A 70,528-nucleotide genomic window follows, 5' to 3' on the forward strand; every position below is an offset into this window, starting at 1 on the left:
TCTGCTTCTCTTGATTCTGGACTTTCCTAATATTTCCTGTCTGTCTGATTTTCTTACTCTTCTTAAGGGATGCATTCTATTATTTGCATATTCTTAAGCTCCACTCTTCTGGCTGTCTTCTATAACTGCCATATTTTCTAATGCTCTATTTTTTTCCTTCTCTCATACTAAGTATCTTTAATGGCAGAATGACATCATGTCCATTGAACCCTAGAAGAAGGCCCTCCTGGGTACCTGAAGGCCCCTGGGCTTTCCAGTTGAGCTCAGACCATGGGATGGGACTTCCCATCAACCCATACCAGCCTGACAGAATCAGAGCCAGGAGCTGATCTTTGTGGCTTGTTACTCTTGGGTCTCATAAGACACCTGTTACCTTCACTACTTGTGTATTTCTATTTCTTCAGAAGAATAACAACACTGCTCTATTTAAGTCTTAAGGTTCTAGGAGATAAGCACATCATGTTTACCCAAGTTGGGAGAGGGCAATCCTGTATGGCAATGACATGAAGAGAGCTGATCAAAGGGCTGGGAAGGTGGCTCAGTGGTAGAGCACTTGCCTTGCATGCAAGAGGCCCTGGATTTGATGCCTCAGCAACACATAAGCAAAAAGAAAAAAGCCGGAAGTGGCACTGTGGCTCAAGTGGGAGAGCGCTAGCCTTGAGCTGAAGAGCTGAGGGACAGAGCCCAGGCCCAGAGGTCAGGCCCCACAACCGGACCCCCGCAAAAAAATAGCATTAGGATTTAAATAATAGTGAATCTGAAATCTCTAGTTAAATAGTATGTTAGTGTTTCTCTGAAGGCTTCATCAAGTTGTGACAAAATAATGAAAGTGATCAATCAGCAAAGGAATCCTGAGTTTTTGGACTTCCATAGAGGGAAGGGGTGAGTAGGGACGAGTAGGAACAGAAGTTGTCTTATGCAATCAAATAATTGTAGTAGCAGATACTAAGCAATGAAAGCAAAGGGGTCCTCTGTAATCCCACCCCATTTCTGAACTAACCTAGCATTCAACAAGGCCTTAAATCATGGAATTATGAAGACTTATCATCTTCCTGAATGGCCCAAAAAGTCCATCAAGGCTATTTCCATTGGGAAGTGCATTCAGCAGAAAACCACCAAGAAATGTTAGCTTGGAATTTGGTCTCTGAACAGTGTATTGATTGAACAATTCTCCCTCTCTCACCTGCACCATGTCTTGGTGGTGAGCACAAGTCACCCAGGGGCTTTTCTCCATCAAATGTTTGTAAACAAGGATGGCTGCCAGCTGAAGAAACTGATGAAATCCCTTAGAGGACTCCTCATAGACACAAGGAAGGTCACAGCAGTTAAGAACAAGGTGGGGGGATGTCCCTCTGCTCAGACCCTGATGCAGTGGCTAAAGTAGTCTCTGGAGGTGGAAGACTGGCCACACCCCTTCCTTCCCTCCCTCAACAACTTGGACCCACCCATTTCTCCTGCCTGAGTTCTTTGGGAAGGGGACCAAGTAGAAGGAAAGATGGTGGGGTAAGCCCCATCCTGCAGGCAGAGAAAAGCCAAGACTCCTTTAGTTTCTTGGAAAAATTGAAGGTACAATTAATTACCTTCTGTGCTACCTGGTGGTTGGCTGAGCATCTTCTCAGCTGTTCCCTCATTCGTCATCTGGAAAACACTGGGGTCACAGGACACTGAGGAGGAACACAGATGGCACTGACCATGCAGAAGGACCAGGAAACACATCCCCACATGCTCAGATGGAACCAGCAAGTTCCCAGAAAATAAGGGGGGCTCAGGGATCGCAATCATAACACGGAATCTTGACAAAGATTCAATGAAAGAGTGAAAAGGAAAAAAGCACCATCTTGTCTCGATAGTCACTATTTCAATATGTACACACAAGGCCTACCAGTAAGGGTAGTACTGTCAGGAAGAGGACTCCTACGGATTCTGCCTTGTGTATCCCACTAAAGGCTCTCGTCATTTGTGAGCGCTGGCTGGAGTGGGTCCCAGTGGGCTCCAAGCAGACATCTCTGTGCCCAGCAACAGCCCCCCAGGGCCCATGGCTAGAAACACCTTCTTTCCTTACCTGGCCCATTTCTGGGTGGAGAGCACAAGGCATCCTGGGGCTCCTTTTCTGGGTTGATTTCCAAGCCAGCAGTGTCTCTCTCTGCAGAGAAAAACAAAAGCCTTTGCTATTTAACCAGGATCTTAAGGGTGACAAAAGTGACAGTGAAGACGGGGAATACTCGAGCGTCGCGCAGGTAAGGCCACTGCCTCCAGACCCTGCTGGGCCACCTTTGGGTCAGCTGGCCTAGAGGTGAACACATTGGTCACCCTCTCCAGCTCACTTCCTCAGAGCCCTGCCTGTCCGCACTCTGCCTCTTCCCTCCCCTCCTGCATGTGGTCTCTGCCTCTGCCCCTGCTTCTGGCTGCCAGCACCTCCAGTGTTTCTTGAATGTGTTTCTGCCTCCTTGGCTCTGGTCTCTGTCTCTTCTTCCTTGCTCTTTGTCTTTGCTGTGAATCCAATGTCAGTTGTCTTCCTCTATTTCTCTTCCTGGGCATCAGTGTTGGATGAGGGGGCAAGGGGGCCATGGAGCAGCAGCAGGTGGAAATCCCACACCTCTTGAATCTGGCACAATCTTCTGCTCTACTGCCAAGTGAATCTATTCTCAACAACTTGAGCTCTGACTTGTTCTTGCCAGCTTGATGATGGACATGAATTCAGATACACACTCATTTGCTTTTTTTTTTTTTTTTTTTGGTCAGTCATGGGGTTTGTACTCTGGGCCTGGGTGCTTACCCTCAGCTCTTCAGCTTAAGCTAGCACCCTACCACTTGAGCCACTGTGCCACTTCTAGCTTTTTTCTGCTTATGTGGTGCTTAGGAATCGAATCCGGGGCCTCATGCATGCCAGGCAAGCACTATACCACTGAGCCACCTTCCCAGCCCATGTTCCTACGCTTTTTCTTTCACTACTTCATTTATTTTCACATTTGCCTAATCTTAGAAAGTTTGAGCCAAGTGTTACTTCCTGATTTTCGTATGTCTCTGAATTTAAGAATATAGTAACCAAAAGCAAACAGAGGGAAACAAAAATACAGTTAAGTCCCTAATCCAAACCACCCCCAAATTAAGTCAGTAGCCAAATGAATCAGGCTGTAGAGTCATACTTTGTCACAAGTCCCTCCTCTTACAAAGAGGTGCCTTTTAACAAGGTAGTTTGTGAATACAATGTATCTTGATGAACTAGTCTCTAGTTCATTTGAAAATAGGTAAATCATTTTCTTGCAATGTAATCTGCAATAGCTCATATCATGTACTTGATGAGATGTCCCTGTTTGGATCAGTGCTTGGTTGGTGTGACTGGTATGCCATGCCTGGCTAACACACCATCTGCATTTAGAACCAAATGCAGCAGCCTTTCTGCTGTTGGTCATGGGATCCTGTCAGAGCCCCTGTCTCCTCCTATAGAACAGGGGCTTTCTCTCTGTACTCTCACTATGACTCAAACCCTTACCCTCCACTTCACGGATGACCACACTTCACTAGAGATAGCCCTGGTGTATAATGAGGGACTTTCAGTGTATCCTTCCAACATATTCGAGAAGTAGCTATAGAAAAATTGGGGTGGGGGACGCATGGGGGCGAGGTAGTTGTGTGTTCCTTTGTCCTAACCAGTATTGCATCATTTTACACCATTCTACATCATTATCTGAGAAACTTTCCATCCTTTAGCAACACTCTTCTAAATGTCATAGAGATGTATTCTTTTTTTCTCTTTTTTTGCTGGTTCAGGGGCTTCAGCTCAGGGTCTGGGCACTGTTCCTGAGCTCCTTCTCAAGCTAGTGCTCCACCACATTAGCCACAGAGCAACTTCTGGCTTTTCTGACTATTTTGGGGGGTTATGGGAGTTTCATGAACTTTATTGTCTAGGCTAAATTTGAACTGTGATCCTCAGATCTCAGCATCCTGAGTAGGTAGGATGACAGGCATGAGCCACCAGCTCTAGAAGCTGAGTGGCTTCAGGTATTCCGAAAATGGAAATACCAGATTAAATATGCAAAGGACTAATGTGAGCAGTCCTGGGAAAATTCTCTTACATGTGATCAATTTTTAGTTGATCTGACTATTAATCTGCCTAGGCTGTAGACTTAGATGAAAGATCTATAGGCCACCAAAAGAATAAATATACTTCCCTTCCCTGCAGTCCCTAATCAAATTTCTGCAATTTCTCATCTAAAGATGAATTCTTTCCCTTAATATATTTTTATTCTTAGATGTTCTGTTCAATATTATTTGCCTAAGAAAACTAGTGGCTCATCTGGGCGATTATTTTCTGTGTATTATGTGACCCCCAGATCCAGTAGGCAGGATTCTAAATGACTCGAGAAGATTTTCTCCTCTAAAGAACTATAGGTATAATAAGATGTTGTTTTTATGATTCTTATAATTAGCTTACATTATATAGTGAATTGGACCTTAAAAATTGGAGGATTATTAGAGTAAGTCTCCAAGAACAAAGATTTTTGTTTGTGGATGGCCTCAAATAAATCAGAGAATCATCTGGCCAGTTAATATACACCTAAAAGAATGGATAACAGAAATGTAAAATGGGTATGGTTGTGGGGAGGAGGGTTCTAGTAGAAGGAGGGAGAATGGAGAGGGTAAAGAGTATGAATATGATCGCTTTATACTACACACACACACACTCACACACACACTCACACACACACACATACACACACACACACACACACATCATGAAAATAGAAGAAGGCTAATTCCACTGGGAAGTGCATTCAGCAGAAAACTGCCAAGAAAAACCAGCTTGGAATGTGGCCTCTGAACAGTGTATTGATTGAACAATTCTCCCTCTCTCACCTGCCCCATGTCTTGGTGGTGAGCACAAGTCACCCAGGGGCTTTTCTCCATCAAATGTTTGTAAACAAGGATGGCTGCCAGCTGAAGAAACTGATGAAATCCCTTAGAGGACTCCTCATAGACACAAGGAAGGTCACAGCAGTTAAGAACAAGGTGGGGGGATGTCCCTCTGCTCAGACCCTGATGCAGTGGCTAAAGTAGTCTCTGGAGGTGGAAGACTGGCCACACCCCTTCCTTCCCTCCCTCAACAACTTGGACCCACCCATTTCTCCTGCCTGAGTTCTTTGGGAAGGGGACCAAGTAGAAGGAAAGATGGTGGGGTAAGCCCCTTCCTGCAGGCAGAGAAAAGCCAAGACTCCTTTAGTTTCTTGGAAAAATTGAAGGTACAATTAATTACCTTCTGTGCTACCTGGTGGTTGGCTGAGCATCTTCTCAGCTGTTCCCTCATTCGTCATCTGGAAAACACTGGGGTCACAGGACACTGAGGAGGAACACAGATGGCACTGACCATGCAGAAGGACCAGGAAACACATCCCCACATGCTCAGATGGAACCAGCAAGTTCCCAGAAAATAAGGGGGGGCTCAGGGATCGCAATCATAACACGGAATCTTGACAAAGATTCAATGAAAGAGTGAAAAGGAAAAAAGCACCATCTTGTCTCGATAGTCACTATTTCAATATGTACACACAAGGCCTACCAGTAAGGGTAGTACTGTCAGGAAGAGGACTCCTACGGATTCTGCCTTGTGTTTCCCACTAAAGGCTCTCGTCATTTGTGAGCGCTGGCTGGAGTGGGTCCCAGTGGGCTCCAAGCAGACATCTCTGTGCCCAGCAACAGCCCCCCAGGGCCCATGGCTAGAAACACCTTCTTTCCTTACCTGGCCCATTTCTGGGTGGAGAGCACAAGGCATCCTGGGGCTCCTTTTCTGGGTTGATTTCCAAGCCAGCAGTGTCTCTCTCTGCAGAGAAAAACAAAAGCCTTTGCTATTTAACCAGGATCTTAAGGGTGACAAAAGTGACAGTGAAGACGGGGAATACTCGAGCGTCGCGCAGGTAAGGCCACTGCCTCCAGACCCTGCTGGGCCACCTTTGGGTCAGCTGGCCTAGAGGTGAACACATTGGTCACCCTCTCCAGCTCACTTCCTCAGAGCCCTGCCTGTCCGCACTCTGCCTCTTCCCTCCCCTCCTGCATGTGGTCTCTGCCTCTGCCCCTGCTTCTGGCTGCCAGCACCTCCAGTGTTTCTTGAATGTGTTTCTGCCTCCTTGGCTCTGGTCTCTGTCTCTTCTTCCTTGCTCTTTGTCTTTGCTGTGAATCCAATGTCAGTTGTCTTCCTCTATTTCTCTTCCTGGGCATCAGTGTTGGATGAGGGGGCAAGGGGGCCATGGAGCAGCAGCAGGTGGAAATCCCACACCTCTTGAATCTGGCACAATCTTCTGCTCCACTGCCAAGTGAATCTATTCTCAACAACTTGAGCTCTGACTTGTTCTTGCCAGCTTGATGATGGACATGAATTCAGATACACACTCATTTGCTTTTTTTTTTTTTTTTTTTGGTCAGTCATGGGGTTTGTACTCTGGGCCTGGGTGCTTACCCTCAGCTCTTCAGCTTAAGCTAGCACCCTACCACTTGAGCCACTGTGCCACTTCTAGCTTTTTTCTGCTTATGTGGTGCTTAGGAATCGAATCCGGGGCCTCATGCATGCCAGGCAAGCACTATACCACTGAGCCACCTTCCCAGCCCATGTTCCTACGCTTTTTCTTTCACTACTTCATTTATTTTCACATTTGCCTAATCTTAGAAAGTTTGAGCCAAGTGTTACTTCCTGATTTTCGTATGTCTCTGAATTTAAGAATATAGTAACCAAAAGCAAACAGAGGGAAACAAAAATACAGTTAAGTCCCTAATCCAAACCACCCCCAAATTAAGTCAGTAGCCAAATGAATCAGGCTGTAGAGTCATACTTTGTCACAAGTCCCTCCTCTTACAAAGAGGTGCCTTTTAACAAGGTAGTTTGTGAATACCATGTATCTTGATGAACTAGTCTCTAGTTCATTTGAAAATAGGTAAATCATTTTCTTGCAATGTAATCTGCAATAGCTCATATCATGTACTTGATGAGATGTCCCTGTTTGGATCAGTGCTTGGTTGGTGTGACTGGTATGCCATGCCTGGCTAACACACCATCTGCATTTAGAACTAAATGCAGCAGCCTTTCTGCTGTTGGTCATGGGATCCTGTCAGAGCCCCTGTCTCCTCCTATAGAACAGGGGCTTTCTCTCTGTACTCTCACTATGACTCAAACCCTTACCCTCCACTTCACGGATGACCACACTTCACTAGAAATAGCCCTGGTGTATAATGAGGGACTTTCAGTGTATCCTTCCAACATATTCGAGAAGTAGCTATAGAAAAATTGGGGTGGGGGACGCATGGGGGCGAGGTAGTTGTGTGTTCCTTTGTCCTAACCAGTATTGCATCATTTTACACCATTCTACATCATTATCTGAGAAACTTTCCATCCTTTAGCAACACTCTTCTAAATGTCATAGAGATGTATTCTTTTTTTCTCTTTTTTTGCTGGTTCAGGGGCTTCAGCTCAGGGTCTGGGCACTGTTCCTGAGCTCCTTCTCAAGCTAGTGCTCCACCACATTAGCCACAGAGCAACTTCTGGCTTTTCTGACTATTTTGGGGGGTTATGGGAGTTTCATGAACTTTATTGTCTAGGCTAAATTTGAACTGTGATCCTCAGATCTCAGCATCCTGAGTAGGTAGGATGACAGGCATGAGCCACCAGCTCTAGAAGCTGAGTGGCTTCAGGTATTCCGAAAATGGAAATACCAGATTAAATATGCAAAGGACTAATGTGAGCAGTCCTGGGAAAATTCTCTTACATGTGATCAATTTTTAGTTGATCTGACTATTAATCTGCCTAGGCTGTAGACTTAGATGAAAGATCTATAGGCCACCAAAAGAATAAATATACTTCCCTTCCCTGCAGTCCCTAATCAAATTTCTGCAATTTCTCATCTAAAGATGAATTCTTTCCCTTAATATATTTTTATTCTTAGATGTTCTGTTCAATATTATTTGCCTAAGAAAACTAGTGGCTCATCTGGGCGATTATTTTCTGTGTATTATGTGACCCCCAGATCCAGTAGGCAGGATTCTAAATGACTCGAGAAGATTTTCTCCTCTAAAGAACTATAGGTATAATAAGATGTTGTTTTTATGATTCTTATAATTAGCTTACATTATATAGTGAATTGGACCTTAAAAATTGGAGGATTATTAGAGTAAGTCTCCAAGAACAAAGATTTTTGTTTGTGGATGGCCTCAAATAAATCAGAGAATCATCTGGCCAGTTAATATACACCTAAAAGAATGGATAACAGAAATGTAAAATGGGTATGGTTGTGGGGAGGAGGGTTCTAGTAGAAGGAGGGAGAATGGAGAGGGTAAAGAGTATGAATATGATCGCTTTATACTACACACACACACACTCACACACACACTCACACACACACACATACACACACACACACACACACACACATCATGAAAATAGAAGAAGGCTAATTCCACTGGGAAGTGCATTCAGCAGAAAACTGCCAAGAAAAACCAGCTTGGAATGTGGCCTCTGAACAGTGTATTGATTGAACAATTCTCCCTCTCTCACCTGCCCCATGTCTTGGTGGTGAGCACAAGTCACCCAGGGGCTTTTCTCCATCAAATGTTTGTAAACAAGGATGGCTGCCAGCTGAAGAAACTGATGAAATCCCTTAGAGGACTCCTCATAGACACAAGGAAGGTCACAGCAGTTAAGAACAAGGTGGGGGGATGTCCCTCTGCTCAGACCCTGATGCAGTGGCTAAAGTAGTCTCTGGAGGTGGAAGACTGGCCACACCCCTTCCTTCCCTCCCTCAACAACTTGGACCCACCCATTTCTCCTGCCTGAGTTCTTTGGGAAGGGGACCAAGTAGAAGGAAAGATGGTGGGGTAAGCCCCTTCCTGCAGGCAGAGAAAAGCCAAGACTCCTTTAGTTTCTTGGAAAAATTGAAGGTACAATTAATTACCTTCTGTGCTACCTGGTGGTTGGCTGAGCATCTTCTCAGCTGTTCCCTCATTCGTCATCTGGAAAACACTGGGGTCACAGGACACTGAGGAGGAACACAGATGGCACTGACCATGCAGAAGGACCAGGAAACACATCCCCACATGCTCAGATGGAACCAGCAAGTTCCCAGAAAATAAGGGGGGGCTCAGGGATCGCAATCATAACACGGAATCTTGACAAAGATTCAATGAAAGAGTGAAAAGGAAAAAAGCACCATCTTGTCTCGATAGTCACTATTTCAATATGTACACACAAGGCCTACCAGTAAGGGTAGTACTGTCAGGAAGAGGACTCCTACGGATTCTGCCTTGTGTTTCCCACTAAAGGCTCTCGTCATTTGTGAGCGCTGGCTGGAGTGGGTCCCAGTGGGCTCCAAGCAGACATCTCTGTGCCCAGCAACAGCCCCCCAGGGCCCATGGCTAGAAACACCTTCTTTCCTTACCTGGCCCATTTCTGGGTGGAGAGCACAAGGCATCCTGGGGCTCCTTTTCTGGGTTGATTTCCAAGCCAGCAGTGTCTCTCTCTGCAGAGAAAAACAAAAGCCTTTGCTATTTAACCAGGATCTTAAGGGTGACAAAAGTGACAGTGAAGACGGGGAATACTCGAGCGTCGCGCAGGTAAGGCCACTGCCTCCAGACCCTGCTGGGCCACCTTTGGGTCAGCTGGCCTAGAGGTGAACACATTGGTCACCCTCTCCAGCTCACTTCCTCAGAGCCCTGCCTGTCCGCACTCTGCCTCTTCCCTCCCCTCCTGCATGTGGTCTCTGCCTCTGCCCCTGCTTCTGGCTGCCAGCACCTCCAGTGTTTCTTGAATGTGTTTCTGCCTCCTTGGCTCTGGTCTCTGTCTCTTCTTCCTTGCTCTTTGTCTTTGCTGTGAATCCAATGTCAGTTGTCTTCCTCTATTTCTCTTCCTGGGCATCAGTGTTGGATGAGGGGGCAAGGGGGCCATGGAGCAGCAGCAGGTGGAAATCCCACACCTCTTGAATCTGGCACAATCTTCTGCTCCACTGCCAAGTGAATCTATTCTCAACAACTTGAGCTCTGACTTGTTCTTGCCAGCTTGATGATGGACATGAATTCAGATACACACTCATTTGCTTTTTTTTTTTTTTTTTTTGGTCAGTCATGGGGTTTGTACTCTGGGCCTGGGTGCTTACCCTCAGCTCTTCAGCTTAAGCTAGCACCCTACCACTTGAGCCACTGTGCCACTTCTAGCTTTTTTCTGCTTATGTGGTGCTTAGGAATCGAATCCGGGGCCTCATGCATGCCAGGCAAGCACTATACCACTGAGCCACCTTCCCAGCCCATGTTCCTACGCTTTTTCTTTCACTACTTCATTTATTTTCACATTTGCCTAATCTTAGAAAGTTTGAGCCAAGTGTTACTTCCTGATTTTCGTATGTCTCTGAATTTAAGAATATAGTAACCAAAAGCAAACAGAGGGAAACAAAAATACAGTTAAGTCCCTAATCCAAACCACCCCCAAATTAAGTCAGTAGCCAAATGAATCAGGCTGTAGAGTCATACTTTGTCACAAGTCCCTCCTCTTACAAAGAGGTGCCTTTTAACAAGGTAGTTTGTGAATACCATGTATCTTGATGAACTAGTCTCTAGTTCATTTGAAAATAGGTAAATCATTTTCTTGCAATGTAATCTGCAATAGCTCATATCATGTACTTGATGAGATGTCCCTGTTTGGATCAGTGCTTGGTTGGTGTGACTGGTATGCCATGCCTGGCTAACACACCATCTGCATTTAGAACTAAATGCAGCAGCCTTTCTGCTGTTGGTCATGGGATCCTGTCAGAGCCCCTGTCTCCTCCTATAGAACAGGGGCTTTCTCTCTGTACTCTCACTATGACTCAAACCCTTACCCTCCACTTCACGGATGACCACACTTCACTAGAGATAGCCCTGGTGTATAATGAGGGACTTTCAGTGTATCCTTCCAACATATTCGAGAAGTAGCTATAGAAAAATTGGGGTGGGGGACGCATGGGGGCGAGGTAGTTGTGTGTTCCTTTGTCCTAACCAGTATTGCATCATTTTACACCATTCTACATCATTATCTGAGAAACTTTCCATCCTTTAGCAACACTCTTCTAAATGTCATAGAGATGTATTCTTTTTTTCTCTTTTTTTGCTGGTTCAGGGGCTTCAGCTCAGGGTCTGGGCACTGTTCCTGAGCTCCTTCTCAAGCTAGTGCTCCACCACATTAGCCACAGAGCAACTTCTGGCTTTTCTGACTATTTTGGGGGGTTATGGGAGTTTCATGAACTTTATTGTCTAGGCTAAATTTGAACTGTGATCCTCAGATCTCAGCATCCTGAGTAGGTAGGATGACAGGCATGAGCCACCAGCTCTAGAAGCTGAGTGGCTTCAGGTATTCCGAAAATGGAAATACCAGATTAAATATGCAAAGGACTAATGTGAGCAGTCCTGGGAAAATTCTCTTACATGTGATCAATTTTTAGTTGATCTGACTATTAATCTGCCTAGGCTGTAGACTTAGATGAAAGATCTATAGGCCACCAAAAGAATAAATATACTTCCCTTCCCTGCAGTCCCTAATCAAATTTCTGCAATTTCTCATCTAAAGATGAATTCTTTCCCTTAATATATTTTTATTCTTAGATGTTCTGTTCAATATTATTTGCCTAAGAAAACTAGTGGCTCATCTGGGCGATTATTTTCTGTGTATTATGTGACCCCCAGATCCAGTAGGCAGGATTCTAAATGACTCGAGAAGATTTTCTCCTCTAAAGAACTATAGGTATAATAAGATGTTGTTTTTATGATTCTTATAATTAGCTTACATTATATAGTGAATTGGACCTTAAAAATTGGAGGATTATTAGAGTAAGTCTCCAAGAACAAAGATTTTTGTTTGTGGATGGCCTCAAATAAATCAGAGAATCATCTGGCCAGTTAATATACACCTAAAAGAATGGATAACAGAAATGTAAAATGGGTATGGTTGTGGGGAGGAGGGTTCTAGTAGAAGGAGGGAGAATGGAGAGGGTAAAGAGTATGAATATGATCGCTTTATACTACACACACACACACACACACACACACACACACACACACACACACACACACACACACACACACACACACACACACACACACACACACACACACACATCATGAAAATAGAAGAAGGCTAATTCCACTGGGAAGTGCATTCAGCAGAAAACTGCCAAGAAAAACCAGCTTGGAATGTGGCCTCTGAACAGTGTATTGATTGAACAATTCTCCCTCTCTCACCTGCCCCATGTCTTGGTGGTGAGCACAAGTCACCCAGGGGCTTTTCTCCATCAAATGTTTGTAAACAAGGATGGCTGCCAGCTGAAGAAACTGATGAAATCCCTTAGAGGACTCCTCATAGACACAAGGAAGGTCACAGCAGTTAAGAACAAGGTGGGGGGATGTCCCTCTGCTCAGACCCTGATGCAGTGGCTAAAGTAGTCTCTGGAGGTGGAAGACTGGCCACACCCCTTCCTTCCCTCCCTCAACAACTTGGACCCACCCATTTCTCCTGCCTGAGTTCTTTGGGAAGGGGACCAAGTAGAAGGAAAGATGGTGGGGTAAGCCCCTTCCTGCAGGCAGAGAAAAGCCAAGACTCCTTTAGTTTCTTGGAAAAATTGAAGGTACAATTAATTACCTTCTGTGCTACCTGGTGGTTGGCTGAGCATCTTCTCAGCTGTTCCCTCATTCATCATCTGGAAAGCACTGGGGTCACAGGACACTGAGGAGGAACACAGATGGCACTGACCATGCAGAAGGACCAGGAAACACATCCCCACATGCTCAGATGGAACCAGCAAGTTCCCAGAAAATAAGGGGGGCTCAGGGATCGCAATCATAACACGGAATCTTGACAAAGATTCAATGAAAGAGTGAAAAGGAAAAAAGCACCATCTTGTCTCGATAGTCACTATTTCAATATGTACACACAAGGCCTACCAGTAAGGGTAGTACTGTCAGGAAGAGGACTCCTACGGATTCTGCCTTGTGTTTCCCACTAAAGGCTCTCGTCATTTGTGAGCGCTGGCTGGAGTGGGTCCCAGTGGGCTCCAAGCATCATCTCTGTGCCCAGCAACAGCCCCCCAGGGCCCATGGCTAGAAACACCTTCTTTCCTTACCTGGCCCATTTCTGGGTGGAGAGCACAAGGCATCCTGGGGCTCCTTTTCTGGGTTGATTTCCAAGCCAGCAGTGTCTCTCTCTGCAGAGAAAAACAAAAGCCTTTGCTATTTAACCAGGATCTTAAGGGTGACAAAAGTGACAGTGAAGACGGGGAACACTCGAGCGTCGCGCAGGTAAGGCCACTGCCTCCAGACCCTGCTGGGCCACCTTTGGGTCAGCTGGCCTAGAGGTGGACACACATTGGTCACCCTCTCCAGCTCACTTCCTCAGAGCCCTGCCTGTCCGCACTCTGCCTCTTCCCTCCCCTCCTGCATGTGGTCTCTGCCTCTGCCCCTGCTTCTGGCTGCCAGCACCTCCAGTGTTTCTTTGAATGTGTTTCTGCCTCCTTGGCTCAGGTCTCTGTCTCTTCTTCCTTGCTCTTTGTCTTTGCTGTGAACCCAATGTCAGTTATCTCTTTCCTCTATTTCTGTTCCTGGGATCAGTGTCAGAGTAAGGGGTCATGAGGCAGAGGGAAGCCCAGGCAGAACCACCCAAGGCAAGAAAGGGTGAGTCCATCCGCTCACAGTCAAAAGGAGGACCTGAGTTTTGCATCTGCTGATACAACTTTTAGCTGAGAGAAGAGGATATGGGCCTCCATGATGGAGGGCAGCCACAGAAGCCCACAGGAAGAGTAGCTATGGACTCCTAGGACAACAGAGACCACTGGACTGAAGGAAGCAAATAACTGGGTCCAATTTCCACTTCTCAAGTGAGAATTGTGAGAAATGAGGTCAAGAACAAGAGAATACAAGACCCTCATCTATTTAGCAAGAGAGAAGATCAGGAAAAGCAAGAGTTTCTAGGGTTAGAAAGCAAACCTTGGTTTCCCGTGGGGGGACTCTTTTTCCTGACAGATATCCTAGTGGAGAAGGTTCTAGAACAATGTCTTCAGAACCATGGAACAATGTGCTTTGTTGACAGGACTGGGGTGAATACACTTGAGATCCATGCTGTCATCTAAGAGCAGGTGACACTGCCCTGAGGTCCTGGGGAGACCTGACTGGAAAAAACCACTCTGGCGATAGATGCTCTTGTGGAAGGCTCTCTGCCGCTCTCACTTCAGGGCTCTGGAGCTGCTACTTCTTCCCTCCTTGCTTTGGTCAGTTTTTACTCTGTAGGTTATTTGCTTTACAGCTTTATTTCCTTTCGCATTCCTTCCACATTGATAGGAGCTTACTATTGTTCTGCATAACATATTCCCTCCAACCTGTTTCTTTATCCTATTTCTTATTGAGGGTTTCCGCTTCCTAGTTTGTTTTTCACTTTCTCTGGGTCACTCTACTTCTCTCTTTTTCCTTTCTTTCTTCTGCCTCCCTCCTTCCTTTTTTCCCTCCCTCCCCCTCCCCCCCTTCCTTTTTGGTTTTTCTTTTCTTTTGGTTGTACTGGGGATTGAACTCAGTCAGGTCATTGCACGTGACTCTATTTAGAGATAAAATTGGAATGCGCCATGTACTGCCTGATTCTAGGTTTTTATTACCCTATACCTTTAAGCTCTTCACCCAAGGTGTGCCCATTTAAGGGACCTCCAGTTGCATGGATACAGTAACACCCAGGGTGAACCAAAGTGTGTGTGGTTAAGAGGAGAGCAAGGAAAGCATCTCTCTCTTGTGCACAGAGAGGCAAAGCATTTCAAGAGTGAGGTGACTGGTGACTGAAGTATAATTAGCTCTCCAAGCACCTGCCAGGAGCTTGGGAACCTCCTTGGCAGACATGAGCCCACAGAACACTGAAGAGCAATGTGGAAATGGTGGTCAGACATGGGGATGCTGGGAGATCTCTAGGCATCCTGCTGTGTTGTGCAAGCACAACGTGAGCTTCTCCTTGGGAACATGAGAAGGGGTGGCCCCAGGGACCTCACCAGAGACCCCCCACTCCACTCCAGGCTTTCTCTGCCTCCTTCTTTTCTGTTTATCATGGTTGTCTTCATTTTTTTCTGTCAGCATAATATATTGTACTCTCTCTCTCTCCTTCTCTCTCTCTCTCTCTCTCTCTCTCTCTCTCTCTCTGACTTGAACTCAGGGCCTGTGCTCTTGCTTTCCACTCACAGCTGACACTCTACCATTTCTCCACTTCTAGCTTTTAACTGGAAAGTTGGGAGATAAAAGCCTCTTGGATTATGTGCCCTGGCTGGCTTGGAACCATAGTTCTCAGGGCTAAGCGTCCTGAGCAGCTAGGATTGCAGACATCCGCCATCAGCTTCCAGTTGCTGCTTCATCTGTACCATAACTACTGTATGTTCCTCGATTCCCTTTCTTCTTCACTGATCTCCAGAGCTCTTCAGCTTAGTTTACCTTCTGACCTATGCTTCTAAAGCTCTTGCATCTCACATGGCAGCCACCAGGCCTCCATCTCTCTTGCTGCTAACATGCTTGTATCAAATAAGAGACTCTCTGAACCAGGCCCTGATCCACTCACCCAGCATCTCTCGTGAGAGCTCTGCTCCATGATCCCAAACACCCTAACACCCTCCAGCCCCACCACAGCTCCACCAGAGTCATCAGAGATGTCAAATGCATGGCTCTCACTTGACAACTTAGACCTGGCCAATGGCCTTCCACACATTGTTGTCACTTCAGCTCTGAAATGGGAAGAACCAACAGCTTGTCTTCCCAAATTAATGCTGTGGAGATCAGATGACATCATCTGCCAACATTTACTCAGCAAGAAGGCCACATGTTAGTGACTTAGAAGTACCCTGAGGGCAGCTTGATTGGATGCTGGAGGCCTGTGGCGTCCCCTTTCTTGATTGGATGCTGGATGCCTGTGGTGTCCCTGCTCCCTTATGGAGGGAGTCATAGAAGGTGCCATGAAGCTCTGAGGAAAAGAAGGAAAGATGGTAAGAATGCCAAACAGCTGCATTTCACAATCACAGCTGGTGCACACTTCACTCCTGGGCTTTAGTGGACCCTTCCTGGCCTCAGATGAGGGGGCTCTCACATGGCCCAGGCCTTCGGATGGCTCCTGGAATCTGAAAGCTGTTCTCCATAGAGAATCTCCACTTAACATTTAAAAAGTGATAGGTAGTGGAAAGGTTGCAAATGTATCTAAACCTCTTTGAAATGATCAGAGAACATTAAAGCCAAATTCAAATAAATAATAAATGTGGGAAATGTTTCATCAACTATATATAATTATGAATAGTGAAGAGCAGAAGGACTTTTCCAGAAGAGAAGGTAACTGTTTTAGAGAAACAGGCCAGAAAGAGAGAGAGAGAGAGAGAGAGAGAGAGAGAGAGAGAGAGAGAGAGAGAGAGAGAGAGAGAAAGGTACAAGAGAGAGAGAGGTGCAAGAGTACTAAGGAAGAGGATAGGAATGTGGCCCAAGTGTTAAGAGCATCTGCCTAGCAAACACAGACCCTGAGTCCAAACACCAGTAATATAAATATGAAGGAAGGAAGGAAGGAAGGAAGGAAGGAAGGAAGGAAGGAAGGAAGGAAGGAGAGAGAGAGAGAGAGAGAGAGAAAGAAAGAAAGAAAGAAAGAAAGAAAGAAAGAAAGAAAGAAAGAAGAGAGAGAAAGAAAGAAAGAAGAGAGAGAGAAAGAAAGAGGCAAGAAAAAAAGAGAAGCAAGTTGACAGAGGATTGCACTGGGTGATAATTTTTTTTCTAATACAAAGCAAATTTTTTTAGCTGTAAGGTGGTAGCTCATGCCTATAATCCTAGCTCCTCAGGAGGAGCTGAAGACCTGCAGGTCAAAGCCAGGCTGGCCAGGAAAGTCCAGGAGACTCTTATCTCCAATTAACCACCAAAAAGCCAGAAGTAGAGCCGTGGCTCAAGTGGTACAGTGCTAGCTTTGAGGAAAAAAAAAAAAGCTCAGGGAAAGCGCTCAGGCCCTGAGCTCAAGCCACAGGACCAACACGAAACAAACAAAAATCTCTTTTAAATTCTTACCCATGTTTCCAAGCATCAGAGGGGACTTTGGTTTTTAGTTTTTGGTTTTTTCCCTAAGAAAGGACACCAATGCCCCAAAGAAGGACGGACATGAAAAACCCTAAGTTTTGTGCATCAAAATCAGGTCCTGACTGGATAATCATTTGTGGGGCTACCTGGCCCATGTGTGAGCTCCATAAGGACGTGGGCCATGGATGTTTCCTTCCACATTGTAGTGCTGTGTGTGGCATATCACAGTCCCTCAGGAAAATAAGTGCAAGTGCAAAATGAATGAACGAATGAAGTGGGCTTAAATCCCCATTATAGTTACCATTTGGGAAGTTTCTGAGAATCTCCTTTAAATCAGGATAAGCCAACATATTGACTTTGCTGAACAGCACCTTGAGAAGTGACAGGTCGAACGTCTTCTCAAGTTCACTGAGGATGTCATATATCACTTGTGCCAGTGGGACCACGTTCTTACAGCTTTCTTGAAAATGCTTCAAAGCATTGAATGGAGAATTAAGTCACTATGGATTTACAGATTGTAAAAGAGTCTCAGTTTGATCCAAAAACCATGTGCTCTCTTGTGAAATGTTTAGAACGTCATATATATGGAAACGGCTTCTTAAATGGTTTCTGCCGTAAGAAAGTTTTAAACCAGGTACTTGTGCCTCACATCTGTAATACTAGCTACTCAGGAGGCTGAGATCTGAGGATCCTGGTTTGAAGCTGGCCTGGGCAGGAAAAATCCAAGAGACCCTTATCTCTATTTAATCCAAAAGTTGTAAGTGGAGCTGTGGCTCAAGTGGTAGGGCACTAGCCTTGAGGAAAAGAGCTCAGGGACAGAACCTAGGCTCTGCACTCATGCCTCAGTATTGGCACACACATGTGTGAGCACACATACACACACCCAGACACACACACACACAGACACACACACACCCAGACACACCCAGACACACACACACACACCCAGACACACCCAGACACACACACACACACACACACACACACACACACACACACACACACAAGACTCATTTTGTGAACCTAACTCTCTGACATTAATATACAGGTTTTCTTTTCTTTTTTTCTTTTTTCTTTTGTCAGTTTTTTGTCAGTTGTGGGGCTTGAACTTAAGGTCTAGGCACTGTCCCTGAGCTTTTTCATTCAAGGTTAGCAGCTTACCACTTTGAACCATAGTGCCACTTCCAGTTTTCTGCTGGTTAACTAAAGATAAGAGTCTCATGGACGTTCCTGCCAAGGCTAGCTTTGAACCACGATCCTCAGATCTCAGCCTCCTGGGTAGCTAGGATGACAGGTGTGAGCCACCAGTACCTTGTTGATATACAGAGTTTTCAAAGACAAATGTCGGGGGCTTTGGAAGCCAGACTAGGAGATTTTAGAAGTGGCCTAATGGACCACTGTTCTGCTGAGCAAACAGCCTCTGCCTTCCTCCAAGGAGTGGCCTGGTCTGGGCTCCAGGAAATCAAGTGGCCACCTCCTCTGCCATGATCCTGGCCAAAAACAGAGAAAATTCAGAAAGACAAAGAGGTTTGCTCTCATTATCTCCTAGGGGACCCAGTGCTAATCTTCGTAACACTCTAGATTCCAAAAATGTCTAAAGGCCGTGCCAGGCGTCAGTGGCTCATGCCTGTAATCCTAGCTACTCAGGAAACTGAAATCTGAGGATTGCAGTTCAAAGCCAGCCCAGGCAGGAAAGTCTTTTAAGACTTTCATCTCCAATAAACTACCAGAAAACGAAGTAGCACTGTGGTTCAAGTGGTAGAGCTCTCACCTTGAGCTTAAAAGCTCAGGGACAGTGCCCAGGCCTAGTTCAAGCCCCACAACTGACAAAAAAAATGTCTAAAGGCAGCTACCAGCTTCATGTTAATGTCCCACACTACACTGTGAGTTTCTAGACTCACAGATTTCAAGCTCAGGTGTTTAAAATGAGTGGGCTTGATGTCAGGTGCTAGTATCTTATGCCTGTAATCCTAGCTACTCAAGAAGGCTGACATCTAAGGATCATGGTTTCAAGCCAGCCTGAGCAGGAAAATCTGTGAGACTCTTATTTTTGATTTACTACCAAAAAGCCAGAAGTGGAGCTGTGGCTCAAGTGATAGAGCACGAGCTTTGAGTAGTAAAAGCTCAGCACCCAGTATCTGAGTTCAAGCCTCAGTACTGACACAAATAAGTGACTTTGTAAACACACACAGTTTGGATTTATTTCCTTTTAGCTTATATTGGTATATCATTAAGCAAACTAGAGAGACTCCTATGATGTAATCCCAGTTCCCATTCTGCCCGGATCCCTCCCCTGGTAACTCTCTCCACAGTTACTGCAGGAAAAGTGGGCATCCTGGAAGGCCTGCTCTTCCCTTCACCTTCCAATTTACAGGATGTGAAGGTCCCCACTCACAGGGAACTCCCCTCCAGCCCATGGGCTGAACCCCTCAAGTTTGGGGCTGGCTTCCCATCACAAAGGAATTATCACTTACTTCATACATCTGTTCAGAGATGAAGGCACGGTCCCGGAGGCTCATGAGGAAAGGGAATGGACTCGTCACCGCACTGGCAATCTCCACCTTATTTTCTCTGAAGTACCTGAAAATGGGATCATCCTCCATATCCTGCTCCTCTGCGGCCATCCTAAGAAACAGTGATACCCGGTGAGATAGGTAGTGAGCTTCTAAATGCTTCCCAGTGACTCAATAATTATAAATAGGAAGCCTCCCAGAGAATAGGAGCTGAGGAAGGAGGATCATGAGTTCTAGGCCAGCCTGAGCTACACAACAAGACCTTGTCTTTAAAAAAAAGAAAAGAAAAAAATAAGAAGGAGGGGAGAGGGAGAGCAAAGACAGGATAGAAAAAAAAAAGAAAAGAAGGGCAGGGATATACCTCAAGTGATAGAGATTCTATTTAGCAATTACAATACCCTGAGTTCAAACTCTATTACAACCAAGAAGAAAGAAGGGAGGAGGAGGAGGAGGAGGAGGCAGCAGCATGAAATGACATGTGGCTTGCCTGACACTAGTAGCTTCCCCTGTAATCCTAGATACTCAGAGAGAAGTCCTAGAAACTCTATCTCCAATTAGCCAGCAAAAAAGCCAGCTAGAAGCATGCTTTTAAGCAAACTAAATGAGCTTGAGGCCCAGAATTTAAACTCCAGTACTACCAGAAAAGTGAGGGGGTGGGTCATAAAACCCTTACAACCAGAAAATCAACTAAGGAATGTGGAGGCCATGGTAGAGCCTCTCGCTAGCATGTTCAAGGCCTTGCTCTCTAGAGTCACAGAAAAGAAATAGAAAAGCAGAAAAGGCATAGGAAGCAAAGAACAAAAAATAGAAACAGTGAGTACAATGAAAATATATACAAGTGTAGTAGGTATTAACCTAGCTATATTAATAATTTAAACATGAATGGCCTAAATATTCCCAGTAAAAGATAAAGAACTGTTGAAAGTTAACTATATAACTTATGGGTCGAGATGGAAGTGAAAAACTGGGAGAGAGTGAGGGAAGAGGTGACACTGTCCAAACAGAAATGTACTCATTACCTGCTACTGCAACCCATCTGTCTATTGCCCTTATAATTATTGTAAAGGAACTTGGAACCAGAAACAGAGAAACAACCATGTAAGAGGCCAAATTGTGAGTCTTTTTTTGGGGGGGGGGGGTCCGGTCGTGGGGCCTAAACTCTGGGCCTGAGCGCTGTCCCTCAGCTCTTCAGCTCAAGGCTAGCACTCTACCACTTGAGCCACAGCGCCACTTCCGGCTTTTTTCTTATGTGGTGCTGAGGAATCGAACCCAGGGCCTCGAGCATTCACGGCAAGTACTCTACCACTGAGCCACCTTCAAATTGTGAGTCTTTATTGGAGAGCTGAAGGACCACTGGGGGACTGTCTCAAAAACCAGCAGCTGGGAATGCAGCTAGCACAAAGCTTACATAGGTAAGGGGTGAGGAATTATCCTAACAGAAATGTTATACATGAGCCAAGAAAACCAGATGAAAACCTAATAAATGTATCAAAGCAAATCAGATAAGGACACTATCAGGAAATCAAGGGCCAATTATCTAAGTGAAGGAAGATTTTCCTGGAGTTTAACAACTCAGGACACATTTGTAATCCAGAGAATGTCCTCTATTACCTCTAGAATTTTTCAGAGGTGTGTAGAAATCCCTCTCTACACAGCAAGGCATCAATCAAGATGGCTATAAGGACAGGCATGCTTCAAGGCATACTGCTTAGACCCAGTATCCTTACTTCATAACAATTCTTAAAAAAATAAAAAAGACAAAGAGTAAGCTAGGTACTAACAGCTCACATTTATAATCCTAGTTGCTTAGTAGGCTGAGATCTGAGGATCATGGCTGAAAAACTAGCCTGGGCAAGAAAGTCTGTGAGACTCTAATCTACAACTACTAAAAAAGCCTGAAGTAGAGCAGTGGTTCAAGTGGTAGAGTGCTAGCCTTAAGTGAAAAAGCTTAGGCCTAGGCTCTGAATTCAAGCCCCAAGACTGGTACACACACACACACACACACACACACACACACACACACACACACACACACACACACACACACACACACACACACACACACACACACACACACACACACACACACACACACACACACACACACAGAATCCAACTATATCTTGTATGTAAGAAAACCACTTTAAATATATAAACACGAATAAGTTTAACATAAAGGGATAGAGGGAGGTATGCCATACCTGTTCTAATGAAAGGAAAGCTCCAATAGTTATAACAATTTCAAACAAAACAAACTTTGGAGTAAGGAAACGGTCAGTGATGAATGGAGTACTATATAATTATAAAAGAGTCCATTCTCCAAGAAGACACACAGTCTTCAATGTACATGCAACTGAAAACCTATTACCAAAAGGCAGAGGCAGACTGGGTGGGTAGACTTGGTAGAAGAGAACTCACCTAACATGTGCAAGGCATGCCTGGACTGACGCTCAGCATAAGCAATAAGAGTCAAAAATTGATAGCAATACCATGAGCAACAGATAAATCCATGACTAATGTTGAATACTTCAATATTTCTCTTGTAGTCTCTGAAAATCAGCGAGGCTACAGCTGACTTAAACAGCAAGAGTGATCAACTTGATCTAACTGGCATTTAGTTTACAAACTGTTCAGCAGTAGCAAAGTACACAGAGCCCTTACGTTAAATATTTATTAAGGCAGAACACATTTTAAGCCATGAAATGTATCTTACCAAATTTAAGAGGATAGAAATCATTGAAGTGTATTGTCAGATCACATTAGAATCAAACTGAAGATCAACAACAGAAAGACAGCCAGAAAAATTTCTAATATTTAGAAATTGAACAATTCCATTCTAGAGCCAAAGAAGTCTCAAGAAAAAACATAGACAGTTGGAACCAAATACAAAGAAAACTCAACTTACCAAATTGGTAAGATACAGCCAAAGCTGTCCTTAGAAGGAAACGTACAGCACTTATTTAGAAAAGAAAAAACAAGATATAAACTAATCTATGTTTTCATCTGAGAAAATCAGAGAAATAAAGGAGCAAGTTAAGCCTAATGGCAACAGAAGAAAATGAGAAATAAAAAAGTTAAAGTATGAGAAATAGGAAAACGTTAGAGAAATGCAGTGAAACCAAATGCTTTTTTAAATATTTGTAAAATTGACTAAACCCTTAGCCAACCTGACAAAGAAAACACAAAAAGAAAAGACATAAGTCATAAATATCAGAAATATAAAAGGGCCCTCTCCATGAATCCCATAGATACTGAAAGATAAGATAACTCTACAGATTTGATATTCAGTTTTTTTTCCTTTGTGGTGCCAGTACTGGGGCTTGAACTCCGGGCCTGGGCACTGTTCCTTAACTTTTTCTACTCAAGGCTGGTGCTCTACCACTTGAACCAGAGCTCCAATTCTGGTTTTGGTGGTGAACTGGACCTGTGATTCTCACAGACTTTCTTCCCTGGGACTACCTTCAAACCATGATCTCAGCCTCCTAAGTATCTAGGATTACAGGCATGAACCACAGGCTCTCAGGTGATAATCAAATGTCTTAAAAGTGACTAATAGCTCCCCAAACAGACAGCATCAGGTCCCGCTAGCACCGCTAGCAAATCTACCAAATGTTTACCAAGAAATGATCTTTGTTGGAGCTGCACCAGTGCCAGGTGAAGTTTGGGCTCAGAGTCCCCATTAGAGGAGTTCCCCTACACTTCTACATTGCCTTGTATTTTTAAAAGATGATTTCGAGCTGGGCACTGGTGATTCACTCCTGTAATCCTAGCTATTCAGGAAGCTGATACCTGAGAATAGAAGTTCAAAGCCAGCCTGGGCAAAAAGTCCCCGTGAGACTCTTATCTCTACTTAACCACTCAAAAACCAGAAGTGGCTGGCACTGTGGCTTGAGTGGTAGAGCTCTATCCTTGAGAACAAAGAGGCTCAGGGACAGCGCCCAGGCCCTGAATTCAAGCCCCACAACTGATGCCCCCCCCATACACAAAAAGATCATTTTGGTGGCTTATGCCTGTAATCCTCACTGCTCAGAAGGCTGAGATCTGAGGATCATGGTTCAAAGTCAGCCCAGGCAGAAACGTCCATGAGATTCTTTTATCTCCAACTAACCAGCAGAAAACCAGAAGTGGTGCTGTGGCTCAAAGTGGTAGAGCACTAGCCTTGAGCCAAAATGCTCAGAGACAGTACCCAGGCCCTGAGTTTAAGCCCCCAAGACTGACTCCCCCCCCAAAAAGTTAAAAAGATAATTTCTGTCTACTCCCCTAAGCAGGTGTTTCGAATATCCGGGAACAGATGGAGGAAGAGGGGGAGGAGGTAGAGTAACACTCCCCACCTTCTTTGCCTTTTTTCATTTTTTGTTGGGTCTAATCTACTTTCACTTCCTCCAATCCGGTGATCAGAGATCCTGAGTTGACTCAAGGGCTCAGGGCCACAAAGATGGCCCACAGCAGAACTGAGCCCCAGCTAGGAAGACTAGAAAAAGGTTCACAACACACAAGCATCTGATTGGGATTTTTAATTTTTCTACCATGATCTCTTTTTTTGGACAGAGTTGTCTTTTGGAGTTGGGATAAGGGAGGCCTGAGGAGAGGGGTCATAGGTTGGGAGTTATCATCATCTCCTACAACAAAGCCATTTGGCCATCAGAAGGAAACAAGGTGTTATGAGTCAGGATGGACTTAAGTTTTTCACCAACAGCTAACATACTATAGTTTAAAAGAAATCCTCATTTAAAAATATAATGTTATTGTTATTATTAAAATGTGATACTATTTCATATGTCAAGTACATTTCTTTCTCTTTTTTTGTAGATTGTGGGGCTTGAACTCTGGGCCTGGCGCTCATCCTCACCTCTTCAGCTCAAGGCTAGCTCTCTACCACTTGAGCCACAGCACCACTTCTGGTTTTCTGGTGGTTCATTGGAGATAAGAGTCTCACAGACTTTCCTTCCTGGGCTGGGTTTGAACAGTGATGCTCAGATCTCAGCCTCCTTAGTAGCTAGGATATAGGCATGAGCCACTGGTGCCTGACTAGTACATTTCTTTTTGGACAATGTCACCCCTTTCTTTGCTTTCCTCCAGTTTCCCCCTCCCACCCCCACCCACAAATTGCAGAGTTCATTTTCCACATAGTATCTACTGAGTATCATGCCTGCATTTGTTATCCTCCCTCCCTCCATTTCTGTGCTCCCCAACCCCCCTTAGTCACCCTTCAAAAGACAGAAAAAAGTACACAAACAAACACACACCATCACCTCCAACAAAAACCCATGTTTCCATTTCCTGGAATGTATTTTGATAAATAGTACTTTAAATGTTCATAGGCACTGTGCCTCTGGGCTTCTCCCCAAAGATTATCCTCCTTTAGTCCTACTGCTTGTGTATGAATGCCCAGAGTCCTGGATGACTTACCATGCCCCATGTGTTACCTACTGAATGAGACTGGGTAAATAGAAGCAACAGATGTAAATAAAAGTAACAGGTACAAACATTGACATTCATCAGAGATGAAGGACAAGGAAGAAACAATAACATCTTACCTGACGCTGAGGTTTCTGCCTCCACCTCTGACTGGAGGGCCCTGTGGGCTATGAACTTGGCTTAGGATCTCAGCCTTTTAGGTTTGCACCTCTCTGCCTTCCCAGAGCTCGGGGAGAAACTGCCAATGAACCAAACACAGTGTCAGGGCTTTGCCTCAAAAAGAAGAAAGGAAAGTGAAACTTCCTAACTGTGATGTGGCTGCACTCACACACAGATCTCTTTGCACTCAGCTCTGCCTCACAGACAGGAACAGGAGCAGGCAAAGTCCCCCCCAAAATGTACCAACACTTACTCTGCTGAGCAAAGAATGGAAACAGTTCAACTAAAATACATCAAGAATATCTTGAGGTGAGGTGGCCTAAGTCAGATAGGGAGGTTGGCCATTTGGAATTTTCTCTCAGGCTCATGGTCTGTTAGATACCTTAGTATCCAGGACTAGAAGAGTTAAAACCTGGTATTCGAATTGGAATTTCCCACCTGGAAAAGACCCAAAATGCTTGGTTCATCCAATTCTCTGGAACAGATCCAACGGTAATACAGAACTCTCTCTGCGCTTCCAAGTGCAGACAAGTATAGAGAACATGGGCAGAGGCCTCCCTACAATTTTAAGTTTTCCTGCAGTGAAGATGACGGGTACGGTAAGGCAAGAAGTAAGCTTCATTTAGTTCAGTGAAGTCTTTAAGACAGCAACCAAGCTTCTTATGGAATGGAGTAATCAATCGGGAGCTGAGATTTTTATCTAGACAATTCAGGAAGATGGGTGCATTGGATTTTTTATGGTATATCTTTTTTTTTTAACCTCTACCTGACCATTCTGTAAATGCAGAACAACTTCGAAAAATAGCTATTTATCAGTACAAAGTTGAGGCTAAAGAAATAGAAATAAAAGAGAAATGCAGTATGAGGATATAACAAAAATAAGCCAGGCCCAGTTGCTTACACCTATAACCCTAGTTACTCAGGAGGCTGAGATCTGAAGGTGGAGGTTCAAAGCCAGCTTAGACAAGAAAGTCTGGGAGATGCTTATCTCCAGTTAATCAGCAAAAGCCAGAAGTAGAGCTGAGGCTCAATGTGGTAGAACATCAGCCTTAAGTGAAAAAGTTAAGGGACAGCACCTAGACTCTGAGTTCAAGCCTTTGTACTGGCACCAAAAACAAAAAAAAACTAAGCTAAAAAAAAAGAAAGGACTAATGTTAAATGATGGGACTGTTTAGAGGTGGGAAGGGGAGTGTTGAATCTAATCAAAATACTTGATATAAATGTATGAAAATATAGTAACAAAACCTGTCAAATAAAATATAAAATAAATAACTGGAAGAGAAAAGTAGATGTTCTTTTTTTTTTTCTTGAGTGAAAACCAGTTCAGTACCATTACAGATGAAGGAAATGGAGGTAAAAACCACAATGAGATGATTTCCTGTTGATACCAATTGAAATGGCAGAGGTCAAGGCCCACTGCTGGGAGGTCTGCTAGGCCAGGCTGGGGCCTCTGAAGGGTGGACCTGTAGGCCTCAGGGCTGCCAGTAGGAGGTGTGGATCTGCTACAGCTGGGCTTATGCACTTGCAGCCACCACCACTGAGAGGTGAGGGCAGGAGGGAAGTGGGGGCAGACCCCAGAGCGCCATCTGCTGGTGGGAAGCCTGGGGATGGCCGGGAGGCAAGGACACCCATCACGGGCCCCTTGTGGCACCTTGGCACAGAAGGCCACAAGGCCTCCTGTGAAGCCTCCTCCAGGGCCTCCTCACCTGGGCTGTGCTGGGATTCGTCCCTGGGCTCAGGAGCCCCAGGTGGGTGTTGGGGCTCAGGTGTAGGCAGGCTTTGGAGCCCCTCCTGACCCTGTTGATTGCCTGCAGCCATTTTTTAAAAAAATTTACTTTATTGTTATTATAGAAGTGATGTGCAGAGGGATTACAATGAGTCAGGTAATGAGTGCAGTATCCTCTGTCCCTTCCCTCTCTGCCAGTCCCTCCCTCCCATCTCCACCCTCCAGTTGTGTAGTTCACTTTCACAGTGTCCAGTGAGCTGCACTGCTGCACTTTCTCATCCTTCCTTTTTCCTTCCAGTTCTGTACGATCCCTTCCACCCTCCCCCCACCCTATGATCCCAGGTGCATAAGATGTCAGGCAAAACCCCAGGTAAGCATGGATGTGCTGGACAGAGGCAGGGCAATCCAACCTGAGCCTGGCTGTGAACATTCCATTATGGGCCTAACCTGTGGGGAGCGCTGAAGCCAAGCTGTGAGACCTGGAAAGAGGTTGAGAGCTGGACCCTGGGAAGGTTGCACTGTCAAGGCAAGACAGATGCAGAGCTGTTTGAACATTAAGAGAGTTGAGACCTTGGATAAGGGAGTCAATTGTCACTATACTTACCTATGGCAAAATTCACCAAACTGTTCACTTAGGATGACTGCATCTTAAACATCCATAACACTGAGCTGAAAGAGAATTACACACAATGTTAGGCTCTTATTATATACATCATTTGCTTGTGAATTAACAGGGTAGGTTTTCCATTATTTGTGGATTCTTGAGCATGTATTGCTTAGAATGAACATCTTTTGTCCTTGTTCATGTTAGTTTTTTTCTAAAGTAATTTTTTCCGAATTTCCTAATTCCTTTCTGGCATTATTTTCTCTGTCTCACTTGCGTATGTGTTGGCTTTTTCTTTCCCACAATTGAGTGTGTGTTTGAGTGTGTGTGTGTGCTCACTTGGCTTTTTCACTCAAGGCTGGGTGTTCTACCACTTCAGCCTCTACTTCTGGCTTTTGAGGCATTAATTGGAGTTTGATGTCTCATGGAATTTTCTGTCTGGGCTGGCTTTGAACATCCATCTTCAGATCTCAGCTTCCTGAGCAGCTAGGATTACAGGCATTAGCCACCCCATGTATCTTGTTTTTGCCAGTCATGTGGCTTCAACTCAGGGCACAGCCCCTGAGCTGCTTTTGTTCAAGGAACTGAGCCAGTTGAGCCACAGCGCTCCTTCTTTTACTGTTTATGTGGTACAAAGGAATCGAACCTGGGGCTCCATGTATGCTAGGCAAGCACTGTACCCCTGAGCCACCTTCCCAGCCCGTGTTTTATTTTAATCAGATCTCCCACACACTTATTCTCACTTTCCCCATGCCCATCATTCACTATGGATTCACAGCTTTCATTTTTGTATTGGTCGGTCTGGTGGTGGGGGCTGAACTCTGGGCCTGGGCACCATCCCTCAGCTGTTCTAGAGTCCTTCCCTGGGGAAAGGGCTTGGATCTGCTTCCCACACCCCTGTGGAGCTTTCCAACACCCCCAAAGACCTGTCCCTCTAGGCAGAATTCTGGTTTCTGTTCCGGTTCCCCTCTAGCTCAGTGTTCTGATGTAATTTTATCCTGACCATTTCTAGGCTTTTCTGACACAGCCTCTATGGTGGTTTGCTTTAAAAATACCACTGTGGTGACCCTAGCTATTCAGGAGGCTGGGATCTGAGGATTGTCATGACCATGGTTGGAGGTGACAAAGCCGTGAGTTTTATGAGTTGGTTTGCACCCTGCCCTGGGTTACCTCAGAACTAGAAGCAGCTGCAGCCTCCAAGGGGGCACGTTTGTGTCCTTTCTTTTCTCCTCTCCACAGGCCTCTCCACCTCTCTGTGGGCCTCTCCGCTGGCCTCCGCCAGCCTGGGCTCCTCAGGCCTGAGAGAGGCCGGACACTGCTCCGCTCTCTTCCGGTCTCTCTTCCTCTCTCTCTCCCTTGCTCCCCTCCTCCCTCTCTCCTCTCTCCTTCCCCCTCTCCCCGGAACCCCCTCCTCACTATATCCGGTGCCCGGCGCCCCCTGCCCCCTAGCGGCGTGGCGTGCATGGCGGGGACGTCAGCGTGGGCACGGTGACGTCAGCGTGGACGGGACTTCCGGTCCCTCAGCCTCTCACAGGATCAGGGCTCAAAGCCAGCCCTGGCGGCAGGCAAAGCCCCTGCGCCGCCGCTTACCGCCGATTAACCACCCTAAAACCAGAAGTGGAGCTGCGGCTCAAGGTCAAAGAGCGCTAGCCTCGAACAGAAAAGCTCGGGGACCGCGTCCAGGCCCTGAGTTCAAGCCCAAGGTCAACCGAAAAAGAAAACAAAACATGACCCTTTCTAAGCTGGGCGATGGGGACGGCTCAGAAGTGGGAGAAGCCCTGAGTTCAAAACCCACGCTGCCAAGACAACGTGGAAACAAAAAAGATGGTTTCTAGGAAATGCATTCCGCGATCCTCGCCTCATCACTCTCCCCAAAATCGTTGGGGGTGGGGATCAAGTCCTCAGGAGTCCTTGGCCAGGGCTGGGCTACTTGCTCTCTTACACCCCTCCCCTCCCCCCCACCCCTCTCCCCTCCCCCTACCTCCTCCCCTCCCCTCATTTCCATGCCCCTCCCCCGCCTCCATTCCCACTCCCGGCCACCATTTCCCTCCCCACGCCCCGCCCACGCCCCGCCCCTCCGGCGCCGCCGAGGCTGCGCAGAGCCCCGGCCCCGCCCCCCGCTTTCACTTTCTCTCCTGGCAGCGCGACGCTCGCGGCGGCGGCTGAGTCAGAGCCCGGCTCGCCGCCGCCCTTCCGCCCTCCGCCCTCGGCCCTCCGTCCCGCAGGCGGATCCCGGCGCTCCCCGCCGCCCCGGCCCCGGGCCCTGCCACCTGGGAAGCGGCCGCAGCGGGAGCCGCCGCGGCGTCCAGGTGAGTCCAGTCCGCACCCCGCGGCGGGGCTTCGAGCGCCGGTCCCCTGGCAGCGCTTGGCCGAGGTCGGGACCTGCACTCCCGGACTTTTCCAGAAAGGCCGAGGGGTCGGTCGGGACTTCGTGGGAGACGGTTAGAGAGACCGGGCAGCCCGCGGCCGACGATCCCAGCTCCCCCCCCCCGCCCCCATGCTGCGGTGACCCCCGACCCCGCATTCTGGCTTCCATCCACTGGACAAACGACTTGTGGAGACCCCAGAGAAGAAAGAGGAAGGACGGGTTTCATTTAATTTCCTCTAATGTGTCACGAACGCGCTCTGCATATTATACAGACATCTATACACACATATGCATACATATACGTACATTTGTTTATTTAAAGCAAATTGGTCGTCACTTCCTTGAAAAATATTTCCTAGAACTCTGCCTGGAGTTGTGGCTCAAGCCGTAGAGCACCTGCCCAGCAAACGCAAGGCCCTGAATTTAAACGCTACTGCTGCCAACATATAAATCATAAATCGGTGAATTCCTAGAGGAACTCATACTTTAGGAAACTTGCACACTAATTATTAAGTTAACCTCCAGAGGATTTGAACCGGTTTACATCCTATCCACGTGTCTGGGAATGTTGTTCTTCCATCTTGACCAGGGCGATAGGTACAGTGTGTTGTCAAATGGTCTTCGTTGGCATAGCGGGTGTATGTATGCGTTTTTCATATATACATTGTACGTGTCACTCAATCTTGTGTTGATTGGTCATGTCTGCTGCTTTTCTGTGGATGTTGGTACTGAGATTTGAGGCATACCCCCAGCCCTTGCATTTTAAAATGTTTTTCCTTTTAGATGTTCTCCTTTTACTCAGTCATTTGAAGGATTCCTTAGCATTGTACAGACAGGAGTAGGATCATCTAGGAGGTGCAAAGTCTGGCAGAGTAAGAGAGGACATTAGAGTCAGACACTGCTTTGCCACTTGCATACCTTGGGCGGGTCTATGAGTTCATCCGGGTCCCTCATCATCTTTTAGGAATGACAGTGGAAGGAGGGGGAAGCTGGTGATGGTCCATCTGAAGTCCATTGTATTACAAACCATCCTAAATGCAGCCTCAAGGCCCTGCATCCTCCTAGCCTGGGTTCTTTTGGCTTTTACTTTTGGCTGATCTTTGAAGACTTCCCCCAGGTCTATTGTAAATAATACATTTCTCTCCCCTTCTCTCCCTGTTTTTTGTTTCCAAGGATTCCTTCTTGATTGTAGACTGACAAGGCCATTTTGTTGGCTTGCCCAGTACCTTGTGGGTTATTCTTTTTACTTTATTTTTACCCAGACACATTTAAAACGATTGAGGGAATGAGGAGAAAGAAACAGAGGTTTAATCTGCCACCAAGGTTAAATCCCTGAAAAAAAAAAAAAAACCCTCATTGCAGATAAGTGCAGGGGTTTTTTTGTTGTTGTTTTTATTTTTTTGGTCAGTCATGGGGCTTGAACTCTGGGCTTGGGCACTATCCCTCAGCTCTTCAGCTCAAGGCTAGCGCTCTACCGGTTGAGCCACAGCACCACTTCTAGTTTTTCTAGTGGTTTATTGGAGATAAGATTCTCATGGACTTTCCTGCCCCGGCTGGCTTTGAACTGTGATCCTCAGATCTCAGCCTCCTGAGAAGCTAGGATTACAGGCATGAGCCACTGGCGCTGGGCTATGAGTGCCATTTTTAACATCAAACCAAATTGAGAATAGGCGATCCTTGTTTTTGTTTCTTTAAAAAAAATCTCAAAAGTGGGACTGAGGATGTAGGTCAATGGTCAAAGGCCAAACATGCACAGGCCTTGAGTCATATCCCCAGCCATGGGGGGGAAAAAGCCTGGCATTTGTGGCACACCTGTAATCCTAACAACTAAGAAGGTTGAGATCTGAGGATTGTGGCCCAAACCTAGTCTAGGCAGGAAAGTCTGTGAGATTCATCTCCAATTAATCATGGAGAGAAAGAGAGAAAACATAGGTGGAGCTGTGGCTCAAGCCATAGAAGCCTTAATCAAAAAAAACCAAGAACAGTGCCCAAGCCCCAGGGCTGGCACCAAAAATAAAAAATTAAAAAAGGAAAGGAAAGAAACTTGAAGTTTGTTGGTGTTTCCATTTTCATGACAGTTTGCCAATATCACCAGTACGTAGTTTCTGTACTAGTTTTCTCATGGCCCGTAAATGACCCATATTTCTCAAGGTTGTGCAGTAGGCACATGATGGTTCTGAGATAGGAAATGTATTTGTAGCATCAGTCAGTGAGCTCTCCTGTGTTAATCACACTTTCCACATCCTCTGTGATTGTAATTTCATTTTTTTTTTTTGCTTGCTTGTTGGAAATTTCATTGAGGGGTTAACTCAAGTTTCTGAAGATTACCAGCTTGGCTCATTTTGGGGTGCTCCCTTTCCCCTGAGTATTGCTAGTGGAATGCTTCAGCTGTGGCCCAGGCCATTTGGTTTAACCCATGTTGCACATAGGATACCTGTAAGCCTGCACAAGGTCAGGATAAGTTCCCACCTGTCCCACTTACAAGTGGCACAATCTAGGGTGATAATTGCAACACCTCTGTGTGTCAGAGGCTCTTCCCCTAAATGGATGCAATAGTAAGAACCATCCTGGGATGATCATGAAACCCTTACAGCCAAGTCCGGTATGTGGGAAGTACTGAATGCTAGCTGGGCTCATGTGTACCTGGGGCACCTTTGGGAATTGTGCATGCTGTGATTGGTCCCTCTTGAATGTTGTGGGTGGCCTTTGTATCCTGTACCTATAGGTGTCTCAGACACACGTGGCTTTGTGGGACAGCTGAGGGGGACCAGAATGTCTACCATCAGGTGTTTCCCCTTTGGAGCCTTGCATCTGTTTACTCAACCTGCCTCTTTCTGTAGGATGTTCAGGGTAACCAAGGCCACGGAGAAGGCTCTGCTTCAGCACTTCATATACCAGAAGTTGGAGATTGCCTATGCCATACATAAGCCCTTTCCGTTCTTCGAGGCCCTCCGAGACAACAAATTCATCACAGAGAGGGTGTACAGAGTGAGTCTTGTGGACCCCTTCCCACAGTAGCCCAGCTCTCTCCAAGTACACTCAAATCATGACCCACCAATGCTTCTAGATAATGGAGACCCAGCTCAGGCACATTCATTATTGCAGAAGGGAGAGAGGATGTCACAGGAGTTGTATTAGTTTGAGATGACCATGGGGGCTGCCATGGCAAATAAGCATGAGCCAGGGTGAGGCTCATTCTCACAGTTCTAAAGGTCAAGCTTGCTTCCTTCTTAATGTTCTGAGGAGATCCCATTTTGGTTACAAGTGGCCCATAGTAATCCTTCATCTTCCCCGTACAGTCACTCTACTTCAGCCTGTTCCCATACTATAATGTCTTTTTTGGATCTTGTCCACTTTACTCTTCTTAAAAGAACATTTGCTTTTAAGGTCCATCTTAATCTGAGATCCTTAATTACGTCTACAAAGACCCATTCTGTGAATAACTTCATATTCATTGGTTATAAATGGACTTACTGCTGATTGGGGGTGGGGTGCCATTCAACCCAGTTGGGGTGATACACATGCCATCCCAGGGAGTTTTTTTGTTTTTGTTTTGTTTTTTTGCTTTTTTTGTGTGTGTATTTTTTTTTGCTGGTCCTCAGGCTTGAACTCAGGGCTTGGACACTGTCTTTGAGCTTTTTCACTCATGACTGGTGCTCTACCACTCGAGCCTCAGCTCCACTTGTAGCTTTTTGATGGTTAATTGGAACTAAGAGTCTCATAGAATTTTCTGCATGGGCTGGCTTTGAACAGTGATCCTCAGATCTCAGTTCCTGAGTAGCTAGAGATGTGAGCCGTAGAGCCTGTCTCAAGACTTACTTTTAAGGATAGATTGTTCACTCCTGTAACCATGCCTCTAAATATATGTAGGCTAATGTGAGGACTGTGACCTCTCTAATTTAGATACCTTGACTCTACATTGATGTTAAACTTTCCTCTTAAAGAGATAAAATAGAGATGGATACTGGTGACTTGTAATCCTGGTGCTTGTAATCCTGGCTGTTTAGGAAGTGGATATCTGAGGATATAGGTTCAAAGCCCCATGTAGGAAAGTCCATGAGACTCTTCTCTCTCATAAATTACCAAAAAAGGCCAAAAGTGGCACTGTGTCTCAAATGGTAGAGTGCTCACCTTGAGCAAAAGAAGCTCAAGGACAGTACCCAGGCCCTGACTTCAAGCCCCAGGACTGGAGAAGAAAAAAAAAAGACAAAATAGAGCTGGACACTAGTGGCTCATGCCTGTAATCCTAGGTATTCAGAAAGCCGAGATTGAGGCCTGTAATCCTAAATGTTCAGAAAGCTGAGATTGAGGATCACAGTTGAAAACCAGCCCAGGCAGAAAAGCCCATGAGAATCTTATCTCTAATCACTCACCTAAAAGCAGGAAGTGGGGGTGTGGCTCAAGTGCTAGAGCACTAGCATTGAGCAAAAATGCTTAGGGACAGCACCCAGGCCCTGAAATCAAGCCCCAGGACACACACACACACACACACACACACACACACACACACACACACACACACACACACACACACACACACACACACACACACACACACACACACACACACACACACACACACACACACACACACACACACACACACACACACACACACACACACACACACACACACACACACACACACACACACACACACACACACCGAAATAGCCAAACATAATGATTCATGCCAGTAATCCCAGCACTCAAAAGGCTGTAACCAGCCAGCATGGGCTTTATCATGACATAGTCAGACCCTGACAAACAAAGAGTAAACTGGTTTTCTAATGGTTCAGAAACCACAGATGTGTAATGCTCCACTCAGACCTCTAGTCATTCACATTAACCCCTTTGGTTGAGTTTTCAAAGGAATCCCTGGAAGCCTGTGGAAATCTGGTGCCCATCTCCAGAGTGGTGCACAACGTTCTCACCAAACTGGAGAAGACTTTTGACTTGCCGCTTCTGATGACACTGTTCAGCCAGAGTAACCTGCGTGAATATCCCGATCTCATGGTCATTTTCAGGAGCTTCGGAAGTGGTAATGTGCTGCTTGAATGCTTTCTGCGTGGGAGAGGTGGTGTGCTAGAAGTCTGGGGATTTGCACTCTGCTTGGGAAGGTATGGGCCAGATGCAGAAGGCACATCATCTGTCTTACCTACCCCATGAATTAGGGGGCAAAGGTAGCGTTTATGTACTGGGCAATCTCCAGGGAGTGCAATTAGATGACAGAAATTCCAGAAACCAGGTCTGACTGGGAGAAGCAGTGAGAAAGAAGGGAGAAGAATAGACAATAAATATCTATTTTGTTAATGTATTTCCCAAACACTTTATAGGAATCTCGAGTGTGTGTGTGTGTGTGTGTGTGTGCGTGCGTGCGTGCACGTGTGCGCATGCACATGCATGCACCTGTGCATGCGAGTGTGCCAGCCAGTCCTGGGGCTTGAACCTCAGGGCCTGGAGGCTTGGGCCTGGATGCTTTTCCTGAGTTTTTTTTGCTCAAGGCTAGAGCTCTACACTTGAGCCACAGCACCACTTCTGGTTTTCTGGTGGTTAATTGGAAATAAGAGTCTCATGGACTCTCCTGCCTGGGCTGGCTTTGAACCTCAGTCCTTAGATCTAAGCCTCCTGAATAGCTAGGATTACAGGTATGAGCCACCAACACCTGGCTATTCATTTGTGATCTTCAAGACAACTCTATGAAGTCATCAGTAGCTGCACTTAATAGACAAGGAAGTTACAGCTCAGAAGTAACTTTCTTCAAGTTATTTGCTCATTTAGAAGTAGAACAGGAGTCCTATTTGGATCTTCACATACCAGGACCAAAGATCATAGCCACTATTCTAAACAAGAACAGTAGGAAGGCAGATTGTCAGGCTTTGGGATGGAAGAAAGGTAGCTGAGAATAAGGGAGGACTCTTGGACAGGCACTGAAAGAGGTTAAGAGAAAGAATGGAGAAGTAAATGAGAATGAATGAAAAGCTGGTGCGTTAATTGTCTTTCCATCACTATAACAAAATGCCCTCGATGGTTCACTTATAAAGACAAAAGTTCTTTTTGGCTCATAGCTTTGTAGAGTCCAGTCTATGATCAGTTGTCTGTTGTTGCTTTAGGCCTCATGACAGGAGTATGTAGTGAAGTAAACCTGCTCATTAGGTGGCCAGAAGGTAGAGAAAGGAGAGATCAGGGCCCCACAGTCCCCTTCAGAGACACGTCCTAACCACCTCCTACCATCTTTCTATGATACTATCCTGTGGAACTAGCTTTTAACACATAGACTTTTGGGTGACATTGAGCCTCCAAGTTGTCCAACTGGATAAATAAAGGTTAAGAAAGGTTGGAAGAAAGCTCTCTTACCCCAAAATGAGCAGGGAAGGACACTGTCAGTGGAGGAGTCACCACTGTGGACAACTCCTCTGCTCCCTGACACTTCGCCATCACGAGGCTTCTCAATAAAGGAAGAATGGATTCCTAAAGCTAAGGGAAAAGTTCCCCTCTGGGAAGATGCAGCAGTACTTGAATCCATTCTCCTGGCCACATGGAATTAGGGCAGGGCTTCAGTGATATGTGAAACTTGTCTGAGAATCAAAAAGCCCCTGATGCAGCTGTGTTGCTGGCCTGGCTGGGCTTCAGCATCTTACTGGACCTGTGGCTGTGTGGTTTTATTCTAGGTCCCATTCTAAATACATTTCCCTTTCTGTTCACCGTTGAGACAGTTTTACTTTTGTTATAAATGACAGAGAAGAACCGACAAAGCCCAGCAGACACCATGCAGAGGAACCACCTATCAGCAATGGAAGGCACAGAGGATGAGCCTGCACAGAGAGCAAAATCTAGAATACAGCAATCCCAATCTACTCTGCCAAGAATTTGTGGTTTATCTTACTTGCTCCAAGGAGATATGTATATTTATTAAAACAGAAACCTCTAAACTGGTTGCTGGTGGCTCAACCCTGTAATTGTAGCTACTTAGTGTAGCTGTGATCTGAGAATCATTGTTTGAAGCCAGCCCAGGCAAAAAAGTCCATGCGACTGTTTAGCTAGAAAAAGCCGGCATTGGGGCTGTGGTCAAAAGTAGTAGAGCAGCGCCTTGAGTAGAAAAGGTTTCAAGGAACAGTGCCCAGGCCCTGAGTTCAAGCCCTAGTACTGGCACGTGCATACACACACACACACACACACAAAGACATGTTAAAATCATAATTTTTTATAATTGACTAAATGCCGTGAAACCAGAATCAAAGTAGAATTCCTAGGTAAGAAGTCAAGCTCAACTTTATGTGTTAAAACATTGGTAATTGATCTGAGACTAAATGCAGTTATGATAGCACTGCATGCCGGATTGAATCAATGAAACAGAAAGGAGCTACATATAGACAGCTACAGTAATGGTTCTGTGTGCACTAGGGGAGGATGGCTGAGTGCCCCTTCCTGTTAGAAGTCATGCATTGACCCCCTAAAATCCCCTTCCTGGACAGTCCTGAGTCTCGAGGGTGCTGATATGTTCTCCTTCCCCAACCCCAGTTGTTGCATCCTATGAGCACTGGAGCAGAACCACACCAAGTGGCTCAGTAGAAGAGAGCTCCCTGCAGACCCCGCAGCTCCCGGGGCCCCATCCACCCACACTGAGCTCTCTGCTGTGTACGCCTGGAGTCACTGAACTCCAAGCAGCCTCGGAGCAAATCAACAAGATCCTACATGAACGGCCCAGCCCTTCCAACCCTGCCCTGCCTCTCCCTGGACTCATCCAGGAAGGACAAAACAGTCCAGGTAAGAAAGATACTCCAGGGCTGGGAAGGTGGCTCAGTGGTAGAGCGCTTGCCTTGCACGCCTGAGGCCCTGGGTTCGATTCCTCAGCACCACATAAGCAAAAAGAAAAAAGCTGGAAGTGGTGCTGTGGCTCAAGTGGTAGAGCGCTAGCCTTGAGCTGAAGAGCTGAGGGACAGCATCCAGGCCCAGAGTTCAGGCCCCACGACCGGACCCAAAAAAAGAAAGAAAGATACTCCAACACCCAGGCACACACAGCCTAAGCGTGCCTGGGCTGTGTTGCCTAGAAACCTGTGTTCCTGTCATATATTGATTTGGACCTTCCTGGACTGGAGTCGTAGCTCAAGTGGTAGCAGGTGAAAAAAAACCTAATTTAACTAAGTAATGGAGGCTCACTCTTATCCTAGGTACTCAAGAGGTTGAGATCTGAGGTTCGCAAGTTGAAGCCAACCTAGTCAGGAAAGTCTGTGAGACTCTTATCTCTAATTACCAAAAAAGCCAGAAGTGGGTCTGTGGTTCAAGTAATAGAGCGCCAACATCAAGTAAAATAAGCTCAGGGGGGCTGAGAAGGTGGTTCAGTGGTAGAATGCTTGCCTTGCATGCATGAGGCCCTGGGTTCAATTCCTCAGCACCACATAAGCAGAAAAAGCCAGTAGTGGTGCTGTGGCTCAAGTGGTAGAGCGCTTGACTTGAGCTGAAGAGCTCAGGGACAGCGCCCAGGCCCAGAGTTCAAGACCCAGGACTGACATACATACATACATACGTACGTACATACATGCATACATAAGCAAGCAAGCTCAGGGACAGTGCTCAGGCCTTGAGTTCAGGCAAGCTCAGGGACAGTGCTCAGGCCTTGAGTTCAGGCTCCAGGATTGGCGCGCGCGCGCGCGCGCGCGCGCGCACACACACACACACACACACACACACACACACACACACACACACACACACACACACACACACACACACACACACACACACACACACACACACACACACACACACACACACACACACACACACACACACCCCTAATTTCAATCACCAAGACCACCAAAACCAAAAAGTAAGCTAGCCCTTCCCATGTTTGACCTCACATACACAACCTTTTCTGGGAAGAATTACAAGCACTTCCAGGAAGCACCTAGCACACTTGCAAACAAGAAAGGAAAGGAGTTCTGTTCTCCTGAAGATGCTGCTTTCTGTAGTTCCAGTCATATTGTGTTATAAGCCTTTACCATGGGACTGCAGCCATGGTGCCCAGCTCTGCAAACCCTGTTCACTTGCACCTTTCCTTTATGATGATTCTAGGAGCCAGGCAAGATGGTGCACTTGGTAGATTGAGGCAGGAGAATAGTGAATTTGAGACCATAGTCTCAGAAACTAAGATCTTGGGTAACTGATTGCCATCCTCTTTACCTGCCTTGCCTCTTTGTCTCTTTCTAGGACCCAGACAGTTTCTTGTCTGTTTTCTATACCCTGCATCTGAAAGTAGTCTTTGTTAGAAAGCCACACAGCTGGGCAGAGGGCACTGCTGTCTTGCCTTTCTGCAGTGATAATACCTCCCTATTGTCAGATGTGAATACCCTCTCTTCCCACAGCCCTGACTCCATCTGCCTCTCTCCTCTCTGGGTAGTCTACCATGGCACCCATAAGCCCTTCATCTGTCAATGCGTACTCTGTCACACAAGGCACTGTGTGCAGCTCATTCTCCGCTGATAGGTCTGATAACAGGATTTGCCTACCCTTTTTCCCTACCTCTTTCTTTCCTTCCTTTCTCTCCCTTCCCACCCCCCTCACTACTTTAGAGTTTCTTCTCCTATTACTTTTGTGTAACAGCATCATCTAAAGTCACCCATAACCTCTAGTTTGAAGGCCAAATGTAGAAGCTGCCTATTTCTGACATACACAATTGGAAGATCTAAGCTTGTACCTCTAAAAGATTGCTTATTCCTTCTTCCCCCCTCTTAGGAAGGAAAAGAAAAAGAAATATCTGGCCAACTCCAAAGAGACATCAGAAAAAAAGCCGCCCAAAAGGTAAGATGAGGAAACAAGAGGAGGCTGGAGGCTAGAGGTTGGAGGCTGGCAACGAAGTGGGGCCAGTTTGGGGGAGCCATCCTGAACTTTACATGTAATGGGCAGTGATCTAAGCAGCGGCATGGCCCCTTGTCACGTCACTCCCCTGCAGTGTAAAGAATGAACTGGAGATAGATAAGAATCTTCCTGTTCAAATGGCAGATGACATTTCATAGGTGAGAAAGATGGATTTTTCCCCCATGATTTTCTATGTATACGTGTAAGATGAACAGCCATTGTTCCTCCCTACCAAAGGGAGAATTGAAAAACTTAAGTCATGGAAAAGATCTTGGTTCTTCCCTAACCTTTTGGAAATTGCACAGTAGTAAAGATGGGTCCAAGTTTGGGACTTCATTCCTGTTCATGTGTGAGATCCTAGAAAGAAACAGGTCCACTTTCCCTGGTCCTCTGGGGTTTAGCCTGGAAGCCGAGCCCTAGGGGAGCCGCTCTGCCTGCTGAGGAAATAGGAGGCAGTTTAACTGGACAAGTGGCTACACATTCACATCTTGTGGTATAGAAAGAAAATTGTTTGTAGAAGTGAAGCAAATGTATCCTGTCTGGTATGCATTTCTATGTCTCAAGAAGCCAGCAGTGCTGGAAGATAGGCAATTTTCATGTCTCCCAGTAAAGCAATCAGAAAAGTCTTGTCAGAGAGTATAGATAGGAGAATCAAGAATAAAGTGAGAGTGTACAGATCTGCATTAGAAGAAAAGAGCATCCACATTCTCAGAAATTCCAATGAAAGCCAGCCACTATAATCCTAGCTATTCCAGAAGCTGAAATCTGAAGATCTTGGTTTGAAGCCAGCTTGAGCAGAAAAGTCCATAGGACTCTTCTCTCCATCTAACTAGCAAAGCGTCAGAAGTGGAGCTGTTGCTCAAGTGGTAGAGTGTCAGCCTTGAGCAAAAAAGCAAAGGGACAGTGTCTAGGCCCTAAGTTCAAGCCACAGTCCTGGCACACAAAGGAAAGAGAAGGGGGAAGGAGAAAGGGAAGGCCTGTGAAAGAATTGAGCAAGGTGGATGGAGTGGTGGAAATGTGAGGGAAGAGCTGCAGGAGGAGCGAGCCTGTCAGGCAGGCAGTAGCCCTTGGTAGACCACACTGTGAGATTAAGATCATATGCAGAGAAGAGGGCCCTGGGTTTGGCACAGAGGAAAACTGGAGAGCCAAAGTACACTTTGTGGTGATAGAAACAGAAACCAGTTGCAGTGAACCTGCAACTTAAAAAAGGGAAACTCACCAGGTGCAGTGCTGTAATAATCCTAGCTACTCAGGAGGCTGATTTCCAGTGATCACAGTTCAAAGCCAGCCCTGGCAGGAACATCCATGAGACACTCATCTCCAATTAACTACCAAAAAGAGCCAGAAGTGGAGCTGTGGTAGAGTAGTAGAGTGCTAGCCTTGAGCAAAACAACTCAAGGACAGCAGCTAGACCCTGAGTTTAAGCCCCAGAACTGACATGCACACACATGCATTCACGTGCGTGCACACATGCACACACAGAAGGAAGAAGGAAAGAAAGAAAGCTATACCGGTTTAACAATAATCCTTCATTTTCTTTCTCCCTAACCCAACAGTTTTCTTTTTTTTTTTTTTTTTGTCGGCCGTGGGGCTTGAACTCTGGGCCTGGGCACTGTCCCTCAGCTCTTCAGCTCAAGGTGAGCGCTCTACCACTTGAGCTACAGTGCCACTTCCGGTTTTCTGGTGGTTTATTGGAGATAGGAGTCTTACGGTCTCTCCTGCCCGGGCTGACTTTGAACCGCGATCCTCAGATCTCAGCCTCCTGAGTAGCTAGGATGACAAGCGTGAGCCACCAGCACCCGGCTCCAACAGTTTTCTTAAGTGAAATATTATTTTACATTTAATCATCTTTATTAAAATTACTACAAAAAATCTTTCACCATGTTGCACAATTTAGAGAGAAAAAAATACATAAAAATATAGTGGAAAATACACATATCTTCTAATTTTAAAGAAGGGTAATGCCAGGCCACCAGTGGCTCATGCCTGCAATCCTAGCATCTCAGGAGGCTGAGATCTGAGGATCACAGTTCAAAGCCAGCCCGGGCAGGAAAGTGTGAGGTTCTTATCCCCAATTAATCACAGAAAAGCTGGTAGTGGCACTGTGGCTCAAGCAGTAGAGTGCTAGCTAGCCTTGAGCTGTTAAACAGGAGCTCAGGGACAGCACCCAAGCCCAGAGTTCAAACTCTAGGACTGGCAAAAAAAAAAAAAAAAAAAAAAAAGAGTAATATTCTTATAAGAGTTGTCATCTTCTCTGAAGCTGTTCTTTTTTTTTTTTTTTGGTCTGGTCGTGGGGCCTGAACTCTGGGCCTGGGCACTGTCCCTCAGCTCTTCAGCTCAAGGCTAGCGCTCTACCACTTGAGCCACAGCGCCACTTCCGGCTTTTTTCTTTTTGCTTATGTGGTGCTGAGGAATTGAACCCAGGGCCTCAGGCATGCAAGGCAAGCGCTCCACCACTGAGCCACCTTCCCAGCCTTTTTTTTTTTTTAAATGGAGAAAACCCTGCCAATTAAAGGCAACTTGTAGGCTCTTCAAGTTGCCCCCCAGCCTGCCCCCTACCTTCCATGTTTGAACTTCCCACCGGGCCTGGGTCCTGTCAGTGTTTAGCCACGTCTACTTCCACTGGAAGTGGTGTCTAGATATCTGGAAAAGGTCTCGGGAAACATCCATGTGTGGCCGGCCGGTCTGTGGGACTCAGCTTCCAAGGCCAGGGCCGTGGAAGTCATGCTGCCTTCATTCTGCAGTGATGGAGACTCACCTCTGCAGCCTGCATTCCAGACCCCTTTCAGTGTTAGCCGCACCCCTCCATCTGCCTTACTACAGTGTCTGCCTCTCACTTCAGTCCTTTGCCATTTCCCCCACTTTTGGATCTTTTCTGTGTCATACACATGCCCTGCTTGTCAGGTCCTTCCTCTCTGCCCTGTGCACATGCAGACCACGTGACTGCAGCTGTATTCTCTGATGTGGTCACCTCACAGAGTAGGGGTTCACACAAACAGGAATCAGGAAATAAACCCAGCTTGCTCTGGGTTTAACCAGATTTATCTGGTTAATTTCAACCGATGGTACCTGAAGGAAGAAGAAATGATCATTTCTGAGGAGAAAGAAATGTGCATAACACAAGGGGGAGAAAAAGTAATTACAGAGAAACCGTAAGAGCACAGTGAGATACAGGGGTACAGAGATCTGGGAGGGAAGAGGCTAGACATGAGAAGTTACTAATGAAAGGAGGGAGAGATTTACTGGGGACCCCAATTTGAAGGATTCATAAATTTCTGCTTGGTCTAGAAGCAGTGTCACCTGAGCAAGGAACCCAAAAGGAGCTCCAAGCGGTAAACCAGGGCACCCAAATGAGAGATGACTTAACCCAGGACTTGGATGTGCTGGAAAGGGTCCAAGAGGCAAAGACTGACTGTGCCCAGACACCCACCCCAGAAGGTAAGGCTACAGTAGACTCTGCCATTCAGATGGCTCAGTAGTGAAAGGTCTTTTCTGAAACAGGAGGTGCTAGATATACAGTAAATAGTAGAATAGAAAAAGGAGCTGGGTGCTAGTGGTTCACACCTGTCATCTTCGCTACTCAGAAGATATGGATCTGAGGATCACAGTTCAAAGCCAAGCTGGGCAGGAAAGTCTGAGAGACTCTGTATTTCCAATTAACCACAAGAAAACCAGAAGTGGAGCTATGGCTCAAAGTGGTAGAGCACTAGCCTTGAGCCAAAAAGCTTGGGCACAGCATCCAGGCCCTGAGTTCCAGCCCCATGACTGATTAAATTAAGAAAGAAATAAAGAAACAGTAAGGAAAGAGAAGTATGGAGGAGGAGGAGGATACAGTCTGACAAGAGAGACAAAAGGCAACGATCTGAGAGGTTTTGTTAAAGAGATATGTCTGCAGAGACAGCTAATCTCAGCTGTGATGTAGGACATCACTCTCAACATTTTAGGTCTCAGGACTTCTTAACAGTCTTAAATGACTGAAGTGCCTGGTGCCAGTGGCTTATACCTGTAATCCTAGCTACACAGGAGACTGGGATCTGAGGATTGTGGTTTGAAGCCATCCCAGGCAAGAAAGTTTAAGATTCATTTCCATTTAACCACCAGAAAACCAGAAGAACTGTAGCTCAAAATGGTAGACTGCTAGCCTTGAGAAAAAAAACTCAAAGATAGTAGCTAGGCTCTGAGTTCAAGCCCCAGGTCCAACAGCAACAACAAAAATTACTGAAAACCCCAAAACATTTTGGTTTCTACCATATTAGAAATGTAAATAATCTTTAGATGTTTGTTTATTTTAAAGTAACCATAATAAACAAATGATCTGGTAACATAAATAAGTTTTGTGAAAAATATATTCTCTGAAAAACAGATGATGAAAAGTAGTATTACAAGCCGGGCGCTGGTGGCTCACGCCTGTAATCCTAGCTACTCAGGAGGCTGAGATCTGAGGATCGCGGTTCAAAGCCAGCCCCGGCAGGAAAGACCGTGAGACTCCTATCTCCAATAAACCACCAGAAAACCGGAAGTGGCGCTGTAGCTCAAGTGGTAGAGTGCTCGCCTTGAGCTGAAGAGCTGAAGGACAGCGCCCAGGCCCAGAGTTCAAGCCCCACGGCCGACCAAAAAAAAAAAAAAAAAAAAGTAGTATTACATAATTTTGCAAATCTCAGTTATGTCTAGCTTTATGAAAGACAGCTAAGAGTCTCACGGTTGTTTCTGCACTCAATCAGTTGTGATCTGTAGCTTTGGTTGAGGAATAAGAAGAAAATCCAGCCGCACACTGAAATGAAATTGAAAGGGTGTAGAGTAGTTTTGAACAGTCTTTAGGGATGACTAAGTATTTATCTTTAACACTACATCAAAACTCAGCAAGTAGCCAGATGCCAGTGCTTTATGCCTATAATCCTAGCTACTCAGGAGGGTGAAATCTGAGGATTATGGTTCAAAGCCAGGCCAGGCAGGAAAATCTGTGAGTCTCTGATCTCCAGTTAAGCACCAAAAAGCTGGAAGTGGAGCTATGGCTCAGTGTTAGAGCACTTACCTTAAGCAAAAAAGCTCAGGGATAGTGCAGAGTTCCTGAATTCAAGTCCCACAAAAACAGAACTCAAAAAAGTGGTGGGTTTTTTTTTTTTTTTTCGGTATGCCAGTGTTAACTGGGACTTGAACTCCTGCTCACAATTGGCTATTTCCCCTCATGCTGGAGCATTTCCACTTGAGCCATGCTTCCAGTGCCAACTTCGTTGCAGGTTAGTTAGAAATAACAGTCACAGTTTTGTCTGCTTGGGCTAGCTTCAAACCATAATGCTCAGATCTCAGACTCCTGAGTACCTAGGATTGAGCCACTAACACCTGGCAACAGTGTTAGTTTCCTTTCTTTCTTTTTTGCCATGGGGATTGAACTTGGTGTGGGCACTATACTTGAGCTTCTTTTGCTCAAGGCCAGCTTGAGCCACAGTGCCACTTCTGGCCTTTTCTGTTTATGTGGTACTGAGGAATCGAACCCAGGGCTTCATGCATGCAAGGCAAGCACTCTACCACTAAGCCACATTCCCAGCCCCAGTGGTAGTTTCTTAATGATTAGTTATAATAGACTCTGAAACTATGCCAGTAGAATTTTATAAAGTCACGATAGAATATATTGTGCCATCATGTGAAATTTGATAAAATCAGATACATTTCTCATTTGAAATATACAGTAAGCTTGTAACTCAATTACAAAAGGATTTTCCTTGAGAAAGAAACACTTCAATGTTCTGTCCACTGCTGATGTGTCAAGGACACTCTTACATGAACCTGAATTTTTTTTTTCTTTGTCGGTTGTGGGGCTTGAACTCAGGGCTTTGGGCCTGGGCGCCGGCCGTCCCTCAGCAATTCAGCTCAAAGTGATCACTCTACCACTTGAGCCACAGAGCCACGTCTGGGTTTCTGGTGGTTTATTGGAGATAAGAGACTTAGGGACTTTCCTGACTGGGCTGGCTTTGAACTGTGATCCTCAGATCTCAGCCTCCTGAGTGAGCCACCGGCGCCCGGCTATGAACCTGAATTTTTGAGGGGAGCAAGTAGTAGTAAAGGATACAGTGACTCCTGCTGGAGGTTGGAGACCCCACTGTGGAGTATGCAGCAGCAGTTTTACCTGCAGTGCTCTCTGGGTCAATCTCTTGCAAAGGCTGAAATAATAGAAAAGCAAATCCTGGAAGGGTGTCAGAGCCTACCCCAGAAGCTCACAGAGTCCCGATGGCTTCCTGCGGATGGTGGCGGTCTCTGAGAGCCCTGCTGACCAGCCTTGCTCAGCTCCCCCCTACCCCAGTGGCAGACAGGTACAGCAACAGGAGATGCAAGTCTGGCTGGTGTGTGTAAGGAGCCTCCAGACATCTACTCTGGAGTGTATTCTTCTAGGTTATAGGGGAGATTCCCCCTGGAACTTCCCATCAGAAAGGACAAATAGTCCGTGTGTGTGTGGTGTGTGTGTGTGTGTGTGGTATGTGTGTGTGTGTGTGCGCGCGCGCATGTGTGCCTTTGCACAGGTGTGTGCGTGCAAGTTCCAGGGCTTAAAGAACTCAGCCTGGGTGTTACGGAGCTTTTTTGCTCAAGTCTAGTGCTCTGCTCCTTGATACACAACTCCACTTGATCTACAATTCCACTTCTGGCCTTTTTAGTGATGAACTAGTAAGAAAAGTTTCACAGACTTTCCTGCCAGGCTGGCGTTGAGATCCTCTGATCTCAGCCTCCTGAGTAACTAGCATTACAGGTGTGAGCTACTGGCATCCAGCACCATTGGGTTTTTTTTTTCTCAGAGATCAGCCATGAGACCTCAGAAATAAATGAAGGGACGACACCCCAGAAGATACCCAGCACCCCACCAAGAACTACCCATGGTAAAGACTTGGAACTGCAGACCTCAGAGCTCAGTCATCAGAAACCCAAATCAGGTCTGTTGTACTTGAAATCAGTATTGGTCAAACTTTTGTTGTCAATCATCGCTGCCCTATGGATCACTTTTAGTTTTTATTTCCCAGTCACAACCCTCCACACAATGGTTTAATGTCAGTATGTTATATATGTACACTCTCATATATATATTATATATATATGTATGTATACTATGTTATATATATACTCTCTATTTTATATATCTGTGCATAGAGTTTTTCTGTTACATATACATATATATTCTGTGTGTATATATAATTTTTATGTTTTACACATATATAGTTATATAAAAATATTTTTCACACTTCCTCAAGAACCAAGCTCTGTACCCCTGGGGGTCTTAGCACTATTGCTGAGACTATGTCCAGCTATGAATCGAGTGTTTCTTGAGATGAGGTCATCTAAATATTTTAAGCAGTCAAATTTATCTTCTTCTTGCATTATATCTGGCTTTGAGTTTCAGCTGAGAAATCCTTTTAATGTCCATGGCTTAAATCTTTTTTTTGTCATTTCTTGTAGTCTTAAAAACACTGATTAAAATGAAAATGACCTATTTTATTTTTTAAAGTAGTTGTACAAAGGAGGTACCATGTAACAATGCATCTTGACCAGTGTCACCTCCCTGAGTAACATATTTTAAATGCTAGATATTTAGCATCTCTCTATTATATTTTTAACTTTTTCATTTCCGTGCCAAATAGAGTCCTTTTTTCACATAGCTTGCATGGATTTCTTGCCTCCTCAAAAGTGATAGAAAGCAGAAAAAAAAAATCCCTTAGCATTGCTAGCTGGGTATAGTGGAGCAGCCTGTAATCCCAGCACTTGGGAGGCAGAGACAGGAGAGTTGCGAGTTTGAGATCAGCCTGGGCTGCATAGTGAAACTTGGTCTCAAGGAAAAAACAAACACACAAAAAGTATTGATATCTCTGGCTGGTGGGTGAGTATTTGCAGCCATAAGATAATACTTTTTTTTTTTCAGAAAAGAAGAAGAAAAAGAAATGTATCTGGTCAACTTCAAGAAGAAGACAGAAAAAAAGGCTTCCAAGAGGTAAGAAAGAGAATCAGAGAAGTCATTGCTCTGTTGGTGTCTGTACTTAACCAACCAGCATGGCTTCCTCTCAGCCACACAGACCCCCAGTTCACCCTAGCCTGACTGCCCCAGCCCTGTCCTCTAAACCAGCTCCCAAAGGGTAGGCTGCACTCTAGCTCTCTCTCCCTCCTCCTCCCCCTCTCTTCCTCTCTCTCTCATGGTACTGGCACTTGAACTTGGGGCCCTTGCTCTCACTTGGCTTTTTCACTTAAGTCTGGCACTGTACCACTTGAGGCATAGCTCCGTGTCCAGTTTTTGCTGGTTAATTAGAGATCAGAGTTTCATGGGCTTTTTTGCTGAGGCTAGTTTTAAACTTCGATCCTCAGACTCCTGAGTAACTAGGATTACATGCAGGAGCTTTTCTCTTACTATAGGGAAGACATGAAGTTAGAGCTGATGGACCATCAGACAATCCTGAGATTTGGATGACGTGCTTAGGACAAAGCCAGGAGGGATAAACAAAGGAAAGTGAAATCCACAAGCAGATTCCAAACCAGAAGCCTCTCAAATGACCTCAGCTGGGCAGTGACTTGCCAGTCTAGGTAGCCTGTGCCCAGGGAACAATGTGATACATACTGATGACATTTGAAAAAATAAAAACAAAAACACAAACATGCCAGGCACTTGGTGATTCATGCTAGTCAGGAGGCTGAGATGTGGGGATTGTAGTTCGAAGCCAGCCTGGACAGGAAAGTCTCAAATTAACCACCAGAAAACTGGAAGTGACGCTGTGACTCAAAGTGGTAGAGTGCTAGCCTTGAGCGATAAAGCTCAGGGATAGTACCCCAGCCCTGAGTTCAAGCGCCACAACTGACAAAAACAAAAAAACCCATCCTACCTGTTATCCAGTCATTCACCAAAGATGCTTACACTAAAGATACGTTCGGTCTCCTGAAGTGAAGCATACAGGCACCTGCCCTCATGGAGCTTGCATTCTAATGTGGGATGCCCAAGGGGAAGTGGAAGGGAGGACTGGGAGTCCACCACTGAGCCACTTGAGAAAGGTAAAAAGGATCATTCTCACCCTTGAGATATAATCCAATTTCAGTCTACTGAAACTATATTCCTTTCCAAATGTGAACTTAACTGTCTCACGTGTGCATGTGCACATGCAGACAAAATCAGGGTACTGGTGGCTCACCCCTGTAGTGCTAGCTACTGAAGAAGCTGAACGCTGAGAACCGAGGCTTGAAGCCTGCTCAAAAGTCTGTGAGACTCTATCTCCAATTAACCAGCAAAAAGCCAGAAGTGGAGCTGTTTCTCAAGTGGTAGAGTACCAGCTTTGAGCAAAAACCTCAGGAACTACTGGAGTAAGGAAGATACTGGAGTAAGGGAAATAAATGGAGAGGTTAGGTACAGAATGCTCAGGGAGGGTAGGACAGGAAACAGGAAGGAGGGTGCTAGTTTGGGGAAGGAGAGACTCACCAGGGCCCTGATTTAAACATTCACGAGCCACTCTTGGCCCAGAGGCAGCTTCATCTGGGCGTGGAATCCAGGAGAAAGCCCAAGTGGTGGATCAGGAAACTCAGAGGAAGGACAACTCCGACTCAGCCGAGCGCGCAAAGATGGACTGTGCGCAGAAGGCCACAGCAGAGGGTAAGACTGGCGGTGCAATCTGCCCTTGGATGGCTGATGTGGAGGGCCTCTCCCGTGCAGGGCAGGTAGATGGGTGAACTCAATAGGAGGAGCCGGGTGACCCAGCCAGGATCCACCAGTGGGAGTGGCTGTTAGGAGGAGCACTGTGTTGTCAGGGGGGAGTTCACCTGGTCCTCACATGACCCACTGATGATGCCTTCTAGGGGTATGAGTTTGTTTCTCCACCAATTTAGGGATTAAAAAGCAGGAAAGCGGTTATAAAGTAGATGGCCCAGGTAATTCTTCATCATGGAGGCTGGTGGGTGCCAGCTTTGCTGGCTTCTGCCCACTATATACTTGAAGAGTCTGCACCCCATTCCTGACAAGCCAAAGCTTTCCATCCATTGCCAGACATGCCCAGCAGCGGGAAACACTGCTTTATGTACATTCTCCTTTCTAGCCGAGCACCAGGTGAAGCTCTAGTCTGGCAAAAAACAAACAAAAAACCCCCACAAAAACCCATTCTATGTAATCCTTGTAAGGCTGTTCATCCCTTTATTTCCAGGACTTGTGGCATAACTTTCTGTGGCGCTGAGGTATAGTATTTGTAGCAGTCCTTTCCATCAGTCCTTGCTGGCTAGCTTTCCTTAGCAAGGGAAGCCATTTTTGCTTCATAAGGGTCAGATGGCACGGCGTGCTTTCCCTTCCTTCCTGCTCAGGTCTCTTCCTCACACATATCCGGACATTTCCTAGTCTTTCAGGAAACTGCCGCGCTCTGACGGTTGTCCCCTGTGTCCCTCAGTGTCGGCTCTGCCTGCCTTCCTCCTCTGGCCTCTTGGCACTTCAAATTCAGCTGGGATGTGTGCCTGAGCCATCACCCCCCTGCCAGGCCTTCCCCAGGCTGCACCCCCCCTTCCATAATCTTCGCCTTGTGCCCTTCCCCCTGTGCGCGGTAAGCATTCTGGGAATTACTCTTGAGCTTGCTTATTAGGTTTTTTCCCCTCTGCCACTTGTGCTCTCCCTCAGGTTTTTCTCTCCCCTTCCTCCACAGTGCATTTTATTCCTTGAAATCCTTGCTCGTCCATTGCTTACCTACAGCCCTCAGTGTTTGTTCACACTTAACTAATGTGGCCAGAATCAATCACTCCTGTAGTTTCCCTTTGGAAATGGCACGGCTGGTGCTGGAGAGCCGGTGGGCCAGACTCGGCATGGCTGGGAACAAACCAGCAAGCTGCATTTAGCGACAGGGTGGGTTTGGGAGCCTGCTGGCCACCACCCCTGGTGCCCTCCCTACAGCAGGGGTGGGAGGGAGTGGGCCCCCTCCGCACGTGGGCTGCTCACACTCACTCCCCTGTACCTGCGTGCAAGCACATCCGGGACCTCTGTGTCCTTCAGCTCTGTATGTGTCACAGGGCGGGCGTTAGGAAAGACATCTCTGTGGACATGGAGAGCTGTGGGAAGTCCCCAAGGTCGTGCTTATCCCCTGCCGGGCTCCCAGTGGCCCAAGGGTGCCTGCAGCTCCTCCCCCTCAGTGGTGAGAACCAGCAGCAACAAGTCTCTAGTTCAGATTGGATAACACCACCCCACACTTGGATAAGCCAGGATCACAAAGCCACCAGCTCTGGCTCCCAGGCCCCGCCTCCCCACCCCTCACCCAGGGGATTCAGTGCAGTGGAGACCCACAGAGAGAGCTGGCTGGCAGGCTGTGGGACAAAGTTCTCCGCTCCGCACTCTGTGCCTCACCTGGTGTCAGCCCCTGCTCCTCCTGGGCTGGGCCCCCTTTGGCATTCTCTTGAGGGGTGCCATGCCCTCATTTCCCAGGGGCCCCACCTCTCTTCATATCTTTTCAAAGTAATTAATGGCTATGCCACATTGATGCTATACTTTTTGTGTCTGTGTGTGTGATCCTGGGACTTGAACTCAAGGCATGGCCACTATCCCTTGAGTTTTTTTGCTCAAGGCTAAAGCCACAGCTCCACTTCCTGATGCTGTTTTGTTATCCACCCCTGTTTTCCCTTTGGGTCTTTTATTAAGTGCTTAAGGTAAGAGAAAGCGTTGGACTGGATGTCCCCCGTGACTCCTTGTGGGTGTGATGGTTTCTGTATCATTACTAAAGACCTAGAAAGTTCATTCTGTCACCCAAGACCCAGCACCTGGACGGTGAATTCACCACACTGAGGCTGGAGGGGGGCTGCTCATATCTCCCTTACACCCTTCGATCTGCTTCTCTTAAACCTGAACCAGAGATTCCCTGCTCTGAGCTGCAACATCTCTCCATGAGTAATTTGCAAATCTAGAGCTTTCCAGAGTTTTCTTTTATTCAAAGAAGAAACAAATGACAAAATGAAATGAGACAGCAAACAATGAAGACTGACACCATCTCTCAGTGCTGACACAAGTCTTGCTTTGAACCAAGAAATGAGATTTTTATGTTTGTTCGTGTGTGCGCACACACACACACACACACACACACACACACACACACACACACACACACACACACACACACACACACACACACACACACACACACACACACACACACACACACACACACACACACACATCAGTATTAGGGCTTGAATTCAGGGCCTGGACATTGTCCCTCAGCTTTTTCACTCAAGGCTAGTGCTCACTTGAGCCACAGCTCCACTTCTGGCTTTTTCTCTGGTTAGTTGGAGAGGAGTGTCATAGACTTTCCTGCCTGGGCTGGCTTTGAGCCATGATCCTCAGAGCTTAGCCTCCTGAGTAGCTAAGATTACACCGGTGCCTGGCTAGGAAATAAGATTATGAACAGAGAACTTTTCTCTGGCTACTTGAACATAAGGAAATATTTGGGGTAGTCATCTTGTTCACGCACAGAAGATGAGCAGGCTGGTATCTAAGGCTAGAGAGTGTTAGTGATGGCCCATGAGCTTAAAAATGGAAGCACAAGCCGGACACTGGTGGCTCACGCCTGTCATCCTAGCTACTCAGGAGGCAGAGCTGAGGTGCAGTGGCTCAAGTGCTAGCCTTGAGCTGAAGAGTTGAGGGACAGCACCCAGGCTCAGAGTTCAAGCCCCACTACTGACCAGAAAAATGGAAGCACACTGGCCAGAAAGCCCCATGTGTTCTCTCAATTCTCTCAAAGCCTTGTGTCTGATGACGGGCTCATGGTGGTCATTCACTGGAGACTAGTCTGTTCATCACTAATCTGACTGTCAACATGGAAGGCTTCCTGTACTAACCAGAGACTCTGATGCATTTCAATTTATTTATTTATTTTTTTGGTCAGTCATTGGGCTTGAACTCTGGGCCTGAGCACTATCCCTCAGCTCTTCAGCTCAAGGCTAATGCTCTACCACTTGAGCCACAGCGCCACTTCTGGTTTTCTGGTGGTTTATTGTAGATAAGAGTCTCACAGCTTTTCCTGCCCAGGCTGGCTTTGAACCTTGATCCTCAGATCTCAGCCTCCTGAGTAGCTAGGATTACAGGCGTGAGCCACCGGCGCCCGGCTCATTTCTATTTTTGTGTGTTACGAATTTTTTTTTTTTTTTGGTCAGTTGTAGGTCTTGAACTCTGGGCCTGGGCGCTGTCCCTCAGCTCTTCAGCTCAAGGCTAGTGCTCTACCACTTGAGCTACAACGCCACTTCCATTTTTCTGGTGGTTTATTGAAGAGAAGAGTCTCATGAACTTTCCTGCCCAGGCTGGCTTTGAACTGCAATCCTCAGATCTCAGCCTCCTGAGTAGCTAGGATTATAGGTGTGAACCACCAGTGCACAGCTTATGTTACAATTTTTATTGCGGTTCCTGTGAGTCAGCCCTCTGGAGACAGTGAACGAAGGCTGGGTAACCAACCAATCTCTTCTACTTTTAGAAAAACCAGAAGATGATGCTGTAGATTTTCTCTCACCTACACTGCCTGTGACCTGTGGTGATGCCAAGGGAGTTTTATATAAGGAGAAGATGCAGCAAGGTGTGTTGCTTGCTCACCTGCTCCTTTAATCCCAGGAAGGAGGAAGGGCTGGCGGGGGAGAAAGTGTCCTGTGTGTAACTGATCAGGAAAGAAACCCTGCTGGGCAGACTGCTGAGAAAAATTCCTCCTGATGGAGAATTTCCGAACCTTTCCACGTCCTGGAAAGGGACCTCTCCTGCCCCTCAGGAAGTTATCTGTGGACCCTACAATACTGTCACCATGTCCTTACTGCCTGAAGAGAGCAGAAGACACATGCTGCTGGCCTAGCATTACTGGCGTCCCCCTTGGCCTGGGGAAGTGGGAGGCACAGTCAGGAGCCCGGGGGGGGGGGGGGGGGGGAGGGGGAGGGAGGTCCTAGGGTTGAAGTGGGTCCTGGACGGCCTGTGTTCTCTCACAGGTTCTTCAGAGAAGTGCATTCAGAACGAGGAGGGAACCTGGTTCACACCCGACGAATTTGTAATTGAAGGAAAGAGAGAAAAGTCAAAAGACTGGAAGAAGAGCGTGCGCTGCAGGGGACAGACCTTGCGGCACCTGATGGAGGTATTACACGAACCAGGGGCTGATCCAGGATGGGTTCAAGCCCCAGAAGGACAAGTAGAATTTCTGTGGCAGAAATGTGAAGGCATTCCCAATTATGCTTGGACAGCATGAGTTAGAAACCGCTCCATGTTCAGAGCGGAATGCAGATTGGCGCTGCTGCTGAAGCCCTCCCCTGCAGATCAGCCAGGGGGCGAATTCTGAGTGCAGGCAAAAAGGGTTTTGAGACCAGGAGAGAGTTCAGAACTTTGCCTGGTGCTTTGGAGAGATCGCAGAAGTTTGCCTTGTACATCCCCTACCCAGAAGACCCCCGGTGACAGCCCCGCTTGTGTGGGAAGTGTTCCCACAGCAGCGTCTGTGGCCGCCTCTCTCTGCTCTCTGGCATGCGCTTCCCGTCCCTGACACCTGCAGAGGGCTCTCATCTTTGTGATTCGGGCTCAGTAATAACTCAGTTCATCATCCCGGGGATCCAGTTATAAGGGTTTTAGCTAAAGAGGAAATGGATGAAAAAAAAAAATCATAGGGAGAGGATGGGAGAAAGAAAAGCTTGATTTGAGTTATAAGGGAAGAAAATTATTTTATCATCAAGCGAAATCCAAAAGAATGAATTGGGGGATAGCTAGGCTTTGCTTTCACATTGCATCCACTTGACAGCCTGCTTGGCATCTAGATATAGACATTTATTGGGAAGGGGGAGCTGGGATAAGGCGCTTCCAGAATAACCTCCCCTATCAACTCCTTCTTTCAGAAAAGACTTTTGTTCTGCCCTTCAAAAGTGAATATGAAGCGAAAGGTCACTAGCAGGTGAATTCCCAGCACGTTCTCCGGCTCTTGTGTCCCAGCTCCGAAGGCAACCTCATCAGCCGCTCCAGCATGCTCCAGCATGCTGCTCCGTGCCCTGGCCTCCGTTACCACCAGTTACTAGGGACAAGGAGCCACAGGACTCCTTGAGACAAAAATCAGGACAAGTTACTCATGCGCAGATCCGGCTCACGAGCCTCCCATTACACGGGAACTTCCGGCAGAGGCCCCGGTGCATCTGTTCTTCAGAGACTGGCCTAACCTTGGTCTGCTTTCAGAGTTTCGTTGGTTGTATTGTTGTTGTTGTTTTGTGCTGACCCTAAGGCTTGAACTCAACGCCTGGGTGTTGTCCCTGAGCTTTTTTTTTTTTTCCTCAAGTCTAGTGTTCTACCAGTTGAGCCAGAGCTCTACTTCCAGCTTTTTTTTTCAGGGGGGGGGGTGTCAGTTTTATTGGAGATGTTTCATGGACTTGCCTATCCAGGCTGGCTTTGAACTGAGATTTTCAGATCTCAATCTCCTGAGGAGCTAGAAGTAGCTCTTGGCTTTCTATGATGAGCCACCAGCACCTGACTTTCATGTAACATTTAATATAATGGTCCCCTGGTGCTACTTATGTATAAACCATCTTTCCATGCTTTCCTGTGTGCGTGTGCATGTCCGTGCGTGTACGGGTACTGGGGTGCCTAGGCTCTGTCACTTAGGCTTTTGGCTGGTGTTCTACCAGTTGAGCTAATCTCCACTGCCAGGTTTTGGTAGTTAATTGAAGATAAGAGTCATGCAGGCCTTCCTTAGATCTCAACCTTCTGAGTAGCTAGGATTATGGGTATGATCTACAGCTGTTGGCTTTCCATGCTGATTAGGACTGAGGTAGAATTGAGGATGTTCAGTGTAACATTAAAATTCTACCCATATCATAAAATAAGCCAGTATATCTACAGAGAGCGTTTTTAAATACTTGAATTCATAGATGTTGCTATGGCTTCAATGTCTCCCACCAAAACTGATGTTGGAACGTAAATCTCCATTGCATAATAGGAGGAGGGGGGCTGGGAAGGTGGCTCAGTGGTAGAGTGCTTGCCTTGCATGCATGAGGCCCTGGCTGGGTTCAATTCCTCAGCACCACATAAGCAAAAAGAAAAAAAAAGCCAGAAGTGGCGCTGTGGCTCAAGTGGTAGAGTGCTAGCCTTGAGCTGAAAAGCTGAGGGACAGCGCCCAGGCCCAGAGTTCAGGCCCCACGACAGGACCCAAAAAAAAAATAATAATAAGAGGAGGGTAGAAATTTAATCCAGCTATCCTATTTGGAGGTCTGACTTTAGGAAGTGATTGACGTTAAATGAGGTTATGGTAGTATGGCCCTCATCTAATGTGACTGGATTTACAAGAAGAGGGCGCTGGTGACTCATGCCTGTAATCCTAGCCACTCCAGGTGGAGATCTGAGAATCTCAAATAAGAGCCCCTAAGACAATTATCTCCAGTAAACTGCCAAAACAAAACAAACAAACAAACAAAACAAGACCTGTGACTCAAGTGCTATTCTTGAGCAAAAGAAGCTCAAGGACAGTGCCAAGACCCTTACCTCAAGCCCCCCGACCAGCACCCCTGCAAAGAACAAGCGTATGCAAAGATCCTGGCTCAGTTTATGTGAACCCTGTGACCTGTGCCTAGAAAAATACCTGAAAGAACCACCTGGGGCGAATAGGCACTTCTGTATTTATATATGGTTAGAACTGTTACAGTGACTCTGAACTTTTGTAACCAGGATAAAATAAAGTTCTTTAATAACCTGATTTACAATGCCCCATGATGACACAGTGGGAGGGGCGCACTTAACCCAGTCTCCTGCAGTGAAGATGCATTTCCACACGGGAGATCCGAAAACGGCTCTGGTGTTGAATGAGATTGGAGCCAAGGTAGAACTTCCTTGCTGGCATCAGGGCTGCCCTGGTTTGAGCTCCCTCAGCCCCTGAGGCAGGACAGATTTGCATGTACTTACCTGCCTTGCCCAAATGTGGGGTGATTAGAAGCATCTCAAGTCTGTCAGCACTAAATATAAAGATGGAACCGCAGCCTCCGTTACGGGACGGGACCAGAGCATAGAGCGTCTCCTTGCGCAGATGTGTACCAGAAACTGCCCGCTCCAGGGCCTGGTGGAGTCCTGGCTTGGGAAGGTCTGAGCTACCAGGACAGGTGTCTAGAGGGAGGGCGAGGATGGCCACAGAGGTCAAACCCAAGGCAAAAGAAAGATACCGGTGGCTTGTGCCTGCAATCCTAGCTACTCAAGAGGCTGAAATGTGAGGATCGTAGTTCAAAGCCAACCCAGGCAGAAAAATCCATGAGACTCATCTCCAATTAACCACCAGAAAATCAGAAGTGATCCTGTGGCTCAAAGTGTTAAGAATGCTAATACTGAGAAGGAAAGCTCAGGAACAATGTCCAGGCCCTGGGTTCAAGCCCCAAGACTGAAGGAAAAAGAAAAAAGAGGCAGACTGGTAACCTCAGAAAGATCCCAGTCCTGGGGTCTAGGGAGCTCCATGTGCGGTGTCCGAGGGCCAAAGGAAAGGGCAGTGGTTTGGGAAGTTTCTCACCCAGAGAGGAGATGGTCTGTAGACACAGATGAAAGAAACTTCTCCTGATTGTCTTTAGTTCAAAGAAAGATTACCTTGTGCAGGGGATACCCAAGCATTTATGTGTGTGGAGGAGAGACAAGGGTTCTTGTCTGTGGTTTTGTTGGTTTGTTGGTTGTGGGGCTTGAACACTGGGTCTGGGCACTGTCCCTCAGCTCTTCAGCTCAAGGCAAGTGCTCTATCACTTTGAGCCACAGTGCTACTTCCGGTTTTCTGAGTGGTTTATTGGAGATAAGAGTCTCACGGACTTTCTTGCCTAGGCTGGCTTTGAACCAAGATCCTCAGATCTCATCCTCCTGAGTAGCTAGGATTACAGGCGTGAGCCACTGGCACCCAGCTTTGTCTGTGGTTTTTTGACTCTCTTAGCACCCTAACTGTGGGCCTCTCACTTGTTCAGCTTTGTTAATTCATCTGGTGTTCTACCATTTAAGCCATGCCTCCAACCCAGCTTTTTGCTGATTGTTTTTAAGATGAGAATTTCTGAGACTTTTTTGTCCAGGTTGGTCTAGAACCTTGGTTCTCTCGATCTCAGCCTCCCAAGTAGCAAGTATTGCAGGCTGAGCCTCCACTGCCCAGCCTTTGGATATCTTTCGAAGCTGTTGGCACTGAGGGACTCTTCTTGGCTGGATGGTGAGAGGTGGGAACTTGGGCATGTGCACCTGTGTGCCAGGGAGGCTCAGATAAGAAACTAAGCTGCTTTGACTCTGCAAAAAAGAAAGATGAAAGGAAGGAGGGGGTGAGGAAGAAAGGGAGGGAGGGAGGAATCCTTTTTTCTCCTCAGACCTGTAAAAGGAAGAAGCCTAAAGTGATGTTTTCTCCAAGGCATGTTCTTACCAACACCTGAATGCTGTGGAAACAGACCCACTGAGCAGTGCTGTTCCTCCTCAGCTGCAGGCGCTGCTACAAGGTAAGCTCCTGGTGCGGTTCAGCTTTGCCAGACTGTATTCAGGGACCCGTGACTATATAGCCCACATTGGCCTCAAATGCACGATCCTTCCTCAGTCTCCTAAGTGCTGACATCAGGGGCATCCACCACCACTCGTGGACCCTGGCCAGGCTTTGTTAGGCTGAAGGAGTTGTTGCCCTGGCCCTGGATGAAACTATGAAGTGTTCTTTCACTGAGAGGCAGCAAAAGATACCCAGCCCCCAATTAGTCATCCATACCTTTCCAAAATGGAGATGCAAGGTCACTGGACAAGAATACATAAAATAAAGGACTCGGTCTGGCAATGGCTCAGTAAAACCCATCTCGTGTTCCTTGCTGAGTTGGCACTGTGGCAGCCTTCTGCCTCTACCTGGAGGCCCTGCAGCGGAGGTCTGGCCCTGTAGGGGCCCTACCCATAGCACAGGCCACCCACTGCAGCCTTGCTGGACAAAATCAGGCCCCAGTGAAGGCCAGACAGGGTGACCCCCCAAAGAAAGCAACAACCCCAGACTGAAGGAGAATCCCTGGGGGCAGGCTCTTCAGATCCCTGAGGCCAGCTGCCTCTAGTTCAGAAAAGGAGAGAATTTCCCCAGCCACACTGCCAGCAAGGCCTCATCCGGGCTCACTCTCCCCACCCTCCTCCAGCCTCCCAGGGTGGAACTATAAATGCAAATGAAAACAATCAGAACTTTAATTTTTTAAGTTAAATTTTCCAAAGAAAATTTGAGGCATGGCAGAGATGATGGCCATAGTTTATTCAAAGCATTCTCTCCCTCCCCCCATCCCCCACCCCTCCCCCCCTCCCCTGCAGCAACAGCAGCGGCTGGCACCTCATTTGGTCCACCGGAACCTATGGCTCACACCTGTCATCGTAGATACTCAGGAGGTGATTTGGAGCTAGCCTGGGCAGGAAAGTCTGTAAGATACTTATCCCCAATTAACCACCCAAAAAGTCAGAATGGGAGCTGTGGCTCAAGAGGTAGAACACTAGCCTTGAGCAAAAAGAGCTCAGGAACAGTGCTTAGACTCTGCGTTCAAGCCACAGGATGAGAGAGAGAAGTCAGGGGAGGGGTGGGGAGAAGAGAGGGAGTGGAGAGAGGACAGGGAGAAGAGGAGAGAGGAGACAGAAGGTAAGAATGAAATATTTGTTTGCTAGGAACCAATGGCTCATACCTGAATCCTAGCTACTCAAGAGGCTGAGATCCAGGGGCTGTGGTTCAGAGTTAACCCAAGTGGGCAAATCCATAAGACTCTTACTTCCAAGTAACCAGCAAAAAGCCAAAAGTAAAGGTATGGCTCAGTTGGTAGAGTACCACTCTTGGGTAAAAAAAATGCCCAGTGAGATAAAAAGATTGCTCCAGTGCCAGCACACACAGAAGCAAAGCAAAACCCAAAAGCACCAAAGGCAAACTCCTGCAAGAATTTGTCTCATTCTGCTTCAGACTCGCTTGGATTTACCTGGTGCGTTAACCCCATGTGTGAGGTGGATCGCTGTTCTCCTGGGCAATGTCATTCTCTCTGGCAGCTGAAAGGAGACACTCAGAACTTCCTGGATCCTACACAGTTAGCTCTCTTTGCAGAGAATAGTGAAATGCAGGATGTGTGTGTGTGGTGATCATGCCCACACATTATCTTCATAGTTTGAGGAGACAATGGTCCTTGAAATGATGTGCCCCCCCAATGTCTATTCTCCTTTCTTAGTACTAGGAACCCCAACTTTTAGCTGGGAACAGTGTCACCCAACTAAAACTTCCCCCACCCTTCCCTAAAGCTAAGCAGAGAAATGTAATTTTTAATTTTTTTAATTTAAATGTTTAAATTTTTAAAATTTTAGGCAGTTAGATGTTTAAAAAAGTTTTATGTAATTCCTATAAAATGTGTTCTTCCCCTTCCTCCCATTGGCTGGAGTTTGGATGTGATGCTACGGGCACTCACAGCCATTTTGGGTCATGATTAGCGCACTGATCATGGGAGAGTAAAAGAGCCTGAGCCTGTCAGTTTCAGAGCTGGCACGAAGGCCTGGTTTATATCTGCAGACAGTTTTACAGAAGAAAACAATCAGCCTCTTACTCCCCTCTCCCCCCGCCGTTTTCTTTGTGCCTGTCATGGGGCTTGAACTCATGCTCTGAGTGCTGTCCCTGAGTTTGTTTTTTCAAGGCTAGCACTCTACCATTTGAGCCACAGCATCACTTCCAGCTTTTGGGGTTCTTAATTGGAGATAAGAGTCTCACAGACTTTCCTTGCTCACAGACTGGCTTTGAGCAGAGATCCTCAGACCTCAACTTCCTGAGTAACTAAGATTACAAGCACAAGTCACAGACACCTGGCTTTTCTCTTCTTTAATAATTAATTTAATTTAATTTTGGTATGGTAGTGGGAATTGATCCCAGAATTTCGTGCATTCTAGGCAAGCATTCTAACCTCATAAGAGACACCCCAGCCCACCCAGTTTTTTGAGGCCTCTGCTAGTTAGTTGTTGGGAGTTTTTGGTTAGTTTTTGGTTAGTTTTTGGTTAGAACCTCATTTAATTTCCCTAAGAGGAACAGCCAGAGTCCTGATCGACAATGGATAGTTTCTGAGCCTCTGAAACAAGGGCATTCTGAGCACCCCTAACTCCCACGCAGTAGGGCAGGAGGTCAAAAATCTGGGTTTACAACGAAAAGACCTTAAAATGATTTCTCTGAGACCAATTCAGCAAGTGCCACAGAAAAATTTACAAGCCCAACACCTACCTGTGATGTACTGAGTGTCCTTCAAAAGCCAATCCCAGCGCCTGAGGGAGAGCCAGGTCCCAGCCTGACCAGGTGTGTCCCACGGGACTGGAGTTATCCATCCAAAATGGCTGAGTTTTTATTTAAAGCGACGCCCCCCTCGCCCCCCCCATCTCTTGACCACAGCCCCCAGCGGCACACCCAGCCCTGCGGTTTGCTGTGCGGCTCCAGTTCCAGGGCCCAGGAGCAGAGAGGGTCACAGCACTGAGCCTGGCGCAAGAGGTTCCTGCCTCTACTTACTCAGGAGGCTGAGATCTGAGGATCTCCATTCAAAGCCAGACCGGATAAGGAAAGTCTGTAAGACTCTTATCTCCAATAAACCACCAAAAAAGGCAAAAGTGAAGCTGTGGTTCAAGTGGTAAAGCACCAACTTTGAGTGGAAAAAGGTAAGGAACCAATACCAGCATGTATGCATGCACACACACACACACACACACACACACACACACACACACACACACACACACACACAACAAATGTGAAACCACACCAAAAAGCACCAGATTTAGGCAAAACACCCCACACATCATGATTGGCCTCACCTGTACACTTAACTGGCACCAAATGAGTAAAGACTGTGTTCTTGGCTTTCACATTTGATCTATCGGAAAGAAGGGCCATTGTGGTCCTTGCTAAATCCGTGAGTAACATGGGAATGACAGACAGAAGAGGGCAAAGGAATCCCATGCCAAAGACTCCAGCAGGAGCTCCGCTCAAGGTCACGGGCAGGGTGCAGACTAATCACGGCCACCAGAGCATGGTGTGTACCCTCTGTCAGGAACAAGCAAACATTCTTGAACACAATGGATGCCCAAGCCAGCATCCCACACAAAAGGTAGAGATACGTGGGGGGGAGGGGGAGGGACCGGGAGGGCAGCAGACACCCCCTTAAGCATTGATCGCCACTAGGGACAAGGGAGAACAATCCTTTCTCCAACACTTTTCTGAACCCCCAAAGCAGGCAGCAGGGGGCTGTTGGCCAATGCCAGCAAGGCCTACATTCCTTAGAAAATGACCCCCAGGCTGGGAAGGTGGCTCAGTGGTAGAGCGCTTGCCTTGCATGCATGAGGCCCTGGGTTCGATTCCTCAGCACCACATAAGCAGAAAAAAGAAAAAAGCCAGAAGTGGCGCTGTGGCTCAAGTAGTAGAGTGCTAGCCTTGAGCTGAAGAGCTGAGGGACAGCGCTCAGGCCCAGAGTTCAGGGCCCACGACCGGACCCAAAAAAAGAAAATGACCCCCAAAAGACACAAGGTAAATAATCAAGAAGATGCAATCAAGAAGTATTGGCCCTCTTTCCTCAGTTTCTCCTTCTGAGACACTATCATGATGATGATGATGATGATGATGATGATGATGATGATGATGATAATGGGGTGCCAAATGGGGCAAAGAGAAAATGACCGCATAGACAGAAGCTTTCACTCTTGCCTCTGGCCTCAGCCAGTCTGAGATGTTTCAGTGCTCAGAAGACAAATTCAAGGTGATCAGGGATAGCTTGGCTTGGAAAGAGATCAATGACTGAGTCCACACGAATGCTTCCTTCCTTCCTGTGTGGTTTTCCAGCTCTCTGATCTGATCTGTGAAGTCATGAGGGATGGACTGGGTAAAGAGTGACCATTTTAGATCGCTTTGGTTGGAAATCAAACAAACAGGAGAAATGGGCTGGGGGGGGGGGGCGGAGGATGGTCTTCTCTTTATCCGAGAGAGTGAGCATCTAAGTAGTCCTCCAAAAGGAAGGTTTGCAAGATGTATTCTCAGTACTCAGCGAAATCGCTCAGATACGGGTCAAGGTTCTAATGCTTAGGCATCCTTTTTCATCTCTGAGTGGCAGAACTTTTGCAATTAGAAGCATAAAGCACATTTTAAATCATTAACTGCTAAATACTTCTTAGTAAAGCACGTACAAAAGTCAGGACAAGGGCTGGAAATGTGGCTTAGTGGTAGAGTGCTTGCCTTGCATGCATGAAGCCTTGTATGTATGTTTGATTCCTCAGTACCACATAAACAGAAAAAGCCAGAAGTGGTACTGTGGCTCAAGTGGTAGAGTGCTAACCTTGAGCAAAAGAAGTTCATGGACAGTGCTTAGGCCCTGAGTTAAAGTCCTAAGACTGGCAAAAAAAAAAAAAAAAAAGAAAAAAGGTCTGGGCAAAAGTTGAGAAAGGCTCAGGAAGTCCTTAATCCAGAGCCTGGAATTCATCTCAGTTCAGGTGTTTGAAGGGGACATCAATGGTAATGACAGCAAAAGTGGATGACATTTACTGGGTGCTTTTCTTTGGTCAGTTGTAGGGCTTGACCTCAGGGCCTGAGCACTGTCTCTTAGTTGTCTGAGTTGTTGTTGTAGTTGTTGTAGTAGTGGGGATTTAACTCTGGGCTTGGGCGCTGTCCCTACACTCTTCAGCTCAAGGTGAGCGCTACCGATTGAGCCACAGCACCACTTCCAGTTTTTGATGGTTAATTGGAGACTTTCCTTTCCAGGCTGGCTTGGAACTGTGGTCCTCAGATCTCAGCCTTCTGAGTAGCTAAGATTACAGGTGCGAGCCACTGACGCCCAGCTATTGGGTACCTTTAGGGATCATAACTATTCTAAGAACACATACCTCACCTCCGCAGTATATTTCCCCAGCAAGTGCTTCCATCATATACCTTCCACAAACAGGAAGATAAAGACTTAGAAAGGCTGTAGTTTGGCTTGCAATCCCACAACAGCCCACATTTTAAAGACTTAGTCACCAGAGGGTGCTATTGGGGCCTTCAACAGGCCTAGTGGGAGAGCTTTAGGTCTTTGGGCAAGCCCTTGGAGGGGATTGTGGGATCCTTGGATCCCTCCCCGCCTCTCTCTTTTGCTCCCTAACCATTTGGTGAGTGGCTTTGCTTTGTCATATGCTTAATCCACAGACCCAAAAGCACGGGTCCAACCTTGATCCTGTTGAGTATTTGTTATGGTTACAGAAAGCTGACTTACATAGTAAGGTAGATCTTGCTCAAAGCTTACTTATATTGCACAGTGGCAGAATTTGGACTTAGAGGCCCCAGTCCAGGACCCGCTCTCTTAAGACCAAGTAAATGCATTCACTGAGCTCTCTTTGTACCAAGTGACATTGAGCAGCCAACTGGACTCCATTGGTGGTGATACTGCTTCTGTACACAAGAAGTTGTCGGGCTGGGAAGGTGGCTCAGTGGTAGAGCGCTTGCCTTGCATGCATGAGGCCCTGGGTTCGATTCCTCAGCACCACATAAGCAAAAAGAAAAAAGCCGGAAGTGGTGCTGTGGCTCAAGTGGTAGAGCGCTAGCCTTGAGCTGAAGAGCTGAGGGACAGCGCCCAGGCCCAGAGCTTAGGCCCCACGACCGGACCCAAAAAAAAAAAAAAAAAAAAAAAAGTTGTCGACTGCGTCTATCCATGCTGCAATGTTGGGATTGTCAGAGGAATGTGATCGCCAAGATACTGAGATATGTACAGCCCCCCGCCCCACATCCGCCCACCTTGCAGGCTCCTATGAGCCACAGCATCAGCTCCTCTCCTGTGAAGACTGATTGACATCTGCCTCCCAGAAATTCATTTTATAGACTATAGTGAGTCCATCAGAACCTGTCTCTTATCTCTGTGAACCAATGACATAATGAAACCCATATCAAAACTTGGTAATTCAACTTCCATAAGGGAAGTTTCACAAGTGGTACCAGAAGGGATGAATATAATCAAAGTATATTACATACATGTAGAAATATCACTTTGAACAATTAAGGTATGTGTGTGTGTGTGTTTAGAAAGTCCAACCAATCATTGTTTAAAAAATGAGATCTAAAATAGAAGCCAGGCCCTGGTGGCTCACATCTGTAATCCTAGCTACTCAGGAGGCTGAGATCTAAGATCTTGATTTGAAATCTGCCCAGGCAGGAAGGTTCTGTGAGATTCTCATCTTCAGCTAACCAGCAAAACGCCAGAAGCTGAAGTGTGGCTCAAGTGGTTGAGCACCAGCTTTGAATGAAAAAGTTAAGAGATAATGCCCAAACCCTGAGTTCAGGCCCCAGTACTGGTACAGAAAATTTAAAAAGTTCTATTTGCTTGACTTAACAATTCAGTAATACTCCAAAAATCATGTCAGACAGTATGAATATATGAATATACTCTTTAAAACAAAATATATAACAAGGAGAAAGATTTAAACATGAGTTAATAATATTATTTAAAAATCTTACCCAAGAGACACAAAGCACGTGAGTTTGATGTCACGGAGCTGGGCTTCTGTATAAGTGAGAAGACAGAGGCAGGAAGAGGGAAGACAGACACATGGAAAGAGAGGAAGGGAGGCCAGGAATCCTGAGGGGTCACAGAAGAGCCACCTCTGCTGAGCTCTTTTGTTTGTATTCTGTTTTGAGACAAGTCTCTGCTACCTTTGTCTGAGCTGGCCTCAAACTCAGGCTCAAGCTTCCCAAGTAGCTGGGATTACAGGCATGAGCCACCACACCTGGTTAATTTTTTTATGTATATCACATGTTGTTTTCTAGATGGTTAAAAAAAACTCTTACTTTTAAAATCTATATATATAAGAATTGCTCAGAGAATTCCTATGTAGTAGCAGGTTGCTGGTGGCTTACACCTGTAATCCTGGCTAATCAGAAATCTGAGATCTGAGAATCCTTGTTCAGGGCCAGCCTGTGCAGGAAAGTCTGTAAGACTCTACAATTAACTACCAAAAAGCTGGAAATGGAGCTGTGGTTCAAATGGTAGCACATCAACTTGATCAAAAAGAGTTAAGGATAATGTCTAGGACTGAGTTGAAGCCCTACTACCAGTAAAAAAAGAAAGAAAGGAAGGAAGGAAGGAAGAAAGAAAGAAAGGAAGGAAGGAAGGAAGGAAGAAAAAGAAAAAGCTGGGCACTGGTGGCTCACATCTGTAATCCTAGCTACTCAGGAGGCTGAGATCTGAGGATCACAGTTCAAAGCCAGCCCGGGCAAGAAAGTCCGTGAGACTCTTATCTCCAATAAACCACTAGAAAAACGCAAGTAGTGCTGTAGCTCAAGTGGTAGAGTGCTTGCCTTGAGCTGAAGAGCGCAGGGACAGCGCCCAGGCCCAGAGTTCAAGCCCCATGATTGACAAAAAGAAAAAAGAAAAAAAGAAAAAGAAGAAAAGAGAGAAAGAAAGAAAGAAGGAAGGAAGGGAAAGAGAAAGAAAGAAAGAAAGAGGAAGAAAGAAAGAAAGAGAAAGAAAGAAAGAGGAAGAAAGAAAGAAAGAAAGAAAGAAAGTATCACTATGTTGAAAATAAACTATACAATTTATAGATGGGGAGAGAGCAAGGAAGGGGTGACATTGTCCAAAAAGAAATGTACTCATTCTTAGACTTGTAACACCCCTGTACATCCCCTTTAAAATAATATTTTTTAAAAAATTAAAAAAAGAATTGCTCAGTTAAAACCTTTCATTTTTTTCAGCAAGTTTACTGTTAAGATGTAACAACTATGAAATTTTAAATGAATCTTGTTATTGAAACTGAAAATACATGGAATAAGTTACCCTTTTGCCTGCTTTCAGAACTTTTACCTAGTCCATGACTCATTACTAACTTGAACTGCTACCTATTATCACAAAATTGATTCTCAAATAGACAGGAACCGATCTATAAAGATACTTTGGCAAGGATGTAAGTCCGCCTATCACAGAAAACTTAATTTCCAGGCAAATGGACTTACAACTTTCTGTAGCAAAATCCACTTACATTGTTATTACAGTTCTGATTATTTTCATCTGCATTTTTATGGTTGCCTTTTAGCATTGACATAGAATTTTGAATCATATTTACAGAATAAATGCTATTTCAGTAATTATCCTAAGGTATGACTATCACATTTGTCTTTTTGTGTGTGTGCTGGTACTACAGCTGGACCTCAGGCCTTGACCTCTCGTTTGACTTTTTTACTCAAGGCTAGTGTTCTAGCACTTGAGCCACAGCTCCACTTCCAACTTTTTGCTGGTTAATTGGAGATACTCTCAGCTACTCTCAGATTTGTCTGCCCAGACCGGCTTCAAACTGCAGTCCTCATATTTCAGCCTCCCAAATAGCTAGAATTACAAGTGTGAGCCACCAGCACCCAGAATATTCATCTTACCAAGTAGAAAATATATTACTTGTTTCCTATTATTATTATTATTGATGAGTTTTGCAAATATTATTTATAACCATAGTTTGTGTTTTTCAAAAGATCACACATTATAAGGTTGAAGTGTGTTTTAATGGGAGAGCTGTTAGCATGTCTGAGGCACTGGGATCTGTCCCAAGAATGGAAAAGAGGAAAGAAGAATGGGAAGAAGGAGGGATGGGGGGGTAGGGGATGGCAGGGAGGGAGGAAAGTGAGTCATTGATGCCTGGTGAGTGGTTTTCATCTCATGTCTAGTCCTGCTGTGTTTTAAGATGGAAGGTGACGTCAAGAAGAAAATGGTTCAGAGCAAAGACCACAGATACAAAATGAAGTCTAGGATGCCTAGCTTTTATCCTGATTTCAAGCAGCCTTTTCTTGTGAATGTGTGTGCTGGTACGAGGGCTTGAAGTCAAGGCCCCATGCTCTCATTGGGCTTTTTTGATCAAGGCCGGTACTCTACCACTTGAGCTCTACCTCCACTTCTGGCTTTGTGGTGGTTAGTTGGAGATTAAGGGTCTCATAGACTTTTCTGCCCAGGCTGGCTTTGAGCTGCAATCTTCATATCTTAGCCTCTTGAGTAGCTAGGATTATAGGCATGGGTTACTGGTACCTGGCTCTCAGGCAGCTTTTAAGTACCTTTTTCTGGACTAAGAGGTTCAAACGCATCAGAATGCAGGGTTTGGAGAAGCTACTCTATCACAGAACAAATGTTCAGTTGTTTGTCGCAGGGTTTCTGTGCATACCATGATACAGGCAGATGCTGATAACAGCACAGGTGCAGGATGCAAAGCCTCCTGGGAGGAGAAGGTGGACTTTGCATGGGGGAAAGATGGCCCTTTCGTATAAATCCCACCAAAGACACTCACTGTGGCCTGGTGAGTTACTCTAGCACTCAAAGAACCTTCCACTATTTTTACAAAGTCTCTACCTTCTTTTTCCCACCTTCTTGGTCACATGATCTATCTACATCAATTAACAGAATACAAAAGCCCTGGCTAGAGCAAACTGTACCTAAGATTCAGACTTCCATCCATCACTATTCTCCAGTTGGTATTCTTGCCAGTTTTACCTAACTTGAGTGTCTGGCTTTTGTTTCACTTTTAGCTGGCCTTGACAATTTCCACAGCAGAGGCAAGAGAGAGGCAGCTAGAAGCATTGGTAAGGCATGATTGGTACCTGAACATTTGTACTTCCTGTTTGCCGATATGTCTGCCTTAGATCTCTCAGGCTGTAATTACTTTGTAAGTGTTGTCTATCAGTTTTCCTTCATATTTACATCCTGCTGTTTGAGTAATTTATGTTCGTGATCAAAAGTATAAAATGCTGCTAAGAGAATTTCCCATATCATCACCTGAAGTTGTCTCTGTAATGTAGATCATTTCAGTAGTGTGTGTGTGTGTGTGTGTGTGTGTGTGTGTGTGTGTGTGTGTGTGTGTGTATGTGTGTGTACCAGTATTTGGGCTCTGTCCGTTTTTTGTTCAAGGTTGGTGCTTTACCACTTCACTCACAGCTTCACACACTCAGCTCTCACAGCTCTTTTTTTTTTTGCTAAATAATTGGAGATCAAAGTCTCGTAGGCCTTCCTGCCTGGGCTGGCTTTGAATTGTGATCTCCCAATCTCAAGTATTTAAGATCACAGAGATGAGCCGCTGGTGCCTGGCTCAGCTTTTGTTTCTGTTCTTGGGTTGTTTTTTTGAGATGGGATAGTGACATGAATATGCAGGTGAGCTCTGCACACAGGCGTTCCATATTCTAGCATGGGGGACAGCCCAGGCTGTTGTGTTGAAATCTTGAGTTTAAACTCAGGGCCTGGGTGCTGCTCAAGGCAGCTTTACCTCTTAAGTCATAGCTCCACCTCCATCCATCCCCTTCCTGAAACTTCCTTTGTTTCCCAGGCCAGCATCCACCAGGCCTAAGCCAGAGATTAAAACTATCTATTAATAGTGTTTTATAACTGCTGTCAATCAGTATTCAATGACATCAGTATGCTTTTTTTCAAATATGCAGTTTTATTTTTTTTTAAGGTTGGGGAAGGGAGAAGCTGGGACGGTCTGGCTATTGGGTTCTGAGAGATTATCATAGGTTCTTGGAAATGATTTTTGCTGAAAAGCACACAAGTTAACTACAAGTCCAGCATCCCTGCCTTCATTCTACATCTCTCTTTTGGCTGAAAACTTTTGAGTCAGATATCTGCTTAACTCTGCACATTGGCATGTTAATCATTCAAGGACTACTTTTCTAGAACTAATGGTATCTAATCTATCTCACTAACCCCCCTTCAAGATGGGAGGCACAGGAAACACTTTTCTAACCTTCCAAGATGGTCCATTCCAGAATTCTTATGGTAACCCTCTCATCAGGAAGTAATTATTGAAGAAAACGACCTTTAACCTCCCAAAGAAGTGGAATGATGACTTGACTGTGGGGTTTGAGGGAGAACATCAGCTACTGGTCAAACAAATTCCATCTTGTTCCTCCCCCCTGTTATTTTCCTGTTTAACCTTTGCTTCCTACATCTTACCCCCCCCATCAAGGTCACTGGTAATGAAAGAACTGACGATAAACATGTCTTGGCAGTTATGATTTTCCTATCATGACCAGGTCCTATCTGACCAGTCCTGAGATAATAATCAACCAGGTCATGGTTTGGCCAGGACTGATTAACCATGCATTCTTCTTGACCCTTCTTTTTATAATCTGGAAGCTCCTATCCTTACCCCAAAGACAAACAGACTTGGGGATACTGAAACTCTTTATCTATTCTTGCTGACACAGCCATGTTGGAAAAATAAATCTTCCTTTTACCACCTCTCATGCCTTTAATAGTTGTTGGGCTTTTGCCCTAAACTCTGGTACAAGTAAAACATATAATCTATCAATCAATCAATCTATCTATCTATCTATCTAGTCTATCTATCTCTCTGGATATATATATATATATATATATATATACATACATATATATGTATGTATATATATATATATGTTTTTCTTGTGTAAAAGGAAAATGCTTAAATTTTTCAATACACATAATAAAGTATTTTTTAAATTTTATTTTATTGTAAAGATGCTGTACAGGGAGGTTACAGTTACATGAGTAAGGCAATGTAATAAAGTATTTTTAAAGTCTTTGTATACTTCAAATCCTATGCACATGTTCCTATCAATGTACAAGTAAGTTATACGTTAAAAACATAATGCCTCAACCAGGCACCAGTGGCTCACACCTGTAATCCTAGCTACTCAGAAGGCTGACATCTGGGGATCATCGTTCAAAGACAGTCTACGCAGAAAAGTCCATGAGATATTCAACTCCAATTAACCACCAAAAAGCAGAAAATGGAGCTATTGCTCAAGTAGTAGAATGGTAGCCTTAAGCAAAAAGAGCTCATGAGCAGTGCCCAGACCCTGGCACCAAAAAAAAAAATACATGCTTTCTCTCATATACAGAAGTAAGATCTAAAATCTACTGGTTCACGTTAAATTATA

General features: G+C 45.9%; 2 protein-coding genes across 10 annotated transcripts in view; one reads left to right on the top strand and one right to left on the bottom strand.

Annotated features, from left to right (window-relative positions):
• Positions 1-27,543, bottom strand: part of LOC138822375 (nuclear body protein SP140-like) — a 60,100-nt gene extending 32,557 nt beyond the window's left edge. For 2 of the 5 annotated variants that reach the window (XM_070015205.1, XM_070015203.1), the window contains exons 1-13: positions 27,479-27,543; positions 25,109-25,227; positions 19,533-19,683; positions 17,360-17,528; positions 15,857-15,976; positions 13,122-13,202; positions 12,641-12,724; positions 9,417-9,497; positions 8,934-9,017; positions 5,738-5,818; positions 5,255-5,338; positions 2,063-2,143; positions 1,581-1,664 (exon numbers count right to left, since the gene is read on the bottom strand). In XM_070015205.1, the coding sequence (XP_069871306.1) occupies positions 1,581-1,664; positions 2,063-2,143; positions 5,255-5,338; positions 5,738-5,818; positions 8,934-9,017; positions 9,417-9,497; positions 12,641-12,724; positions 13,122-13,202; positions 15,857-15,976; positions 17,360-17,528; positions 19,533-19,682 (1,099 nt within the window). In that variant the 5' untranslated portion in view covers position 19,683; positions 25,109-25,227; positions 27,479-27,543. Of the gene's footprint in view, positions 1-1,580; positions 1,665-2,062; positions 2,144-5,254; positions 5,339-5,737; positions 5,819-8,933; positions 9,018-9,416; positions 9,498-12,640; positions 12,725-13,121; positions 13,203-15,856; positions 15,977-17,359; positions 17,529-19,532; positions 19,684-25,108; positions 25,257-27,478 lie in introns of those variants that run through there. The other 3 variants (XM_070015206.1, XM_070015207.1, XM_070015204.1) reach the window with 3 other exon arrangements.
• A 2,098-nt stretch (positions 27,544-29,641) lies between these two features.
• Positions 29,642-56,154, top strand: Sp110 (SP110 nuclear body protein). 5 transcript variants are annotated; one of them, XM_070015223.1, is made up of 12 exons: positions 29,642-29,787; positions 32,687-32,834; positions 34,710-34,887; positions 37,368-37,613; positions 39,582-39,647; positions 42,993-43,142; positions 46,490-46,624; positions 47,605-47,673; positions 49,183-49,311; positions 53,147-53,245; positions 53,643-53,785; positions 54,531-56,154. In XM_070015223.1, exons 2-12 carry the CDS (start codon positions 32,688-32,690, stop codon positions 54,588-54,590), a joined length of 1,422 nt encoding a protein of 473 aa, XP_069871324.1. In that variant the 5' UTR covers positions 29,642-29,787; position 32,687; the 3' UTR covers positions 54,591-56,154. The 5 variants fall into 5 exon arrangements, with proteins under 5 accessions (XP_069871324.1, XP_069871334.1, XP_069871311.1 ...); XM_070015210.1 differs by lacking the exon at positions 29,642-29,787 and adding an exon at positions 30,427-30,443 and having other exon boundaries at positions 42,996-43,142; XM_070015208.1 differs by lacking the exon at positions 29,642-29,787 and adding an exon at positions 30,428-30,443.
• Positions 56,155-70,528: the final 14,374 nt, after the last annotated feature.

The sequence above is a fragment of the Dipodomys merriami genome, unplaced genomic scaffold (genome assembly GCF_024711535.1).
Source record: "Dipodomys merriami isolate MVZ:Mamm:240054 unplaced genomic scaffold, mDipMer1.0.p SCAF_1, whole genome shotgun sequence".
Taxonomy (NCBI): domain Eukaryota; kingdom Metazoa; phylum Chordata; class Mammalia; order Rodentia; family Heteromyidae; genus Dipodomys; species Dipodomys merriami.

What these genes read in the sequence shown, in the direction of transcription:
- Sp110 (XM_070015223.1), top strand. Translation starts at nt 32,688, where the DNA reads ATGTTCAGGGTAACCAAGGCCACGGAGAAGGCTCTGCTTCAGCACTTC. An exon ending in GAAAAAAAGCCGCCCAAAAG is followed by an intron (nt 39,648 to 42,992) that starts GTAAGATGAGGA and finishes TGCTTGGTCTAG; the next exon opens with AAGCAGTGTCACCTGAGCAA. An exon ending in GAAAAAAAGGCTTCCAAGAG is followed by an intron (nt 47,674 to 49,182) that starts GTAAGAAAGAGA and finishes CTCTTGGCCCAG; the next exon opens with AGGCAGCTTCATCTGGGCGT.